Below are 55,163 nucleotides of genomic sequence, written 5' to 3' on the forward strand. Positions count from 1 at the left end.
AGGGGTTTAAATAACATTGTTTTTAAAAGTCCTTTAAGCCATAAACTTATTTAACCTATATCATCCTACAAATTAGATGTGAAAAGGAAATATAAGCACAAATATCTACTACGATTTTCATCAAAAGTGTATGGATCGTGCTGAATGCGGTGGCACATGCCTGTAATCCCAGTGGCTCCAGAGGCTAAGCAGGAGGATTGCAAGTTCAAAGCCAACCTCAGCAAAAGCAAGGTACTAAGCAACTCAGTGAAACCCTGTCTCTAAACGAAATACAAAATAGGGCTGGGGGTGTGTGTGGCTCAGTGACTGAGTGCCCCTGAATTCAATCCCCAGTACCCCCCCAAAAGAGAGTGTATGGATTATATAAATAAGCATATAAATACAGTGCTAGAAAATGTAGGACAAATGACAAATCCAAAAATAAAATACTTTATTCTCTAATGAAACACACACACAGAGACGCACATGCACACACACACACTCATAGCTGAATCTGAAAAGCCAGGCTTAATCATATCATGATTTAACCCCTTCTTTAGTCAGCATTTTCATATCACTTCCTGCCCGTCCACAGTAGGCACGGTGACATGTCTAGAAAGTAGTTTTCAGTGTGCTGAGCTTGACCAAAGAACAGTTTCCAGGGTGGGTGGGGTGAGTCTTTTTTTTTTTGGTGAGATGTCACGCCTGTCTGATTAGGACGCTGTGAGTCACTGTGCATTTGGCATCCACTCAAGTGAAACATAGCATTGCTTTTCTCTCATTGGTCTCTCCCTCACTTATCACCATGGGAAAAGATAAAACAAAACTACAGATAAAGATACTACTTCTCAGGACCATCTCATTTTTGGAAGCACATTCTAACCTCCCAGAATCTCACACTGGTCAGATTATCTTTAACCTAAAAATATTATTTGTGATAAAATGCAGCTCTGAATTTTCACCTTGCTCCCTTATTTTATGATTTTTAAACTGTACCTTTTTTATGATTTTATGATTCTTAAACTGTACCTTATGCAGATTCTCTTTTTCTCCAATTGGAAATTTGTTGATTAAATATCCATCAGTGATTGCTAGAATTTCAGGTGGTAAAACTACAAATCATTTCTTAAATTTTTTGAGAGTTTACTTATTATTAACTGTAGTTCTCTTAAACTTCTTGTCTTTAATCTCTCTTGCACTCTGAAAAACTATATGTCCATTCTCCTCCTATTTAAATTATTATAGAGACACTGAACCATAAGTAGAAGAGAAATAGTCATGTATTTTATTTAGGATAAATAGCTTCATCTAGGTAAATTTCACAAGCACTGCTTATGCTGTCTCTGCTTTTCATTTACTTGAGTGAGAATCAAAGTCACCCCCTTGTGAGTCGTTTGGTAAGAATCAGATTATTTGTTGCAAATTTAACTTTGGGGCTTAGTAATAAATTGCCTTCAGTAATACGATCAATCACATTGAAAACGTTCTTTCCTGCTGTGCAGATTGAAGATTTCCTCTAATGACATCAGAGCAGCTCCAATATCACCACCTCCTCCCTCTCTTGGGTCTTAATTCTTCGAATTCAAATATTCCAGCTCTGAAGAGTTCAGAATCTGACACTTGTAGATTTATATACGAAGATAAAACTTGATATTCTTCCAAGGCTCCAACTGACTTCCTATGCTTTTAACAACAATTGACTTCATTATGATCCTTGCAAAGAGTGACAACTTGAGGGGTTGCTATGTCAGAGAAATAGGTCATCTCCCTTACCTAGTGAAAAATATTCTTTTGACACATTCAAATCCATCTTTAGGTATGGAACAATTAGTCTGGCCAAAATTAAAATGCACATTTATTAAATGTACCCTGAATTGAAAAAAAACTCAAAATCAAAACTCTTTTGAGTATATGAAAGCTAAAATGTCAGACAACTGTATAAGAGGCAAGATTTGGGCGTGTTGAATATTGACATAGGAATGCACTTTGTATTTCTGGCCCGTAGGCAGAGCCCATTGTCTGAAGGAAGCAGCAGGGCAACCTCAAGATCTCTTCCAGGTGTCCTGCTGGCGGCAGCTTCCGTGACCCATCCCTGAACAAGTCTCCATCCTGGCACCTAGGTCCCAGCTCCTCCTTGTCAAGACTTGCCCCATTAGTCTTCTGAGTTCAGACCAAACCCAGGCGAAAGTCTTGATTGCTGGCTGAGATAATCAGGAACAACATGATTGCCGTTTGCACCTATAAGTAGCCTTGATGGTTTCATGGTGTAATTGTGGAAGCTCACAATGCCTTCCTAGAGATTGGTATCCATATCAAAAACCTTCCTGTTTACCTTGACACTATCAGCTTTACCTTGAAAGTTTGAACCCTGCCAACTTCAGGAAGTTGGGAGTTGACAGCTCTGTTGATATTAACCTTGACCCATGGTTTAGCAAAGACAAAATTCTCTATTGACTCATCCAGGAAATAAACCTGATGTGAAAACGCTTGACATTGTTAAAGTGCAAAAGACAGCAAAATATGCTAGCGTTAAAAATATTTATACTCGTAACTCTCACCTCTTGAAGAAATTTCTGGGCCTTTGTGCTGGGTGTGTTCTGTGTATTAGAAGTAAGTGTCCTAAAAAAGAATACACATATAAAGTTTTAAAATTCAAAATGAAAATTTAAAAAGAAAATAAGGCCCTGTATCATTTGTATTTCAGCAAGTTATTCTACTGTTCTCGTTGTAGCTTATGAATATTCTGGTAATTGATTTTAGTTGACCTGAGCCGCCTTTCATTCAAGTAGTTAGTATGAAATATTGTGAAACCTTAACCAGGAAATATTTCCAACCTTAAGAGAGTAGAAATTAAAGAGAAATGGCTAGGCTTCCTCCAGGTAAAACAGCAAGGGAGAGGGACCCAGGGACTCACCCTTTTGGGGGAAGGTGTGTAGAAGGGCAAATGGAGAAATGTATATATGTCTTTATTTTTAATTAACAGGCAAAAATTGCCTATATTTATCATGTTCTACATGATGTGTTCATACACACACACACACACACACACATTGTGGATTGGCTAAAACAAGTTATATAACATACGTACTACCTCACATACTTATCATTTTGAGAGTCTGAGAAGCCTTAATCAAATTCTCTCAGCAATTTTACAAACGTGTGATAGATCATTATTAACTATAGTTCTCATGATGTAAAATAAATCTGTTGAACTAAAATTTTCTGTCTGTTGACCAACATTTCCCAAATCTTCCACCCTACCCCAGTCTTTGGCAGCCACCACATCCCTCCCCATTTGTATGAGTTCAACTTTTTTTATACTCTACATAGGAGTGAAATCATGCATTATTTATCTTCCTGTGCTTGGTTTATGTCCCTTAATCTTTTTATGTCCACCAGGTTTATGCATGTTGTCACAAATGACAGGATTTTCTTCTTTAGTGAGGCTGAATATTATCCCATTGTGTGTGTGTGTGTATATATATGCATACATGTATATATGCATATGTATCACTTTTTTTAATAGAGGTATTTTATTGCATTATCAAACTATTACAAATTGTTCTAATAACCAGAGATCTTGTTTCTGCAGCTGGGTAGTTCTTTGATATTATCCATCAACCTGCTGAACTGGTCCTTTTCAGAAACAAAGATACTGTCCAAAATTTTTCTGATACTTGCTTTCAACTGTTGTGACTTGTTGAATAAAAACAGCTGAATTTGAGCCAGGCATGGTGGCAAATGCCTATAATACCAGCAGCTCAGGAGGCCAGGGCTAAAGAGTCACAAGTTCAAAGCTAGTCTCAACAACTTTAGCAAGGCCCTAAGCAACTTAGTGAGACCATGTCTCAAAAAATAAAATATTGCTGGACATGTGATTCAGTGGTTCAGCACCCCTGGATTCAGTCCCCCATATAAAAAGAAAAAAAACTGAATTCGAAACAAGTTCTATATAATTTCTTTCAAGTTTTGATTAATCTTCTGCGTTTGAGATACCGAACAAGCAACACCTGTCCTCAACCAAATCCCATGAATGTATTTTTTAAGGTATTATCTTATTATTATTATTTATTTGTTCTTTTTAGTTATACATGACAATAGAATGTATTTTGACATATTGTAGATACATGGAATATAACTTCTCATTCTTGTGGTTATACATTATGTGGAGTCACACTGGTCATGTATTCATATATGAACATAGGAAAGTTATGTATGATTCATTCTACTGTCTTTCCTATTCCCATCCCCCTCCCTTACCTTGATTCCCCTTTGTCTAATACAATGAACTTCTATTCCCTGCCCCTTATTGTATATTAGCATCCACATATCAGAGAGAATATTCAACTTTTGGTTTTTTGGTATTGGTTTATTTCACTTAGCATGATAGTCTCCAGTTCCATCCATTTACTGGTAAATGTCATAATTTCAATCTTCTTTATGGTTGAGTAATATTCTATTGTGTACATATACCACATTTTCTTTATCCATTCATCTGTTGAAGGGCATATAGGTTGGTTCTGTAGTTTAGCTATTGTGAATTGAGCAGTCATAAATATTGATGTGACTGTGTCTCTATAGTATACTGATTTTAAGTGCTTCCTGTATATGTCAAGGAGTGGGATAACTGGGTCAAATGGTGGCTCCATTCCAAGTTCTCTGAGGAATCTCCATACTCCTTTCCAGAGTAGTTGTACCAATTTGCATTCCCACCAGCAATGTATGAGTGTACCTTTTACCTGACATCCTCAAAATTTATTGTTGCTTGTGTTCTTGATAATTGCCATTCTGACTGGAATGAGATGAAATCTTACTATAGTTTTAATTTGCATTTCTCTAATTACTAGAGATGTTGAACATTCTTTTCATATGTTTGTTGGCTGATTGTATTTCTTCTTCTGTGAAGTGTCTATTCAGTTCCTTTGCCCATTTATTGATTGGGTGATTTGTTTTTGTTTTTGTTTTTGTTTTTGTTTTTGGTGTTAAAGTTTTTGAGTTCTTTATATATCCTGGAGATTAATACTCTGAGGTGCAGGTGGCAAAAATTTCCCCCCATTCTGTAGGCTCTCTCTTCACATTCTTGATTGTTTCCTTTGCTGAGAAGAAGCTTTTTAGTTTGAATCCATCCCATTCATTGATTCTTGATTTTCCTTCTAGGGTTTTTGAAGTCTGTTTGAGCAATTCGGTTCATAAGCCTACATGGTGAAGATGTGGGCTTACTTTCTCTTCTAGTAAATGCAGGGTCTCTGGTCTAATGCCTAAGTCCTTGATCCAGTTAGAATTGAGTTTTGTGCAGGATGAGAGACAGGTGTCTAATTTCATTTTGTTACATATGGATTTCAAGTTTTCCCAGCATCATTTGATGAAAATGCTGTCTTTTCTCCAATGAAAGTTTTTGGCACCTTTGTCTAGTATGAGATAACTGTATTCATGTGGGTTTGTCTCTGTGTCTTCTGTTCTGTACCATTGGTCTGTATCTGTTTTAGTACCAATACCATGCCATTTTTGTTACTATAACTCTGTAGTATAACTTAAGGTCTGGTGATACCTCCAGCTTCACTTTTCTGACTAAGGATTACTTTGGCTATTTTGGTCCTCTTATTTTTCCAAATGAATATCATAACTGTTCTTTCTATTTCTATGAAGAACATCATTGGGATTTTAAGAGGACTTGCATTAAATCTGTACAAAACTTTTGGTATTATGGCCATTTTGACAATGTTAATTCTGCCTATCCAAGATCATGGGAGATCTTTCCATCTTCTAAGGTCCTCTTCAATTCTTTCTTTAGTGTTTGGTAGTTCCACAGATACATTTTTTTCACCCAAGAAATTTTGGATTTCAATATGAGACCCATTATGCTCCTGAATAGCAATGTTGATGAGGAAGAGAGTGTACACACCAGAAGCCCGACATAGTACCCTTGATCATGCTCTGTACATGCCTATAGACAGCGCAAATGGGAACTGGTTCTTTTCTATTTCTCCACCCTTTGTCAACCTGGAGCATCTTCTTTTCTTGTTCTTTCCAAGGAGACTGAGTTCTATACTGATGTGATTGAAGTCCCTCTGTAGGGTTCCTCTAGGGCCCTTCACAATGACTTCATGTGCATCCCTTCACATTGATGGTGACACTTTCTGATTGCTGAGAATCATCTTCATTCTTGCATTAGACGAGGTAAAGAGAGCTCTCTTTTTCATCCACTTTTGTATTCATTTATTAATTAATGAACATTTAGGTTGATCCCACATCTTAGCTATTATGAATAATGCTTCAGTGAACATGGAGTGCAGATGTCTCTTTAATGTACTGATTTCAGTTCTATTTTTAGTTTTTTTGAGAAATTTCCATACATTTTGCATAATGACTATAAAAATTTACATTCCCACCAACAGTGCACAAAGTTTCCTCTTTCTCTACTTCCTCACCAACACTCACCATATTTCTTCTTTTTAATAATAGTCTCACAGATGTTGCATTTGCCTGATGATTAGTGCTACTGACCATTTGTTCATATTAACCATTTATGTGTCTTCTTTTGGTATATCTATTAGGGCTCTTTGCCCCTTTATTACTCAGGTTACTTATTTTCTTACTATTGAGTCCTTTGAGTTTCCTCTATATTTTAGTTATTAACTAGTATTTAGTTATCAGATACATGATTTGCAAATATCTTCTCCCATTTTGGAAATTGTCTCTCTGTCAATTGTTTCCTCCATTGTACAGGAGTTATTTATTTTCATGCGATCCCATTTGTCTCTTTATGTTTTTGTTCCCTGTAATCATGGAGTTTTCCCCTCATGTTTTCTTTTTAGAATTTTCGTAGTTTCAGGTCTTAGGTGTAAGTCTTTCATCCATTTTGAGTTTATTTTCGTTTGTGGTATGAGATGAAGGTCTAACTTTATTCTTTTGCGTGTGAATATTGAGTTTATACCTGTGCTTATCTGCTTTAAGTTATGCATTCAACCATAAAATAAGATTTCTTTGAATGAATCAAATTTAACCATAATAAGATTATATGTAAAATTCTGTTGAGAGGCATGGGGACATAGTGACCCATCTCTTAATTTTAAATTCCCTAAAAATCAGCACAAAATAGCAAAATGACAACTTTGATTAATACATCTCCAGTCACAGAGTCAAGATTATCAAAGCATGAACAGTTAGTTAACTGGCTGGGAGTTCCAGTAAGATGAAGTAAAATTTCTCTTTGTTTCATTTTAGTTGAAAAAAGAAATCAAAGGAGAAAGGCATGCAAAAAGATAATATACATAAAATACCTTAGTCAGATACATTGTATTTATCTCAGTATCCTTCAAATGAAAATTACTTCCAAACTGTAAAGATAGCAAACATGTTTATGTATATATTACAGTTTCTCAAGTGTCGTTGACCAACTAATGATTCTGAATCAGGGGCTCAAATGGTTCAGTTATATACTACATAATTCAGTAAGTTGATTACATGCATAAATATGTGATTTGTTTCTTCAATAAACTATTTTATGCAATAATATCAAACTATTAATCAATAAATTAAAAATGTGATCAAGCTTGATAATAAAATATTTTATTTGGATATGCATTTACCATGTGCTCATTATCAAGTTAAAAAATTTACAAATATTATAACATTTAATCCTCAGAAGAACCCAATAAGTTAGTTTAAGTCTTATTTAATGTGAGGAAACTGAAATACAGAGAGAGGTTAAACCACTTGATCAGAATTCAAACCCAGATATTCTGTAACCAGAAATTTCCCCTTCTGAGAGTGTTGCTTACATTGCTAGCCTGTTTTCCTTAGGCATGCACCTGTACTTTAGTAAGGTTAACACAGTTGACTGTGGGGAATAGTAACTGCAACTCAGTTAACATGAATGTCATTGCTGTCCCTTCCGTGTGTTAGGAAGAGCAGGAGTTCTTAGGCCAATCTGCCTACCACAAACTCTCTTGGTGATTGAGAACAAGCAGTTCTATGTTTCAATTTTCTTTCCTGTAAATTGGAAATTAGACCCAGCATCCTGTGCAGAGTTATTAAGAGAAATAAGTGTACAACCACCTTTGACATGTTCATTCTATCAATTCATAGTTTTAGCCTTCCTTTCTAGTGTTCCAAATTTCTCAGGCAGCTTATTTGTAAGACAGAACTTAAATTAAGCATCTCCTTAAATTACCAGGACCTCAGACATTGCAAGGACTTAATATTTTAGATATATTGACTTTAAACATGCTTTCTTCAAGAGAAATTATCTACAAAAATATTTTGGAGAAGAAGTATATTCTAAAACCAGAAGTCATTTCCCCTAAGTTTAACTGCCTCATATTTTATCTAATTCATAATACTATGTCCAAAAATTATTTCTAAATTTAATCACATCTGGATCAAATACAACACTCTCTTACTTTATAAGATGATTATATTCTCTCTCTTTTAAAAAAGTAGAGTAATCCCCTTCACTCCCCACATTATATTGCCTCCAAAAGGGAAGTTCCCAATCAAGCTGCTTACCTTTAGAATGTTACCACCATAACCTATAAACAGGAGCCATCTACTGTCACATTTAATATTGCTCAAATTTCATAAATTGGCTTAGGCATTCAGAACTTACAAACATAATTATCATCCCCAAATAAGAAATATAGAGATAATATATGCATGCTTTAGTATTATGACTAAATATAATTTGCTGGAAAGTTCTGCTCATAAACTCCATTTTCCTCCTGAGAGGTTGGTTTCACAGATTATAAAGATATACTTGCCTGCACATCTACTCATTTATGGCATTTATGGAGAGCCTGCTCTGCTGTGTGCCAGACCCTGTGTTAAGCCCTGAGGATCCAAAGGAGATGAGGAGAACTATGATCTCTGTCCTCAGGACAGGCGGTGAGCATGGGGTGTCTTGTCGGGGTGGACCCATAGGTAAGCACACTGCAGTGTGGAAGGAGTGCCCTGGCAGTGAACAGGGGTTGTGCATTGGGAGAACACACCAGGGACCCCAGACCTAATGCTTCATGGTGGCAGGTAGGGAAGACTAGCTGGTGGGAATGACCTCCTCTCCAAAGGAAAATTCAACAGAAGGAAGGAGGAGGCTGGAGTGGTGGAAACGATGGAGTATTTCCAAAAGAAGAAACGGCATGCGTGAAGGTCTACAGTGGTGATTTTGAAAACCCAGAGAATCTTCATCTGTCTGGGGCATGGAGTTCAGGGTGGAGACCAAGAGATAAGGATAAAGAGCCAAGGAAGAGACAATTTGTACAGAGTTTTGCTAGCAATATTTTAAAAAGTGGGCTTCCTTCTAAGAGCAATGAGTCCTGACCCTTATGGAACTGTTGGAAAAGACATTTACAAACCACTGATATCCACATGGATGTCAAATTTCTTAAGACTAGATGATGCCTTCATGTGTGCAGAGCTTTCAAGAAACTGCCTGGCATCCTTCTATGTTGGGTCGTTCTTATGGTCTCTGCAGCTATTTTACAGGTGGAAATGAACCTCATGTTTGGAGACAACTGTTTTCTCAAAACAACTGTTGACCACAGGAAAAGAAATTTCATCACCTTTCAACACATCCATCCCTTACTTTTGCCCTTCTTTGGCACAATCTATTGTACACCTGCCTCCTCTTTACAAGTAAAACATAACTGTTCAGGAAATTCAGTGCTATACAGTTGAGAGCACCTACCAAACATTTCTTACGCCAAAATGACTGTCCCCAATCTAGTCCCAATCACATCTTTTCATGTTCATTACCCTGTTTAATCTTTACACATTGCATGCATTATTGAATTATCATACTGCACCCCACTGACATGTACAAATATATGTCAACTAAAAGTCAATTTTTGAATAATCTTGCTTTTTCATAGAGGCAGAATATGCAGTGCTTTTCACGACACATCATGAAATAAAGCACTAGTCTGAATACATACTGAGCAGCCACCTGCACCCCTACTTCACCATGTCTCTACATCATGTATTATATGGAAAGGACACTGCGTGTGAAAGTCAAAATACTCGGACTATAATATTAGCTCTGCTGCCTATAAACTCCATGATCCCAGCAAGCAACTCGACCACGGTAGCCTCAAACTCTTCCTCAGTAACACTGAAATCACACTCCTACCTCAATGGATGTGAAAAGACATGGGAGATAACTGCACAAGAAAAAGCACCGGGTGTAAAACTTAGAAAGTTAAATAGTAGTGTTGACTATATATCAAGTACAGTATGCATCAAGTAGTAGTATGTAGTAAGTGCGTAAAATATGTTGCATAGTTTATTTAATGCCCGTAACACCTCTTTGATTAAATGTCAAAAGGAAATAAATAAATAAATAAGGCCCAGAAAGGTTAAGTAACTTGCTTGGAATCACAGCACTAAGAGGCAGAATTGGGAACCAAACTCATTCTACTCATGCCAAGTTCACACAGGCTGTTTGCTCCAATGGTCCTCCTCTTTTTTTATTTCTTATATATCAATCACAGAATGTGATAGGCTATAATTTAATATACTGAATAAAAGCATACTTCTATCTGGAAAAAAAAACTAAATACATACTCATGCATGTATCATGCACTTGATTTCATGAGCACATTTTTTGCAGTATAATTAATTTAAGTAATAATTCTGTCCCACCCTGACATTATGTTTGTCCCATTCCCGATACCATCTTCTGTGTTTCAGCGATGTGCAATCCTGCTTGTGCTTGCTCAAGCGAAACACAGTCAACTGCTCTGCACTACTCACTCCTGGAGCGACATGTAGCTGTCCAGCTGCCTCAGGTGAGTAATGGAGTGACTAAAGCCAACACAGAGGAAGCAGTGCTCTTTTAATGGAGCAACATTATAAAGGAGGACACTCAGGCCAGTTACAGCAACGGCAAATGATTTATGGGGTGAGCCCCACCCCACTAGGCCCAGCAATTTCCCATTTGTTCCTTCCCATACTGCCCCTCCCACATCTCCACCCTCCTGCCCTTCCCAGGAACCTCCCTCTTTTTATGGTGATTGCACCTCCCCAGCTAACAGCTCACACACCACACCCTGTCTACTGTACCAGCTCCAGCTCCAGATTCCCTCTGCCCCAGTGCTCAGTCCCTGCCTGTGTCTTAGTGGAAGCCGTCTCTATGTGCGTCCCCTGACTGCTGAACAGACAGCTCCCAACTTGGTTCCTTAGTCTGCCTTCTTGCATTTCCCTTTTTATTTTGTAAATCCTTTTTAAATTACTTCAAATCACAAGCAAACCAGGTGAAGTAAGTGAGTAAACCTCCAAAGACTGTCTCAAAACAGGTCACCTTGATGGTGATCTCCCTCATATGGACTGCTCAGTTAGTCAGGCCAGTTCCCCAGGGCATGAGGCAAGGCCTCATGTAAGTGTTCCAAGTAGACATTCTAATGTAGACAATTGCCAATTACTGATTAATAATGGGGGTGGCACTTATTTTTTTACAATAGTCATAACAACAATATTAATAATAATAACTTCCATTGATTGATCTGGAACTCACTGCACAGCAGGTGCTTTTGAGCCCCATAACCCTCTGTGGGTTTGTATTTTTACGGTGTCACATAGATGTGCAAAGAAAGAAAGACACGTATTTGTTATCCTATGCAGTGAAGTACCAGAGATGGATTTTAAACTGAATTTCTCTACATGTCAGGCCTGCCCATGCTTCCTCATACCCCCCATATCTACTCTTCTTCCGGTTACCGGAACTTCCATGATCTACATGATGGACACTGGAAACCTTATGGTCACTGGTGGTTCATCCTTATTCAAAATTCCTCTTAAAATATTCCCTGCTATAATTCTATAGATCTTATCTATATAACACTGTTTCAGTCTACATCTTGTTTTTCCCTTCTCACTGCAACCACCTGAGATGAGGTTTCATTACCTTCCACCTAAACCATCACAGTGACCTTCTGACAGGTCATACTGTCTCACTCATTGCTATCTTCAACTCCAGTCTTCACACTGCTTCCTATTTCTTCCACTTAAAAACAATATTTTCTGTCAATTGGTAAGGAAAACTTCTTACCCTATCATTAATAAAATCTTTTATAAAATGATATCTGGCTTATATGTTGTCATGTGTACTAAAAGTGGTGGTGGAATATCACAGGGACAATTTGGGAACAAAACAGTCACAAAAACATCCTTAGGATCAGAACTAAATTGTTTAAAAGGACTCTGATTCCAGAAGAAGAGGCACTGTGGAGGAGATCAGGGTAAATCCATCCTTGCAGAGTATGAGCGTGTTCAGAGCTAGAAATGTTGTAGTGGCAGGAAGAATAAACAGAAGGAACAGATTCATTTGAGATATTTTGTAGATAAAGAATTGAGGCAACTTTATGGAATACGGATAGTAAAGGAAGTAGGCAAAGAAACCAACCAGCATGCCTGTAGTTTTGAATCTGAGTGAATTAGAGGGTATCTGTAGCACAAAGAGGAGACAGCGAAAAGAATATTTGATCTAGAAAAAAACAGGAATTCTGTTTTGGGCACACAACTCAACCCAATTTATCCTTAATCTGGAAGTGATGAGTTTATGATTCTGCTGACATAACCAGTGCACTACCAAGATGCATTAAGCAAGTATCATTTTTTTTGCTTCAGTCACTCAAGAATTGTTTTGTTGTTTAAAATTACATGTTTTCATTCCAAATACTGAGTCCCATATTCTTTATAAAAAGAGAAATGTGTCCTTCTTTGAGAAGTAAGAAATTCATTGACACATTTAGAACCCCTTTCTGTAATACTGATTCACTTTGCCTTAAATTAATAGCTAGAGCTCCCTTGTCTCTTGCTCCAAGTCCATTGGTAGCATTTATTTATTACAAATGAGAGACGTATGTTCACCCAGGTTCTTCCCACTAACTCTCTTCACACTTAAACTGAAATTATGCATTAACACTCTGGACTGTTGAACTTTAGTAACTAAAAGTATTTCAAAGCTATTAATCAATGATAGCAGGGTAGCCCTATTTGTAAGTAATGAATCCTAAAATGAATACTTTGTTAAAACATGGTTCCAACTGAGCTTAACATTTCCATTGTGTTATTATTTCTTTTTGTGGGTGGACATTATTCAAATAACTCAGAAAGTATGTCAAAAGATTTTTAGAAATGTGAATAAAGCTGATTATAATTATAAATTGCCATCATTATCCCATTGGAAAGCTGGAAATGTAAATTGAATAACTAAGTCATGTAATTATGAAAATAGTTTAGTGGAGGGACAGTCACTCAGGTAAGGACAGCATGTCTGCAGAACACCTCATAGTTCTTTAGCACACCCACTAACATTCTTTAGTGAATGGACAATCTGATAGCTCTTAAAGTCATGGGGCAAGAACTATTTGTAAGAAGGAAAGGGTCAAGTTAACCCAAGTGTTAAGTAGTTAAGAAAAGAGTAATTGCCTTTTAAATTAGTGAACATTATAATGCATATTATTCTCAATCTGGAAGTACCCAAAGAAGAACAAGAGAAAAGCTCATTCAAGTTCTTATTTTGTGTTCTCTGCAAGAGAGAACTGTTGGAAAAAGTGCTTTCTTGTAATTTCACCCTGAAATCATTCAGATATTTAAATGAGTAAAAATTAAATTGAATTTTATTTATAGTATGTTTGCTAAACATCCCCAGCCCTAAAAACTACTCCAATTCAAATTCTGAATATAATAACACCAGCAATTTGACTTCTTTGTTTTTAAGTGTGTTTTTTTTAAAACTTACATACTGTAAAATTTACCCTTTGTGGCATTCTAAGTAATTTCACAAACACATAAAGTCATATATCAAATAAAAACTATAGCTGGGTGTGGTGGTGCACACTTGTAATCCCAGCAACCCAGGAGACTGAGGCAGGAGGATCACAAGTTCAAAGCCAGTTTCAGCAACAGTGAGGCTCTGAGCGAATCAGTGAGACCCTGTCTCTAAATTAAATACAAAATGGGACTGAGGATGTGACTCAATGGTTGAGTGCCCCTGGAGTTCAATCCCCAGTAGCCCCCCACCAAAAGAAACTATTGAGAACAAGTTGATCATGCCTCAAAATTCTCTCATACTACACCTTAATGGTAAGCTCCTTCTATAATCCCCAACCCTTGCTAACCACTGATAAGTTCTCCAATATTATAGTTTTGCTTTCTTTTTTCTTTTAAGGATGTCAGGTAAATATAACATTATAGTATGTAATTTGGGGGAGGAGTTGACTTCTTTCATGTAGTAAAAGTTTTTGAGATTTAACCATGTTGCTTGTATCCATCAAATCTGTTTCTTTTTCTGGTCAAACAGTATTCCATCACAGGGTGTATCAGTTTGTTTATTTATCATTGAAAGGCATTCAAGACTTTTTCCAATTTCTTTTGCATTTATGAATAAGGTTGTTTTATTTATATTTATATCTAATATATATATTTATTTATATTTATATCTAAGTTTTTGTGTGAACATGCATTTTTATTTCTCTTGGGCAACTAATTGCTCATAGTGATGTTTGTGGATCATATGGTAAGTATATACTTAACTCTATAAGAAATAACTGAAATATATTCCAAAATGGGTGTGTCATTTTGTATTTTCACTAACAATAAATGAGAAGTATTATTTTCATCTTTGTTCTTCAGTTGGAGTAATGTCTATTTACCTATCTTCAAGTTAAATAATTCTTTCCTCAGTCATGACAAGTCTTCCAGTAAACCTTTGAATGATATTCATCTTCACTACTGTGCTTTTCATTTCGAACAATTTCATTTTATTCCAAAACAGTCTTTGTCTTTACTGAAATGGATGATCTGTTCTTATTTGTTGACTGTCTCTTCCTTTAAAATCTTTAACATATTAATCATAGTTATTTTCAATTCTTTTCCTGATAGTTCACTATCATATCTGAGTCTGATTCTATTGATTTATTTTTTCTTGGTAATATTTTGCCTTTCCTTGCCTATTTGTTGGCCTTGTACTTTTTGTTGAAAGTTGGTCATCTCCATAGAAATAGAAATTGAAAAAAAGTTTTTATGTGTATATATGGGCACAACTTTCCTTACCCTAGACCTTTATTTTCAGGAATTGAGTCAATCTAGGGAAGGAATTGAGTCAGGTTTGAGATTTCCTGTTGCTGTGGTTTCAATGGAGGAATTCAAATTCTTTTAGAGATCTCTTGCTTTATCATGGGAACCAGAAGGTTGTTTTTTTTTTTTTAATTTTTTCTCAATATCTGCTTTCTCCTGTGGTTCAGATAGGATCTCCTTCTCTTTCTACACTCTTACAATTATCCCAACAACATTCCATTGTTACAAGTTACTCAATGCTTGTTAGCCTGGTGAGAGGGAGGCAGGAGGGAAAGTCTCCATTAGTCTGGTTAATCTGTGGTTTTATGCAATCTCAGTGGACCTGGACCTTCAGGATATGGCCTTGGTGTTCCTACCCGACCATCAGCCATAGTTATGGGCTCCACAGATGTTACTTCCCTTCCTCCAAGGTCAGTAAGCTTTTCTGTTTCCTATACACAGCTAGAATTTCCCCACACTGCCAAAAGTGCAGCAGTGCTTCTTGCCTATCGCTTCTTCCATGGAGGAGATAAGAAAGGAAGATCTACACAGGTCATCAGGCCTGTTCTGCAGGGGCTGCTCTTCCCTTCTTGGGGATTGCACCATTAGGAATGCTTTTTTCAGAATCCTCATCTATCTTTTTTGTGAGAGTAGGTGAAGTCCCTGGAGAAAATTCTACAAGAGAGTGTGAACCTCTGCTGTATCTACAGCCCCCAACCCCACCCCGAGAACTCTACTGTCACCAGCTCACACTTGGCTTCTGCCAGTTCCTTAACCGAATGTTCATTACATCTGATTACATCTGCTCCAGCTAAAGGAGTCTTCACACCCCTCTCTCCCTGTAGGTATTTTTTTTTTCTATTTTTACACTTCAGGTTAGTTAGTTGCTGTAAAACCTTAGTGTTCTGATGGGTTCTAAAAAAGTAATGAATTTGTAGATTATTTGGCTATATGTCAAAGTTGTAAGGATGAGAGTTGAGAATGATGTTCTTTCCATTGTCAGCATCCTAAGAGAAAACAAAAAGTTTTCACATCTTTTTTAAGCCATCACATAATTTTTAGATTACAGCCCTCGCCCTTCAATACATAGTTTTAAACAACAACTTTGTTTATTAAAATGAAGACCAGACTTTATTTACATGACCAAAGATTCTTTGCTGGTCACATCCTACTTTTCTCTATGAAGTTCTGATTACCTTTGTAAATGTCTAAGATGTTTAAGTTGTTTGATTAAAACAGTAGCACAATAAATTAGAAATCAAGAGAACAGATGTGTCAAGTTTCTTACTAACAGTATGACTTGGAGCTTTATTTTTCTCATCTTTAAGTAAGGAAGTTAAGGCAGATGACTTTTATAATCCTTTCTAGTGTAATCATTTTCTTGAATCACTTTGTCATTTTTATCATTTTTGGTTAATAACTCAATTGTGTCACATTATGTCTTGATATTATTCTGACATTTCCCCTGAGTCTGCAGAACAGTGGTTAAACCAGCAAGCTCGGGAACGAAACTGCCTATGTTCAAATTCATCACCATTTTGATGCTCTGTATACTTTGGACAAATTGCTTTTCTAAGACTTAGTGTTCTATGTAAAGTGAAAATGATATAGTATATAGTCATTTTAAAACAAAATGCAGACTATCTAGCACGGACTTGTAAAAGCTCACTATGTATATATCACTTAAAATTATCCCAGAACATTGGTTGACGATCCAACAGGGACAAAGTATGTCTGCTGTCTAATCAAAGGTAGCAATGGAGGAAGGTTGACTGATACGTGCACATGTCTCAGTGAGAGCTTAATATCTGCACTTTTGAAAAAACTGACTTAATAAGAAAAACTAAGACTATATTACAGTACTAGAGTTTTTAGAAAAGGACAGTCCTCACAAAAACAAAAGTACTAGCCCTTGTTATTCTTGGATTAATAATTTAAAATTGATGACCCAAAGATGATTGACCATGAGTGATAAATTTTCCTCCTTTCGTGTCTCATTGTTTCCAAACTTTTTCTGCATAGAATAGTTCTTTCTGTTGAATAAAATGTGCTTTCTTTTAATTGTAAATAGAGTAATAGAAAGCAGGGGAAGAAAGCAAAAAGCAGTAACTGTGGTAAAATTTTGACCAATTCTAAAATTTGAAGCACATATTTGGACAAAATAATAGAAAATAGTTATAAAATAAAATAAACTTTAAGATGATGCTTGATGATTTTATGACTTGATAACATTGGAGAACCTGCTCTCATTTGTGTGATTTCATTTGCTCCTTTTGGAGAATCCATTAGAGTAGAGATTACAGGTCCCTATTCCACTAGATATTCTTATTAATTTGATTAATGAGATTCATGAAGTATGATTTTAACACACTTTATACATTACTCAAGTTATTCTCAGGTTGAAAAACTACTAGTGTATTATGAGTGTTACTAACCACATACTATAGAGTATTTCCATTGCAGTCTTAAAATAGCCGTAGTCAACTACTATGGAGTTAAGCCTAATAAGCGTAGGGAGTTCATAGAAGCCAGTAAAGGCTCTTCTGAAGGTCAGGACAGTGAAATGTAGATAAAGTTGGAAAATAAATTTTAATGTAGTATCAGGTGTCCTGTGTTGGGTGCTGGATGATTCCCAGGCCCTTATGTACTCTCCCACAGTTGAGGACTCACAGGTCTCCTAATTCCTAGGCTTCCTCCTGTCCCTCTCCCCAAACACTTTTAGCCTAAAACTCCAAGGCTAACAACACATCCCTCAGCAGCAATTCTGATCTTGATCTTAAACTGAGGTAATGAGAATAACCTCTGCCTTTTCTACTGCAGGCTACCCCCAACATAATGACCTAGTCTGTTTGGAATTGATGACCCTGATTTATTCATGCTGGTTCCTCCCTCCCTCTCCTAGGATTCATCAACTAAATCAAGCCCAGTGGTTGGGTCTTGCCTCCTGAAGGCAATTTGTTGATATTGGCGACCAACTTGCCTTCATGCTCTCCATATTATCACCTCCTCCAGGAATCCTATACTAAGATTTCCAGTCCAGCAACTTGATTCAAATTCCAATCTTCACATTTGCAAACCTAGGATTCTAGCCAAGTCATTTTAACTACCTGAGCTCCAGATTCCTCATCTTTAAAATGTTAATAGCAATACTTCCTTCATAAATAACTAAACATGATTATGCATTAATCGAAATGCTAACTATGGTTACAGATGCTCAATTACTTCTAATTCATTCTCTAGGAGAAAGCATGTATTGAGACACTGTGCTTCCTTAATTCCTTAATGAATACCTCCATCTATTTTCCTCTGGCTCTATTCTTTCCTCAAAAACACTTGATTGAAATATAATTAATTTTATCCTTCATGTCTGTATTTTCCAATCTTTTTCACATCATGGCACATACAGAAAGTGATCATTTTTTTGGGAGAAAAATTGGACAAGTGAATGAAACTGATCAAGATAAAGAGATGTAATCAACCTAGAAGCTCTGGACATTTAAGGCTGACCTAGAGACCCTGAATGCTAAATTTTCCTTCTTCAGATCTGTAACTCATCAATTACACAAATTAGGAAATCTCACTTCAATGAAAATGTTCTGCTAAGAGCCTAGACTTTCTTTCATTACCTAAAACTGTGTTTTTTCTAGAGTCTGCCACATGCAAGCAGGTTGCTCCATCTCCAGACTGTCCCAGGCAACCCATTATAGGTTAATGGAGATTTTCTTTTTAGACTGATACCATGAAAAAAGATATCAATTCCCCACTAATCACTCCACTATAGACACCACTGATAAATAGTATTTTCAAATTTTTACTTATAGAAAAAGAACAAGACAATCAATATTGCACACATATTAATACCCTGTGTGGAGAAGAGGCATTGGTAGGACAGTGGAACAGAAGCCTGAGCCCTCCTTTTCCCAAAACACCATCTATTCAACCACAATTCCCTTGGTGAGAAATCCACAAACCAGCTCAGAAGCCCCTGTGTGCCAGGGAAATGGAAAATCAGTCCAAAAGAACCAGTGGGAAAATTTAAGATACACTTTCTTAGTCCTTCCTCCAGGTACACCATACATAAAAATAAAACTCCCTGCTTCCAACTTCTCCCAGAGAAGGATAAAAATATGACTCAACTGTGGGTGTAATATTATGATTTTGAGGGGAGCCACCTGAAGAACTGGCTTCTGTCTTGCCTACTTCAGAGTGCCGATGGGACCCAGATACACTAGTTGCATGGGGGTTTCTCAGAACAAGGTTAGTCGTTCAAACCAGCATACAAGCAATAACCATAACCTTTCTTCCAGTTCAGCAAGCAAGAAAGAAAGAAACAAAAACTTAGATCCTGACTCCTCACAGTGGAGGGGAAGAATGGTAGCCATATGTTCAACATTCCAACTTTTGTGATTCCAAAAGTCACATAAAATTACTAAGAGAAAGGAGAATTATAAATCATTATTTTTAAAGAGCATAGACATAAAAAATCCTCAACAAAATATTAACCAGGTGAATTCAATAGTATATTAGAAGAATCATACACCATGATCAAGTGGAATTTATCCCAGGGATATATAGGTGGTTCAACATACTAAAATTTATAATACTATGTTAACAGAACAAATGATAAGAATCATGAATATATCATTGGATGAAGAGAAACTATTTGATAAAACTACTTGATAAAAATATACTATCATGGTAAAAATATACTCTCAATAAATTGGACATAAAGGGAATATACTTCAACACATTAAATGTTACATATGACAAGTCCACAGCCAACATTATCATAAATGGTGAAAAACAATGTATGAGTTTTTGTTCCAAGATTAGGAATATGACAAAAATTTTGAGTCTGATTATTTTTATTCAACTTAGTACTAAAAGTACTTGCTAGAACAATTAAATGGAAGGAAAGAAAAAGGAAGGAAGGAAAGAAGGAGCATACAATGTAGAAGAAATAAAATTATCTCTGAAAATGATATGATCTTATATGTAGAAAACCCTAAATACTCAAAAAAGAAATATTTGATAAAATTAATAAATTAAATCAATAAAGTCATAGGATATAAAACAACTAAAAATTAATGACATTTCTATATACTATTTTAGATATAACCTATTCAATAATAAAATTCAAAATAACTCCATTTATGATAACATCATAGGAATAAACTCAACCAAAGAGGCAAAGATTTTATACACTGAAAGGTAATAAACATTGATGAAAGATATTACAGAAGACATAAATAAATGGAAAGACATCCTTTGCTCATGAGTTGGAAGACCTAACATTAAAATGTTCATATTACCCAAAACAATTTACAGAGTCACTGAAATCCCTATCAAAATTCCGGTGGCATTCTTCACATGAATAGAAAAAAGTCCTAAAATTTATGTAGAACACAAAGGATCCAAATGGCCAAAATAATATTGAGAAAGCAAAACTGGAGGTACCACTCTCCCTGATTTCAAAATATATGACGAAGTTACAATAGTTACAATATTATGTTACTGGCATAATACAGACATAAAGACCAATAGAACAGAATAAAGAGTCCAGAAATAAGCACATGAATATACAGGTGAACCCCAAATTACAATGGTTAGCAGAATTTTTCAATGTAACAATGAAACCAAAGAGTACTCATATAACAACTATTTTTCATTTTCAGTACTGCACATGATTCAATACTCTTACAAAATAGGCTTTATGTTAGATGATTTTTCCCCCCAAATATAGGATTCTAAGTGTTCTAATCATATTTAAGGTAGTCTAAATTAATTTACATTGTTTAGTGGGTTTGGCATATCAAACACATTTTCAACTCAAATTGTTCAACTTACAGTGTATTTATCAGATAAAACTCCATCATTAGTCAAAAAGCATTTGTTCAATCAATCGATCTTTCAAAATGCTTCCAAGAATCTCAGTGGGGAAAGGATAGACTCTTCAACAAATGAGCCTGGGAGAATTGGACAGTTTCGTGCAAAATAATGAAATTGGACACATATACCATACACAAAAATGAATTCAAAATGAATAAAAGCTTAAGCACAAGATGTAAAACTTCTAAAGGAAATATAGATGGTGAATTTTATTACACTGAACTTGGCAACGATTTCTTGGATATAGCACCAAAAGTAAAGCAACAAAAACAAAATTAGACAAGTAGTATTACATCCAACTAAAATGCTTCTGAAGGGCAAGGGAACTAGTCAACAGAGTGATGATACAACCTGGAGAACGGCAGGAAATATTTGCAAACCATACGTTTCACAAGGGGTTAATATCTAATCTATATAAGGAAGTCCTACAACTCAATGACAAATTAAACTGATTGGAAAATGGACAAAGGGTTTAAATAAACATTTCATCAAAGTTATATGAATGAACCATAGGCATATGAAAAAGTGTCCAACATTTCTAATTATCAGAGAAATACAAATTAAGATCACAATGAGATGACATGTCATGTCTGTTAGCATGGTTACTATCAGAAAGAACAAAGGTAACAAGGGTTAGTGAGGATATGGGGAATTTGGAACACTTGCACACTGCCAATGGGAAGGTAAAATGTGGAATAGTCCCTGTGGAAAACAGTATGGAAGTTCCTCAAAAGTTAAAAAATTGAACTACCACACAATTCACTAATCCCACTCTTGAATATTTACTTAAAATAATTGAAATTGGGATCTTGAAGCTATATTTGCACTTCCATGTTAATGGCAGCATTATTCATTATAGCAAAGACATGGAAAAAACTTAAAGGTTCATCAATTAATGAATGGATAAAGAAAATGTGGTATCTATGTACAATTAACTATTGCTCAGCTCAAGCAGAAGGAAATCCTGGCATATGTGATAATGTGGATGAATTGTAGGGTATTGTGCTAAGTGAAATAAAACACTCAGCAGGACAATGCTGCATAATTCAACTAATCTGAGTTATCAAAAATAGTCAAATTCACAGAAGCATGTAGTAGAAGGATGGGGTAGAAGGAATGAAAAGCATGCAGTTCAGTGAGTATAAGTGTAATTTATGCAAAATGAGTATCTGTGGTACACTGTGTCTATGATCTATGATTAACAATATAGTATTGTACATTTTGTTAAGACAGTACATCTCATATTAAGAGGTCTTTTAAGTCTTCTTGCCACAATTAAAACTTTTCCATGTGTAGTACTGGGAATTGAACCCAGAGATATTCTACAACTGAACTACATCCCCAGTCCTTTTATTTTTTATTTTGAGACAGGGTCTCCTTATGTTGTCAAGGCTGATCTTGAACTTGTGATCCTCTTGCCCCAACCTTCCAACTCTCTGGGATTACAGATGTGTACCTCTATACCCAGCCTTTAATAAAGGGTTTAAGAAAAAATATAATTATATTGGCTGAGATCAAATTGTGTGTTGGTAATATCTTTTGGACAATATAGATGCATTAGAATGAGTGATATATTGTACTAACAACAATCCCCAAATATCATGATTTAAAATAATGGGGTTATTTTTTATTTATTGTAGGTCAACTGGGATTCTGCTCCATGTTTTAGTCCTACCCTGAGACCAAGGCTAACAATCATGTTAGCTTCCAACTGTATTGTCAATCAGTGAGACAGAAGATGAGATTAGTTAGCCAAAACATTCACTGGTAACATTCTACCTGGAAGTGCCACACATCACTCCTGCTACATTTCATTAGCCAGATGATTAAGAGAAGTCACATGGGGCATGCAGATGGATAGCACCTCTGAATGATTTTCCTTCTTCTCCTTTGCTCAGGATAATCCTATAATCTGTACCTTAAACTATTATACACACACACACAGACACACACACATACGTATAAATACATACACATACATTTTTTGCCTGTGGAAATACAGACCCCACAATCTGTACACTAATTTATTTTCTGTTTTTAAGCAGATTATCAATAAATTTGATATAAATTTGCCTGTAGAAATGCAAAATTCAATGATTCTTTTGGTAAATTTATAGGGTGTACAACCATTGAGTTAATCCAATTTTAAAACAATTCTGTCACCCCAAAAATTTCCTTTATGTTCTTTTGCAGCCCTAGACAATCACTGATCTGTCTTCATTGATGTTCATTTCTGGATGTCTCATAAATTGAATTATGCAACACATTGTCTATTCTTCTTATGGCTTCTTTAACTTGGCATAACATTTTGGGGAACCATCTATGTTCTAGTGTGTTTCAGAGGTTTATTCCTTTTTATTAGTGAGGAATATTCAATTAAAAGGGCATACAATGGAACTTTACTGCTGGAAGCATGGAGGCAATTGTGCCTCTTAGGAACTATGCAGGCAGAAGGGTCTGCTGGGATTGCAGGGACTGGAACGAGGAAAATGGGGAAAAACAGGTGGGGTGGGGTGTGGTGTAAACCTCATATAGTGAGGGAATTTTGGAAAATGGAATGGTGTGGGGAAGCCATCTTCCACAGTTCCTAGTCCAAATTTCTTAAACTGTGGGCCAGTTGCCACAGCCTCCAAAGTCTTTTCTGATTGCTTCAAGCTAGTGGCGTCCTAGATGATCAGGTGACTCTTGAGAGGATCTCCTGCTCCCCATGGGACTCCTATGGACTCCTGTTCACTATTTTGGGGCTGATGTTTAGCATGGGAGAAACTCTTCATGGGATTTAGTCAAAAAAAAAAAAAAAAAACTAAATGAAGTAGAGCTAGCTTCCCTTGTTAAGGAGAATGACTTTTTTCTAGGAATAACCTCTTTAAGTTGTAGAAAGTATGTGGCCCTATCAGGACTGGGGAGGCAGGCTCTGCTACCAGCTAAAAATTACTACAAGAACTTGTACAACTAGGCATGAACTGGAGACATGGGTCTGGGGGCATGACTCACCATCTCTATCTGCTAAGCAATCTGAATCTCACAAGTTCCTGGGAGGCAGTAACTTTGATACCCAGTGATAAACTGGAGACTTCACTGCTATTACCAGTTTTTGTTTTTTGGTTTTTTTGTTTGTTTGTTTGTTTTTTAAAAGGGCATACTACTTTGGCTGAGCTACTACACAAGTTAATGGATAATCAGATTGCTTCTAGTTTTCTGACTGTTACCAAAAAATGCTCCTATGAGTATTTGTATATTTTTGAACTTACACTTAGTTCTAACAGATTCTTTATTGGTATGCTTTCCCCATTTTGAGTAATTGTGTCCATATTTTCCTTTTGTTCTTTAAACATGTTTATTGTTCCTTCAATTCTTCAAACATGTTTGTAGTATCTTATTGGCAGTCTTTGTCTGCTAAATATATCACATGGGTCCAGAGGCCACTTACAAAGACTGCTTCTTATGCTGAGTATGATTCGCATTTGTTTCATACTTATTTTTGTACATTCTATGATTTTTTTAGAAAGGTAAGCAATTTAGATAATATATGATAGCACAGCTGTATTATGAATTTCTTCTTTATTTTTCCTCTAAGAATTTTTATTTATTTATTTATTTTATTTTTTCTTGCGGTGCTGGGGATCAAACTCAAGGCCTTGTACTTGCAAGGCAAGCACTCTGCCGACTGAGCTATCTCCCCAACTCAAGAATTTTTATTCTTGCTGTTTGCTGTTTTCTCAAGTTAACACACCTAAATTTAATTTAAGGAATTTGTAAACCCTGTGGGGTAGAGTCACTGATGTCTCTGCTCAGCATTACTCTTTTTGTTTTTATTTTTTAACCTAATTTACTGGAAGTTAGTGTAACTTAGTGATTAGTCAATGATTGAACAGAAGTTGGGTTCAAACATTGCAATTGCTAGAGCCATGTTTGCTTAAAGGAGCACATTCATTTTGAATAATCTTCAAGATCTCCTGGCTTTTTCTTTCTGCTGGTCTTCTCAGGTCACCACCACATATGCACACAGGCTCCCAGAATCTGGCATTTACGGTATGTTTTTCAAGTTTCTTAATTTCTATCTTCCTGATAAGCATCTTGCTAGTCCATTTTGCTACTTCCCAAACAAGGACTGCAACTTCAGGCCAGGAGAACATTAACCTTTTCCCATTTGCTGTTGGGCAAAATTGTTCCAACCTCCACTCCAAACAAACTCAGTCCCTCCAAGCCATGAAGGTACTGGTTTTCATAACTAGCCAGCCCTAATAGAACCACAGTATTATCTGAGCTGAGATAGGATAAGAGCTCTAAGTAAGAATACCACAGGTGCCCATTGTTTTACCCAAAGTTCTGTAGTTTTCTTTAGTATTTCTCTCACTTCATTGTTTGCCTTTGTCACATTCCAGAGCACTGGAATCTTTTTAAACAAACTTACCAGTTTTACAGTTGTATTTTGGGGAGAGGACTGGTCAACATTCAGTTCTATGTAACTGGAGGTCTTACTTCTTTTCTTTTCTTTTTCTTTTTCTTTTCTTTTTTTTTCCCTTCCCTTTCTTTTGCTTTATTGATCAATTAAACCTTTCATAACACTCAGATGTGAGTGAATATAACCAGCTCCTCAGGGTACTTAGCACAATGAAAGACTTAACAAAATCCAACCTTCATTAGAGGCAGTTAAGGATTATAAGTAATACATTTTTTTCTCTTCCCCAAACAATAGTCCTATAAGTATTGCTGGTTTGAACTTGACTGTGTTAGTCATTTTTTCCTTTTTTCTTCTGATAAATAATAATTTAAAAAAAAGCCACAGGACATGCAACAACCCAGATGCATAGTAGTATTAAATATAGTCTATCATTGTCTCCTTCTGGAAACACTCTCCTTTCTTAACTTCCATAATACTTCCTCTTTGGAGATGTCACTAGTTAGTCTTTTCTCCTGAGCTCTGAATTTTTCAAACTCCAGCATCAAGCATTTGATTCTTTTCTGCTCATTTTCTGCACACATAGTTATTTGATAATCTCATTCAATTTCTCAGGCTTAAATACCATTATAAAGCTAATGAAGCCCAGATATAAAACCACCAACTTGACAGCTCTACTGGGATATCTAGTAGAAAACTTAATATATCTAAAACAAAATTCTTGGTTTCAAAACATATCCCAAATCTGCTGCTCTTCTAAACTTCCCTTTCATCCAGATTTTTTCTGGGCCAAATTAGGAGTCACCTGGGTTGACTCTGCTCCTTTCACTCTACATGTAGTTTGTGAGCATGGCTGATGGGACTCATAATTCCCAATATACCTAGAAGATGACCTGATTATCCTTACTTACTATCCTCATTCTAGAACAAGTACCTTCATCTCTTTCTGGGCACTTGCAATAGGCTTTGAAATATTTCTCTGTGCCTATGTGGTCAGATCTCTTTCTAAAAATATAAATTAAATCTTATCATAACTCGGCTCAATTGCTTTTTTGCAGAATAAAATCCAAACTTTGCACCATGAACTGATCTGGCCTGTGCCTACTTTTCGGACCTCTTCCACTCCAGGAATCCTGCCCTTCTCTTTCTTTCAAATCACACATCTTTCCCACCTCTGGGCCTTTGCTTTTTACTTATCTTTAAACAAGTGTAGCAAAAATGGTATCTAGCAGTTTGGCTCACATTGCATTTGCAAGAATGAAATCACATCACACTATCATCTACAAAGGGCCTTAGGAAATGTAATCTCTGCCAAAGAAACATATGCTCAACTTAATAGAGATTACCACAGAAGAAGGGGAGAATGGAATTAGGTGAACTATTAGCAGTCTGATACAATGCTTGGCTCTATCCAACCTACTATTTAGATGTAAATTTCTTTCCACAAATAGAACATGCTTGTTCCCTTTCCAAGGAAGATATTCCAAACTCTGATTCAATTATTGCATCCAGCGCAAAGTTCAGGATCACTGGTTGAAGGACACAGGCCACTTCACCAAATCAATATTTTATCTCCCTCCCGTCCCTCTCCCCTAAACAAACAGTAGCAGAGCGAAAACAGGATAACTGCAATATAAACTAAATTTGGAATAGGAAAGCATGGGAAATACACCAGAGAGAATTATCTAGAGCAAATGCTGTGCTGAGTAGGGGTCCTTCATCAGCCAGCTCTGGCATGGAATAGGGCCTTGATTGGGCCATCTGGATGTCCCTGGTTCATTCTTTGCAGGCCTCTGGCCTTGCCTTCTGGGAGATTATTACTCACCTCTTATAGTCCACGGCAACTCTTCAGTAAATGTTGGAGAGTTAGCTTTCCTTGAGAATTGCTTAATGTCTCATAATTTTGCTTTCGCAGGCGATGCTGCTGGCTAAATTGGTAACATGACCCCTTAAAAACAATAACTGCCATGTTCATTTGTTTATAATGGATTGCATGTTCCAGTAACTAAAACCAAACATTTTTAAATTTTACTGTTAAGCATATTTCTTTTCTGACTTCTATGCTACGCCAGTCCTTCTCACAACATCTTTCTGTGAATTTCCAACCACTTCACCTACATGGACAAACTCAATGGAAAATGTGTTTGTCTTGCAAATTATCACATGTAATACTGTTATCAACTGTTTGGGATATATTCTGAATCCAAGAGTTTTGTTTTAGATATGTTAAATTTCAACTTCTACTAGATATTCAAGTAAAAATGACAGGTAGTCCTCATTAGCTTAAAGATGGCATTTAAACCCAAAAGACTGAATGAAGGTAACCATCTTTCCAGCCTACTCTATTTTATCCTGTTCTCTACCCTCAAACAAATATTCATCTTTTCTGTCTTGGAGATGTCCATACCCCACTTCTAGCGCTATGTCAATATTAAAGACTAAGTTGTAGTAATAAAGAGATCCCCAAATCCAGTGGTTTTATTAACATAAACATTTATTTCTTTAATATATAATTTAATAATCACACATACAAAGCAAATAAACAAACAAACAAAAAAGTCTGCTCAAGTTTCTGGGGTAAGTCTGCCCCACACAGCTACAAAAAACACCCAGATCTCTTCCATTTCTGACTTTATTCTTACCTTTATGCCAAAAGTTGGCCTGTGAATACATTTGGGTTCAGCATGAGAAATAGGGAATCAAGGTGGGCAGTCTTCCTTTTAATCCTGGTGACAATTTTATACTCTGCTTCTGCTCCTGCCCTGCTGGTGAGAACCTGGCATGACCAGTCTCCTGCTTGGTGTACATGTCCACTTGAGGCTCTGACAGGGAGAATGTTCTTTTTGCCTTGCCTGTTACTCAAAAAGTCTCTCATACTTTTTTGTTATGCTTTATGAGTACCTTTCTATGTTTCAGAGTTGTAAAACAATTAGTACTTCTCCTTTATTATTTGTGATTTCTGTATTATAAATTAAATAATCCCCATGTGTCCCCCAACAATTTGTCCATTTATCCCTTTCACCCAAAATAAAATCTTTAGAATACTTTCATTCCCCCACTTTTTTCCCTAATCCACTCCACTTGCAATTCTGGTATTTTCCTAAAATAGCTCATAAAAATTTAGTTCAAAGTCATTACTTAGTATCCCCTTAAAAATGTTTCTTCTGGTTAAGGACACCTAATGTGAAGGCAAGAATTGTTTTGGACCAACTATTCTTGCTGTTCATTGCACTTTGCATTTTTATTGTTAAATAAATAAATTCTTCTTTTCCTGACTGATTTATCAGACCACTTAAACCATGTAGTTTTATGTGTGTGTGCTTATGCTTGCTTGCTCCCTTTCCTTCCTTCTTCCTTCCTTCTTCCTTCCTTCCTTCCTTCCTTCCTTCCTTCCTTCCTTCCTTCCTTCCTTCCTTCCTTTCTTTCTTCTTTCTTTCTTTCTTTCTTTCTTTCTTTCTTTCTTTCTTTCTTTCTTCTTTCTTTCTTTCTTTCTTTCAGATGTCTCTAACACATACATTGTATCTTCTAGATCTACTTGCTACGTCCCTCATTGTTTCTCTTCACCTTTGTCTTTCTCTGATCTGGAAATTTTTAGACTCCTTCTATGTCTCTATGTTAATATTTTCCAAGACCTGATCTGCTGTTTCACCTCCATTTCTATTTCTCCTGCTAATAACATTTTTCTCCTCTAAGACAGATACTGGTTCATAATTACTTCTCTATCAGTGTCCTCTTGAAAACATTTTTTTCCTTCCACAGATAAAGTTTTCCCTTTCATTTTTATAACCTATTTGCTTTCAAATGCTAAGGAGAAAAGAAATTATAAGAAGGTAAATAAAAATCACCATCTTCCACAGTCATCCTTAAAACAAATGGTTAACAGCACTGCTTCCAGACTTAGGTAGACAGATTCTGCTTTTTACTACTATGTAAATCTCAGCAAGTTTCTTAACTCCCATAGACTGCGGTTTTCTCTTCAGTAAATATACATGGTTATCTTGAGAAATATATATATTGCAAAATACCATTCCTGGCATATAAGGAGACTGTGACTACATTTCATTTATAAAGAGTGACGACTGATCACAGTACCATAAGGCAGATCGCATTGCATTGGAGTAATAGAAATAAAGGTGTAAGGTGTCAAACACATGCCAGAGACAGTAAACAACCTCTAGTAGACCAGAGGTGACCTGCTTCCTGTTAACTCAGCTGTATCTCAGAAGTTTTGTTTACAATGAGAACTATTTATTGGTCTGTCTGGCCAGTCGCTACATGTGAGAACTTAGGATCACTTTATAAACATAAAGAATCTTCCTTTTAAAGATTTCCTGGAGCAAAACCAACCAATACCATGCTATCTCTATAGGGTTAAAAAAAAAAAAAAAAAAAAAAAAAAAAAAAACAAGTGAAACTTGGAGATGTACAAAAAATAACAGTGCTTAGCAAGCATCAGGTCCTGGGGTCAATCCCCATGATCAAATGACAGTGATAATAATAATATTAAGAAGAAGAAGGAGGAGGAGGAGGGAAGGAGAAAGAGGGGGAAGATGAGGAGGAGGAGGAGGAAGAAGAAGGGGGAAAGATATTCTAAATAAGTCTCTTAAAAAGTTACGTACGTAGTTCATGATGAATAGCAATGCATTGATGACAAAATTATATACTTTTTTATTATTATAAAACTATTGCCAACTTTATTTATTATTTAGTTACTTATTTACTTACATTTTTGATTGTACAATGACCCCATGCTGTAATATCTAACTATGTCCCTTGGGCATAAATTCATATACACATATATGAATTCAAATGTATCTTGATATATCTCAGAATTATTATCCAGGTAGCCTCCTGTTTCAACTAAAATGGATTAAGAATGCTCTGTTTAAACAAGTATCCCTTTCAGTAGTGAAAGGTGGCCTTTTCTGCTCAATGAGTCATCCCTAACCAAAGACAAGTCAGACTGACATGAATACCTGCAAATAATACAGGCTCTGTATTATTTCTCTGAGAAGGGAAAAAGCAATCTAGTTGTTTAGTTAAATAAGTTAAATAAGTTTTTGATTAGGTGAGACATTCAATTGCAAAATGGATGCAAATTTCTTCAAAGTACATTTAGTAGCTTATTCTAATTACATATATAATCTCTTTCTAGTGAGTACAATTTGATAGAACGCTAAATCTGGAAAGAATCAAAGACTTATGAAATGTCACATTATACTAAAGATGTTTTAAAAGTTAAGGAAAAGAAAAGATGTGGAGGGGTACTGGAGATTGAACCGAGGGGTATGTACCCACTGGACTGCATCCCCAGCCCTTTTTATATTTTATTTAGACACAGAGTCTCACTAAGATGTTACATTGCTGAGGCTGGCTTTGAACTTGCAATCTTTCTGCCTCAGTCTCCCAAGTCACTGGGATTACAGGGATGTACCACCAAAAGAAAATATTTTTTAAAAGTATTGAAACAAGTAATTTCAAAGACCCTTAAATTTAAAAAATTTTGACTTTATTCTTATTTAATAATTATTTCTATCAGAATCTTCACTTAAAAGAACTGACCAAAAGGCCAATAAGGAAACAGAAGGTATCTGAGCTATTAAATGGGCATCATAAAGTCAATGAATTTAAAACTCATGCAATTTTTACTTTGAAAAGGCTCCTTTTTCACCATCCCTCAGAAATTGGTCACTTTTATTTTGCACACTTTTAAATAAGTTTTATCAATTCCTTCTACATCCAGTGATGATTAGAAATTGCTAAGTGGAAAGGGGAGTTAAATACACTGCATGTCAATATAGCAATGATTATTCCTAATATTCATCCTGAGTTATTAACAAAAGGCAACATGATGTTAGGAAGAGGAAGAGAAGGCAATGTACCCTTTTCAAGATTTTCATCTATTATTTTGCATTTTAATGTTTCATTTTTATGTGAAAATTGAGCTCAACTAAGGGGCCTGCTCCTTTTATATATTATATCTTTGTATGTTGAATAATTTCCTGTTACAAATAATCAAGTTGTCAAAAATAAATAAATGAAAAACAAAAACAAAACTCTTCTCCACCATGTTTATACACTAAGTTAAGCAACTAAAAGCTAGAATAGGAGCCTGTGGATCTAAGGTTGTATAATTGAACTACACATATAGAAATGTACAACTGGTGAAGTACTTAACAATGGACATAAGGACTATGTCATTGACACTAATCGAGTTCATTCTATTTCACTGTTGTTTCTACAAGGTGCTATTGATCAACATAATCCCCATTCCCACTAGAAAAATAATTGGAGATTAGAAAAGAGAACAAAGGTCCTCTGTAAACTTCCTGCTCTCCACCCACAAACACTTAAGTCAATTTATAAAAGCAAGGGAAGGAATAACAGGAAAAACCTATGCAGTTCAGGTTGGTGGTATCATACTTGAGCATGTATCAGAATTGTCTGGAGTTTATTAAAATATAGATTGCTGAGCCACATTTCCAGAGTTTCTGATTCCCTTGCCTGAGGAAACTGTAACCTGAGCAGAGAAGTCCTATACTTAGTTAGCATGGTACCAGTAAAGTACTCCAGAGCCATACATATCCTGGGATGATACGCAGAGGACTCAGAATAAAAGCCAACCCATCTTCCCCAACTAACATCCACATGTTACTAAATAGTTGCTAAACGGGTTGCTAAGTAGTTTTTACATCACTTCTGTGCTTCCCTCTGAATAGTTCAAAGAGATAGCCCCTGCAACATCCTGGGAAAGAAATAAAAATTACCTGCTAGCAGAAGGACAGAAGGCCTGCAGATTCTTTGGGCAAAATTGGGTAATAATGTATGGCAGAAGGGTTAATAAAAATTCAACAGGAGCTAAAAGTCTCTTTGCAAAGTAGATTCAGGTCATCTCAAATAAATTTGTGTTCTTTGGTGAAATATTCTTGAGATAATGTGTCCTCTAGACTTAACTTCTACCAAATGTCTATCCTTCAACTGTTCCTGTAAAGCTGTTCTGTACTGTTTTTATGGGAAGGTCAGGTCTGGGGAACCAACAAGAGTTGTTGTCTCTGTTGAAGTCAGTGTATGCAGACCTTGCTGAAAATGTGTAGCCCACCCCATGAACACCAAACCACCTCAAATTTTGCCCTTCAATCCATATGCTACCTAGGAAGATAAATGACCATGAGGACAGGGGACTGTCCCTTAACATGGTGAAATTTGTGGAATTAAAACTTGCAATGACTCAGAAATTGTGTAATTTAAACATTTTTACCGGAAATTGGCTAGGTAGAGTTTGTTCTGCTCTTACATGAATATGAATTTAAGATTGTAATTGGAAGAAAATGCTGCCTCAGTTTTGTGTGCCTGACTCTGTGTGTGTATAGCTGTAATTTTGTCTGGATATGGCAGGAAAATGATATGATAAGCAGACTCTGACAGGATTTTTCAGGAAAGGCTGAATTAAAAAGAGACTGGGGCTTAGATTCTGGTAATGGGCATAAAAAAGGAAGAGACTGATGCAAGGTACCTCTCAGTAAGGCTCGGAAATGTAGAAGGAAAGAGGAAGATGCTCAAAATGGTTTTAAGTTCCATCTACGTACAGAAGCAAGAGGTGTGAGGTCACTGAGCCTTTAACAGGCTGTCTGGTATCATCCTGACCTATATGTACACAGAGGAATCAGAGGAGTGGGAAGACATAAGTGCAGTTTTCTCCCTGAGTGTGGCTGACCTTGTATGGGTACAGAGTTCTGGGGGTGACAAAGTCACATCAGTCGAAAGATGGAAACACAAGCATAGTAGCAAGATAACAGAACCTGGTAGGGAATGTCTCTGTGAATCTTTGGCACAAAAGGGAGAACTGACACCACAAGTCTGAGTGATAACTCCAGAAGTGAAGGAAGAGGTGAGCAGGAGGGCAGGTCCTGAGCCATATGACAGCTCTGGTTTGACTTTGTAATTGCTCTCTGGCTCCAGATGGACTTTAAAAAGGAAGGGTGGGTTGCTGCTGACCAAAGGGATATAATATGATTTGTAAATATAAGTTCATTATGGATAGAAAGACAAACTTTGGTTAGAACTAATACTTTCTGTCTTTTCATCTTATTATGCATTACCAAATATTATTCAATAATTATTTTGAAAAATTTTTACAGAAAGCTTTGGGCAAAAGTTTAACCATAAAATTCCCTAAGTAATACACTTGGTAGGCTGTTTTCTGAAATTGTAAAATATTCTTCTCCTGATTTTATCTAGTAACTACACTATTATAATTTTGATAAATGAAACTTGTAAAGATCATACTTATTGTCATGGTTGATTCTAACTACTTCATGAATACCATCTTATGAGAGCGAATATTTGCTTCTATTATAATATTTGCTTCTATTATGACTAAAAACCAGTTAACAAAACCAGAGAAGAAAAAGAAAAGAAGTTGTTTCTAAACCACAGAAGTCTAGTTGCTGAAAATCATAGATCTTTATAAAAAGTATGTGAAAAATGTGATTTTGATGTGGGGAAAGTGATGAATTCATCTTTTGAAAGTAAATTAACTATGTTAATTACACAAATGTAATAGAAGTACAGATTGTCCCTTGGTATTATGGGGCATTGGTTCCAGGACCCAGAGGTGGAAGCTGTGGGTAGAGAGTGCCAGCAGTACCTTAAATAATATCATTTACAGAATATTTGCAAAAGAATATTTGTCATTTTCTCTGTCTTTATGAAGCATCTTTTAAGTATCCAATATGAAATTTTCTGTCTAAAAAAACCAAGTTCTTCAAATGGTATTTTAAAAATAGGACTGATTAAGCAGTAACGTAAGGATCCTGCAAATTAAATAGAATGATACTCTTTGAAAAAAAAGAGGAATTAAGGAGAAAAGATGCTTTTGATAGCAATACGAGAAGAATATGAATGTACCCTAAAATTGCAGTTTGATCTGAAAATTATTTCCAGTTGAACTGAATCACAGTCAATAATAAAATGAAAGTTGCTGTAATACACTCAGTATTATTTTAGTTTACTGTTTATTTTTTCATTATTTCCACAAACTTAGCTTAGTCTTTACCTGTGTAATCAGTAACTCATTCATTTACTAGTGATTTCAAACAAAATACTTTGAGGGCCTAATATGTGTTCTGGGTCCTTCATGCTCACTGCTTCATGGACCTTACATTTTTGGGTGGGGTGGGTGGGATGGAAGTGATGGCTATGGTGGTATTTATAAGCAGATTTGTTAGGTAAATTTCGACAATTCATTTAAACTCTAAATTGATCAAATTATGAAAATATTTATCTAGATTATAGAGTCAGAGTATTTGTATTTTTTTTTTAATTTCCTGTACTAATTAATGTACTGCAGAATTTAAATTAGGCACTTGTAAGTACCCTTCATTAATTCCAGCACTGCCCTCGGTTGATACTGAACACACTGGAGCACTGCACTCAAGTGCCCATGTCTATTAAAATCGGAAACTATCGTGAAACTATGTGGTCCATCTCATTGTTATCAATTAAATAGCACTTTCTTGAAAAGTTTGATGAACTAATAGCTTGTTCTACCTCCAACCATCCCTATTGTAATCACATTAGAGAATCTCATCAGAATCATGTCTTTTTCGATGTCTGTGAAATCTATTATTTGTTGGTTTGATCCTCAGTAGTTTTTAATCATTTCAAACAATTAATCTTTGCTTTCTTTAATATTATTTCATATACTCAAATAGTTTTGTGGTTTCAACACTTCCACCATTTTGGCAAGAAAACCAGGGTAGAAGATTAATGAAGAGATGAAAATACACGGAAATGTTTTTCTGAGAAGAATATTCCATGATTGAAGAATAATGGAAAATTACTAGCACCTGATGTAACTTTGTTTGTGAGAAAAAATAGAAAGGATAATATTGGATAATGGTACAAGTCAGAAGAGTCATGTTATTCTTAATAGCATAAAATACATACACTGGTATTATTTTCACCAAAATACCTGCCTTGAGGATTTTTCCTGGTATTTGGACACAGGTGTTCCCTCCTTCCCCATCCTGCCCACTGCCTTGAAACTCCCAGTCTGCCCTCTTCCATTATTTTATTAATATGTAATAGAAGAATATAGGCTAATTAATATTGGCACACATAAAGTTTATGTAGGAAGTAAAATCTACCATAATGTTGTGATTCAATGTCATCTAGTCATGACTTGGGTTTGCAATCTTCTTGCCCTATTAGTATAAATAGCCTGTTCACATAAACACAGAATGATCATCGCTTGATGCCTGAGCCATGAAACAGGCATTAATAACATACATGACAATTACAGAGAGGCCACAAAAATAAATAAAGCCCTAAATTCCAAACTAGCAATGGCACTTACGACAATCTACTTGGCATTGGATGACAAAATTATTCTATTAAAATACATTTTAGCAATTATTCAGATCCATAAATACTGCATTTAAGTAGGATGGGCAGGTGGAGCATCAGGCCCATTGAGTGTTTGCAGGAATTCAGAATGATGCCTACAGATTTAACTGGCGATTACGAAACCTTCAACTAAACAACAGTATGTTCCCATGGCTCCCTCTTCTTTTCAGGTCTTCGCAAAGAAAGAGCATTTGCAAGCTGGGGACCTTTCTGTCATAGTCTAGAAATGAACAAATAAGTGAGAGATTTTGTGTTAAAAAATTCTATTTTTGTTTGTTTCATTTTGTTTTTACTTACAAGAGCCTTCAGTAAGGTCAATTGCAATGTCCTTGGATACTAATTTTCAGGAGAATAATTTCCCCTATATTGCAATTTCCCAAATTTGAGTCACCAGGGATGAGCTATATTTAAGCCTAATTCCCTAGGCAAAATTTGTCCTATTCCTTCTCATTTCCTGAAAAATCATAGAAAAAGCAGGTAAATTAGCAATCCCTGTATGTGCAAGAAACAAACAATATTGAAAAGTGATTCCAATTTGGTCAATTTTCTAATTACTTCCCAACTTTTCTCTTCATGTTTTGCCATCAAATCTGTGCTAGAAGTTTGCATGAATTTCAGATTTAAGAAGTAGTAATACATGTGGCAAAGATTTTCTCCAACTCTGTAGGCTCTCTCTTCACATTCTTGATTGTATCCTTTGCTGAGAAAAAGCTTTTTAGTTTGAGTCCATCCCATTAATTGATTCTTGCTTTGATTTCTTGTGCTTTGGGAGTCTTATTGAGGAAGTCTGATCCTAAGCCAACATGATGAAGATTCGGGCCTACTCTGTCTTCTATTAGGTGTAGGGTCTCTGGTCTAATTCCTATGTCTTTGATCCATTTTGAGTTGAGAGAAAATCTTTGCCACACGCACTTCAGATAGAGCACCTATCTCCAAAATTTATAAAGAACTTACAAAACTTTACAACATAAATGCAAAGAACCCAATCAATAAATGGGCCAAGGAACTGTACAGACACTTACAGAAGAAGACACACAGGCAATTAATAAATATATGAAAAAGTGTTCAACATCTCTGGTAATTAGAGAAATGCAAATTAAAACAACTCTAAGATTTCATCTTACTCCAATTAGAATGACTTTTATCAGGAATACAAACAATAATAGATGTTGGCGTGGATGTGGGAAAAAAGGCACACTTTTACATTGCTGGTGGAGTTGCAAATTGGTGCAGCCGCTCTGGAAAGCAGTATGGAGAATTCTAAGAAAACTTGGAATGGACCCACCTTTTGACCCAGTTATCCCACTCCTCGGTTTATACCCAAAGGACCTAAAATCAGAAAACTACAGTAATACAGCAACGTCAATGTTTAAAGCAGCTCAGTTCACAATAGCTAGATTGTGGAACCAACCTAAATGCCCTTCAACAGATGAATGGATAAAGAAACTCTGGTATATATACACAATGGAATACTATTCAGCCACAAAGAAGAATAATATTATGGCACTTGCAAATAAATGGATGGAATTGGAGAATATCATGCTAAATGAAATAAGCCAAGCCCAAAAAACCAAAGGCCGAATGTTTTCCCTGATAAGTGGAGGATGACATATAATGGGGGTAGGGGTGGGCAATGAGAGAATAATGGGGGAACTTTAGAATATGTAGAAGAAAATGAGAGGGAGGGGGGTATGAAAAATGGTGAAATGAGGCAGACATCATTGCCCTATGTACATGTATGATTACACAAATGGTATGAATCTGCATTGTGTACAACCACAGAAACAAAATTATGTACCCCATTTGTGTACAATGAATCAAAATGCAGTCTGTAAAAAATTAAAAGCTAAATAAAAATAATTTAAAAATTAAAAAAAGAAGTAGTGATACAAAAGGACTTTTACCTAGGAACATTAACTAGAATGTGAACTGAAGGTCAATTAGAACCTCAAAATCCACTTCTAGAGGAAAAAAAGACATTATTGATTGAAAGCCCACTATATAGTAAGCATCTTACAGAAATCACCCTCTTGATTCTTCACAACAAGCTCATGAGCTTGATAGAATTATTGCTGCACCATGCAGGTGAGCTACTTGACACCAATCTACATCAAGTAATGTAGGTGAGGTTGGAAAGCCAGTAAGTGGTCGCACCCTACTGCAACCCAGGCAGATCCTCCTTCTGCGGTGGGTACTCTTCACCGCTGACAGCTGCCTTCAAGTCCACCCATTCTTTGCATTACCTTTAATTTTGCAGTCACTAGCAAAAGATAGTGGCTAATGGTTGGAGGACAGAAATCTAATTTGTTACCACTTGGTACATACCTTTAGTTACCATATTAAAATTTGTTTTGCAGAAACAAACCAGGGATTACTGAGAAATGAGAGGCATTTACAACTGTTTCTTTATCAAGAGATGTGCACAAAAGAAATGCAGGCATTATATTACACCCATGGGCCTATTAAAGGAGTGGGTAAACCTGCAGCCTTATTTCCAGAATCCAAGTTACCATTGTTGAAGAGGTGGGACTACACTTATCCTTGGCCCCATGCATACAAAATTCCAGTCTTGTGTCCAAAACCATTTTTACTCATATTCTTCTTAATCATTATTTACTTCCTCATGTAAGTATGAAGAGATGAACTGAACTTTATAAACACTTATGACTATGATATATTTGTTTAAGTTAACCAACATAAGCTAGAAATAATTTCCAAAATAAGGATACATTCAACAGCACCTTTCTATTTACATATGGACAACTGCTCCATGTCACATTATTAAAACCAAATATGTTCAAAATCTACAGAAAAATCTTTACCTTCCTTTCTTCCCCTCAGCATTTCCTTTCTTTCCCATAAGTTGTCCTTAACCCCAACACAAAATCCAAACACATCAAGCATCTTGAAGTCTTTCTGTTTATCAAACATCACCATAGTGCCCCAGATTTCTATTTTTTTTTTTTTTTTTTTTTTTTTTGCGGTACTGAGGATCAAACTCAGGGCCTTGTGCTTGCAAGGCAAGCACTCTACCAGCTGAGCTATCTCCCCAGCCCAGATTTCTATTCTTAACTCCTTTAAAATTGTCCAGCCTTCTGTCATCTCCTCAAGCTTCCCATTCTCAGAGGGAATTGTATATTATATTCAGCAGGAAATAAATCTGAAAAAAAAAAATTCATACTAAGAGGTAAATGACTAAAAATGCTAATACGTTACTATCTTTAGCGTCACACAGTCCCCGTTTTGAACTCTTGTCTTTTCCCTCACTTATTAACTAGGAAATTTCTCTGAGTCAAAGTTTCTTCACCTCTGAAAAATGGGCAGAATAAGCCAGGTGCAGTGGTACACACCTGTAATTCCAACAGAAGGATCACAAGTTCAAACCCAGTCTCAGCAAATTAGCAGGACCCCAAGCAATTTAGCAAGACCCTGTCTCTAAATAAAAATAATAAAATAAAAAGGGCTAGGGATGTGGCTCAGTGGTTAAGCACCTTTGGGTTCAATTCTTGGTACCAAAAAAAAAAATGGTCAGAATAACACCTTATGGGCTTCTTCCAACAATTAAATGTGATAATATTTATGCAAAGTAAGTCACCTGGATATGGTAGATAGCAAACACATGTTATTCATCACCCTATTTAAATGTATAATATTTTATCAGTAGATTTTTTTACAGTACTGGTGTTCAAACCTTGGGTCTCATACATTCTAGGCAAGTGCTTTACCCCTGATCTACATTCCTAATCCCTGAACTGGTAGCAGGATTATTTTGGTTATTGTTGTGTCTTTATTTATTCATTCATTCATCTATTTTTGGTACCAGGGATTGAACCCAGGGCACTCAAACACTGAGCCATATCCTCAGCCCTTTTTTGTGTCTTATATTAGAGATAGGGTCTTGCTTTGCTGAGGTTGACTTTGAACTCATAATCCTCCTGCCTCAGTCCCCCAAGCTGCTGGTATTACAGCACCATGCCCAGCTTTGATAGCATTTTAATGGGAAGTGATGAAGTCCTTCTTGCATCCCTCAAATCATTCTATTTCTCATTCTACCATAGGCTTTATAACTACATTTGATAGATTTCGCATACCTTATGTTTTCAAAAGAAACCTAAAGAATATTCAAATATTAAATCCAACCTGAGACCTGCTTCATTAAAAAAAAATAAAAGTCTCAGGGGTAGTGGGGTAGTTAGCAATTTATTCAACAAACCATTCTCTGGAAACTTCCTGAGTCCAGGCACCATGCTATGTTCTCAAAACAAATAAAAAACCATGAGCAATGGAGACACATAGAGGTCACAGATAGCCCAATCCTGTTGGAGAGAGCCAAGTCATGAATCTTTAAATCACGTCAAGTTATTAATTTCTTCATGTTTTTTAAATTTATCTCTCTTTTTAAGATTTGGGAAAGAGATATATGAGTACAGAATTCCTGCCAACTCAAAGTTCCCAGAGAGCTAATTGAAATGGTTGGTTGTGAAAGGATTTCTTCCTTAACTCATTTTTTGTCAAAGCATATTTCACTCAGGAAAGAATAATAAGTGAGGAATCATGTGTGTATTATCCTTTGGTTTTTATAATTAAGAAGGTTGTTTATGGTTGTATGTGCAAGCATGTGTATGCAGAGTCTGTAACCAAGTTTATTGAGTAATATTTTATCATGATTTTCCCACAGTAACATATGGCATATTTCCAACTTATCTCCACTCACTCATAGCTTAAAAATACTACCTATAAAGAAAGTTTAAATCTGCCTTTTGAATGGCATGTTTGGTACACAGCTGTTATGCTCATCAGTTCATTTTTAAACAGAGATTTTTAAGGATGACAATTAAAAGAAGTTGCATTTACTTCATCACAGGCTAACTTGTCTCTTCACTGCCCTCTCTGTGTATCATTTTTATATAAAATTAAATTCTCTATTCGAATGTGGCAATATCTCTTTAAAAGTATCCACCAAGCAGCCAGCAAACCTGCTTAGCAACTTTCCTGGGTGTATTCTCACATGAATAATTAGCCCCAAGCAATGAAACTGTCCAGCAACACCTCCTCTTGAAATCTTTGATCTGTCTGAGACTGCAGGATTCACAAAAGAGGTGTTTGTTTCATGCTGCAGGAGAATACTGACAGGGGAAAAGAAGTTTTCCCTTGACTTGAGGGCCCTAGACTCTGGCAGGCTGGTGGTGGTCCCTGAAATTCCAGAGTCGGGAGGGTGGGATTCTCTTCATTCCCACAAGGCGGCTGCTGTCTCAGGGCTGCTACTGAGGAAAACTTCTTTTCTAGTTTCTTAAACCCCACCTTCAAACGCTGAAATTACGTGACTCATATTTATTTTGATACCATCGAAGTTGTGCTGACAACGTGGAATTTTCTCCTGCCCTGTACCAACAAGTGAACTTCTCAGGTCCTTAGATGAATCCAGGCCTCAGTTAAGGCCTTAGAAATGAAAACTTAACTCACTGATCATTTCATGGTAGCCATTAGGGGTCAGTGAATTACGTTATGGCAAAAGATGTTATGGTGGAGGAACCTAGAAGATGTAACCAATAATGCCATCAAAAGAGCCAAGGGCTCTTGGACTATAGTGACTTAGCATCTTAGGTGGGAAAACTTGGTAATGGATATTTATATACTGTTCAAAATACTTGACTCTACCAAAATGTATGTGTCGAATTGTGGTGTCACTAGCAAATATGCCAAAGATTCAGTGGTTTTATTCATATATTAGAGGACCAATCATTTGGGGCAGTAGTTTCAGTGAATGCACTTTATTGTTCTTACAAGATAATAAATTCCTTGAGGCAAGAAGAATGTTACTGCATTTTTTAATATTCACAGCAATACCTAATAAGATCCTGACATATTGGCAATCAATGTTACTTGACTAAGTGATCACTTGAAAATAACCAACACTGGAGTTGTGAGGAGGCCAGACTTATATCTAATTCATTCATTGTGGTTTGGGGATTTTAAAATCACTTATTATACTAGATCTGTATGTATTTATGTACAAAAAATGGATAAGTTGTTTTTATTCATTCAACAATCTTTAGTGCAAAGTGAAAGAATATTTCTGCTTTCATGGAGTGAATGTGATAGTGAAAATCAAGAATAAATTAAAAAAAGGGGAATTTCATGCAGTAATAACTGCTTTGCAAACCACACAATACAAGAGGTAAGCGTTAACTCCCTCAAGATGTCTTTGCTTGTTTGTTTTTAATTTCTCCTTTTTTCCAAATAGGAATCAACATATATTCTTGAAAAGAAAGATCTTGACTATCAGGATCAACTGTTGAATGATTTTCAAATACAGGTTTTACATGTCCCACAGGAGACTGTAGCAAACACCAGGGATACAGATCCATCTCCAGAACCCTAGAAGTTCTAGGGTCTGCACAACAGTTTCTATGGAAATGCTGGTGTCTGCTGGGGACCATGAACCACAGTTTACATGTGTGCAATTTATATTTTAGCTATATCTGAGTGTGAGACTGCAAGCAATTCATTTTGAAAACTGCCCAAAAGTTTCTAATTTTCTTATTGTATTCAGTTTTATCATAAGCCCATGGACTGATTTAATTTCTAATACAGGATTACACTGACTTGAATTCACTTGGTAATTTCAAGGTGTTAATGCTCATTGATTCAGATAACTAACTTTCCACTAAAATTTAACAAATTGGAAACAAAATCTGGTCTGCAGTCTCAGGGGGATGTGCACAAATGGGTCATCGTGGTTGCCCAGACAACATGCAAGGAAAGACTTCCTATTTAAACTTGACATATAGGTTGTGATCCTGAGTAGGAGATGGATCATTTGCTATCTATGACACTGTACACAGCCCAAGCAGGGCAGGAAGGAGAAATCCCAAAAAACAGCCAGCTTTTACACCAGGGGCACGACTGTGGTCACCTAACCACCAGACAGAAGCTGTTGAGATGACATTGTCCCTTGGTGGAGAGACACAGCAGCTTCCTTGCATATACCTGGAGTTAATTCTCTTGCTGCAATGAGGAATTGGCCACTAAAGAGTTTTCAGCTATCACGAAGCTAACAGTGCTTCTAAAAGAAATAGTAAATGTATTTTTTTATTCAAATGCATCTTCACACAGTTGGTGCTTATAATTTGCCACTTATCGGAAAAACCCTTTTCCCTCTCTTCTCTCCATTTTTCTTAATCTTTGAGAAATGATACCTACTTAAAATACCCTGAAAAATAAACAAAACAAAAATGTTCAGTCTCCATATGCACTAAAATGCAGTCTCTAGATGTGGGTTTGAGATTTACCACTGAGTAGCCCTTCACGTGGCTAAGTCTCTGGAACATGGGAATCAGATCCAACTCATAAGAGTATTTTGAGGATTCAACAAGAGATAATTTGTATATGAAAATTCTCCATAAGATTCAAAGATCTGTCTGGGTGTGGTGGTACACGCCTGGAATCCCAGCAGCTCTGGAGGCTCAAGCAAGAGGATCACTGTAAGGGATCCCACGGAACCATGCCAGACACGGGAAATCACATAAGGGAGTTTATTAAGCAAACAGTGTCTCCCTGCAGGGTAAGAGAGAAAATGAGAGGAAAAGAAAGGGTGCACACTAGAGAGAGTGGAAATGGAGGAGGAGAAAGAAAGTGAGTAGGAGAGAGAGAAGGATGAGAAAAGATGGCGGGGTAGCTACTGTGAAGCAGTTGAATTCCGCTGGGCTAACAGGGGACCAATAATGGAGAAGGATACTTGCAAGCTGACTGATGAACCAATAGCTAGCTAGGATGTTCACAGATTGACAAGTAGTTGGGAGGCGGGGAAAATGGCTGCACTGGAAAGGTGGGGGGAGCAGCTTTGTACATTTTAATCACCAAGTTGGGAACCAGTCTCAGCAACTTACTAAGACCCTAAGCAACTTAGTAAGATCCTGTCTCAAATTAAAAAATGAAAATAAGACTCGGGATTTAGCTCACTGGTAAAGTGTCCGTGGGTTAAATCCCCAGTACCAAAAAAGAAAAGAAAAAATTTAAAGACCTGCACAAGTAGAAGGCTTAGCAGCTCCTGAACTGTCTTTGCATGTTGCACATAGGACAGTCTGACCTGAGATTAATAATAACTTAATTTTTTAGTCGGCATCCTGGCTTCTTCTTTAGAGAAGAATGGGAAATGGGGATGATGGGGCAGACCTCGCTGAAAAGGCCAACCCAGGAAAGAGAGGCAGCAGTAGCCAGAGATTTGTGACCTTATCAGCTTTTAGCTAGTCTGTGGTGGCAGGACATCAGGACTGGAAGAAATAGAAGAGCAGTAAGAACCGGTACTGACAGACTCAGGAACTGCATTCCTGAGGCCAACGCCCTAGACATTTGCCTAGCAGCCATAGTCGGAAGAGGCCAGGGATGCAGTAGTACCTGAAGAAAATGGTGACAGAAAAGTGGAACATTTTGAGAAATAAACTATATTTAAGAACTGATCAAAAAAGCAGTCGCTCTGTCAGCGTCTGTAACACACAGTTAATTTTTACAGGAATCTCCTGTCTCTTCATGATTTAACTTCTCCTTTAAGATACAGCTTCTTTTACTAGAGAGGAAACTGCTGAGTCGCAAAAATCTCTGCAGTTTGTCAAAGCAGACAGTCTTGGCTGCCACTCCCTTTTTTAATCCATTTGCCTGATCAAGCACAGCATTTTCTGCAACCTGAATTTTCCAAAGAATGTGTCAACTGCAAACACACAAAAAAGAAATGTTTGGAGGGAAATGAACTGTGGGTCAATTGGGAAGGGCCTGGATGAATATCAAAATAAGAGTTCACCTGCAGCACGTTTTAAGAAAGAGATCTTTGTTATCAGCCAAAAAAAGAGGCTTTAGTCTTTTATCTTTATTGATACAAGTTCCTAAAATATTGATACAAGTTCCTAAAATAAGAGAGCATTTGATTTTACCTCTGACTGCAAATATATGTTATGATAAAGATTTTTAATAGGCAGGGTAGCAAAAGGAAGGAATCAAATAATTTTAACTGCCCCATATTCAAATGTAAACCACAGCTTGTATTTTATCTTCTTTATATAGAAAAGATTTCTACATTGAATGCAAAGTATTTCTGCTTTAGCAGTCTAGCAGATGTATATTTGCAGTGGATAAAAGGATATTTTTAATTATTAAAAGAATATATTAATGAACCTAGTATATAGGAATCATCATTTAAATTTTTTAAATCAAATACATAGAATTTCTCTCCTTAGTAACCTACAGCTCTGGTTGTACTTATGACTTGTGTAACTGTAATTACACTGATTATGTTGAAAAACATTAAAATAGTGAAGAAAACATAGGAAACCAAAGCTTACGGTTTGGAGAGTTTGCTTACCCTGAGAAAATGGCAAAGCCACTTTCTCAAAGAGGTCACACCTAAATATCCTAAGCGACTGTTTTTTTGTTTTTTTTTTTAAGGGTTGGGGAAATTTCTTTAGTCTTAGCTTATATTTGCTTAACTTATATGGCTACTTAATTTTTGTCCTGATGGTTGAAATCCCATCTTTTATTTCAGATTATTTTTATTGGCATTTTTTTATTTATAAACAATTCCCATAATTCCTTCGGTCTTAAGAGTGTGTTCATGCAAACTAGTTAGTTCCTACTTCTAAATAATTTTACCTTGAGTTTAGTTGTTGCCTTGCATGAATGTCCTAACATTAAAATATTCTATTTCCTATCTTGCTTGGAATTCAAAACTTTTATTCCACAGTGAGACCTGACCCTGCTGCGGAGAGTGAGCATCTCACCGCCAAACCTCTCTGCACTGTGGAATAGCTTCAAAACCCATCATTAGTACAGTTCACTGAAGAGCCCAGGACAAGCAGGTGCTATTGATTCTTCAGCCACAACAGCCCTAAATTGGGACATGGTAAGAGGGTACAGGTTCAGGGTTGAGAGGAATGGAGCTTAGAAGCCGGAGGAGCAGAAGGGAAGACAGAAACACAACTGAGCCTTGGACCAAGAAAATACAGAGCAGAAATAAAGACAACCACCTCCCAGAGAAAAGGTGGCTCAGCTAGGACAAATATGGCTGACAGCTGTGGTTAGTGTGTACTACAATTTGGTTTATCCTTCCAAAATAAAACAGGAAGGAAGGAATTCCTGATCACAATAGCCAGAGGCAAAACCAGCAAGAATCAGGACCTAAGCGGTGCTTATTAGCCTAAAAGCTTAGCTGAGAACATTTTTCTCAAAGTTCACACATGCACAAAAGATGAATGTCTGCTCACAGGAATGAGCCTGACCTGACAGGCCTGTGTTGTGTGAAAGAAACAGGCTTTTAAGACTAAATTCCAAAGACATTATAAATCTTTGTAGTTGTTAACAACATATAAAATTTGTGGTTCATTAAGGTTTTAAACATCTCTTGGTGGAACAAATATTTGACCCTTAATGACTTAAAGGAGTGGTGAAAAATGAGAATTAAACCATTTGAAAATATCCTATCACCATGGAAACACCATGGACTATGGGATAGAGGAACAAGTCAAATGAGGAAAACTTCTTAGTTTTTCTTTCTTGCTCATAGGAGAAGGCTAAAAAATTAGTCTGTGTACCAGATCCTAGACCAGTTCTAAAGGACCTAGGAAGTGAGAAAACTAGGATCACAAGTCAGAGGGACCAGTTGGCACTTAGGTAGTAGAACTGCCTCCTTCATAAAGTGTCAATGGCCTCCTTCCAGTTCCTGCCAGACATCTGTCTACATCACATACAAAATAAATCTAAAATGGCAATGTCAGCAAAGAAAATGTGATTTCATGGGTGTGGAGACAAACCAACCCTTTAGGTAAGAAATGAGCTCACATACTGGAGATAGTCTCTTTGCAGTGAGCTCTAAGAAGCCAAACATTTGAAACTCCTTCCTCACGGTTGCTGCCCCATAAAGAGCAGGTACAGCAGACAATACCCCCAGACCTCCTGCAATAAAAAGCACTTCTAATCCTATGAGCATTTACAGCTATTATGCAATAGCAGTGGTGCCTGTTTCTAAACCTATTTCCACTTCTGTTTTACCTCAGTTTAATACTCATTTATTCTCATAAAGGCCAGAGGTTAAGGAGAAGCATGTTAGTGCCAACTATTGTTGTTGTTTCTTCAGTTTTTAAACAAAGATTTTTGACCCATCCCTGCTGAAGAAAATATGTACAAACTGTTAAATAATCTGACCAGCACTTTGACAAACTGAAAATACTCTCTAGCAACATGATCAATGTGTTACAGATGAACAGCTACTCCTTAGAAATATTGACCAAAACTTCCAAAAATGTGCAAAGAGCTACGAATCATGCAACCCAAGATATAAGCACTATAGATAATATTGATCATCATCATCATTGTTGCAATAAGTACCAATGAATCGTTTGCACATAATCCCATTTCAACTTTTTCTCTCAGATATTGGAATTGAGAGTAATAACTCATGTTTATTTTCTAAGCAAAATTAATGAACCATACATTTGTTTGTTATTAACACTGAGCATCAAATTTATATATGTACTTAGGGGACATTCCTGAACATTTGTGTGTACGTAGGGGGCTCCTTTAATGTTAGAAATAAAAGTTATTTTTGCTCAAAATACATATCTGAAACTATGCCTTTTGTATTAGTCAAGGGGTCTCCAGAGAAACAAAACTGAAGAGGCTTATTATAAGAAATTGGCTCAGGCAATTATGGAAGTGGTCAAGTCCCAATTATGGAAGTGGTCAAGTCCAAGGGTGAATCGACAATCTACAGACCCAAGGAGTTGATATGCGAGAAAGAACCCATGTGTTGCTAGGTATTTTTCTTAAGTGGTATGTACCATCATGATGGTAAGTTTTGGAATGAAAAGTGTGTGGGATGGTGGTTCCAGGAAGAGAAAAAGTAAAAAAAAAAAAAAAAAACCAATAATAATAATTAAAAAATGAAAAAAATTTTTTAAATTAAAAATTTAAAAAATAGAAACCAGTTTGCTTTGTTGTGGAATGAAGCAGATGTCCAATTTTTCTACTTGAGCACAAGATAAAAAACCAGGTAAACAGCAAAAATTACTTATGAGCAATTCTTCAGTTCTTCCCAACTAAGGACAAAATTAGTCATCACAATTGAATCAGAAATATTTATAGAAAGAGTTCTGGATATAAATTCAGGAAGTTTGAAAATGATGGAAACTAGGTAGCATATAAAAATATTTTCAAAGCTTAAGGGTCAAATGATCAAAAGGAGAATTCCATATCCATTGGTGATTCCATAGTTGACAAATCTCACCCCAAAATGATTTCCTTTGAAGTAATTGACAGTGGGAAACTTGAGAATATGTAATCTTAGGAATAAGGGAGTCATCAATAAAGTACACTAAAGTCACTCAAGTTCCAGGCCACTGTTGTCTTTATTATTCCCATAACAGATTTTTTTTAAATACCATTAAAAAGTAAATTAAAACATTTCTGAAGGGAAAAAATCCATTTTTAGCAATAATTGATATCATTCCCTACATTTTAAATAAAATCCCCAATACATTAATCAATGAAAACAATATTTTCCATCAGAATTTTAAGATGACAATGCTACCAACATTCCTAAAATCTAAAATTTAATAATCCTTATAATCAGATTTTCATCAACTTGTTTTATTTCCTATACTAATTTACAACTCACCATTTCATATGCTACTACACTCACTAAGTACAGACATTGGGTTTACCCCATTCACTCCTGCACTGACTCTGGCTCTAAAGGCAGGATTACACTTACTGTTGGTAAAGTAGGGAAAAAAAGAAACATGGAATATTTTAAAATCACATTATTTTTTTTCTTCCTATTGTGGCATGTGGTGTTTTACTATTTATTAAAGATTATAAAAACAGTTTCTAGAATATAAATCAAAGAAACTACACCACATTTCAGGAGTCCTGTGATGATGTAGCTCCAAACCCTGGAGAGGAGAAGGGTGTCCCAGTTCTCCACATACTAAGTGATTCAGCACTAAGAACAAGTCAACAAGACTCTGGAAAACATTCAAAAATGCCAGGCAAAAGCCTGGAGGTGAATTTCTGCTATATTAAGACAATTAGATTCTTAGCAATCAGATGCATTGGACTTTAAAATGAAGAGGAAATTATAAAGAGCACAGACAATAACAAGCAATTAGGCTTGGGAAAAATTATACCCAATAAAATACTATAATAACTGTAAAATTTAAAATCTTTAACACAGAAAATCAAGTTAAGGAATGGCAGATACTACCTTGAAATATTTGAAAGGATTTAAGTGTCAATTATATCACTAGAGAAAAATTTTTCTTTCTTTTCTCAGCCCATATCCTGGTTATCTACCATAACCATTTGACAGAAGAGGTCACTGAATCCAGTGGAGACACTGAATCCCCTGAGGTAAGGCTGTTTGTTGAAGAATTAGTTTCATAGATCTGGAGATTCAAACCCAAACATCCTGACTCACGGATTTCTTTCCTCTCCTTAAGACATAGTAATTAGGTAATTTTATGGATTTTTCAACAAATTTATCAGGATCTACTAAATTAGCATTTAAATTAGCATTTGCATCAAAGTAATTACTTTAAAAAGCTGGAATAATGGCATAGAGTATTTTTTAACGTGCTTCTTCTGCAACTTATTTTTAGACCCAGTTTAGAAGTCACAAAAACAGACTCTCCACTTTATAATTTTTACTCTAAAATGTTTGATTATAATCCACAACACATCAACCAGCTTAAACAATACAACTAATTCAGAAACCTGTTCAAAATGACTTTTGGTCATTGTTAAAAGTCAAATATACCTACAAAACAGAGATTTGTCACCAGAAACTTTGGTACAGGCTTTGAAAATAATTCCAGAAGAGGCCTGAAATGCTTTAACATATGGTAACAATGAATAAAAATTGTGTAGTTTTCCAATGTGAACATATTGAAGGGATATCACTAATTTACCAGGTATATTTGTGAATAAACCCAATTAGTCACATTAGAAGAGAAAGAATAACTGCTATCTTTCTTTTGAGGGTTTCTTTTAATATGATAGTATTAACACTATTTTTAAAGTATCTCTTTCTTTTAGAGCCCATTCCACTTGTTCATTTGAAATACTAAAATCCATTGACAGCCTTTAAACCATACCAATAGAAGTATGACAGCCTCTTCATATTACTCTGTGAAAATATTATAATAAAATTAAATTAAAATAAAATATTATAATAAAAATTAAATATAATAATTAAAAATATCATAATAAAAATTAAAATTGACAACCATGCCTCACACGTGGTCTCCCACAAGAGCTCTACCACTAAGCTACAACCCCAGACCACACCATGAAGAAAGTGATAAAAGTATATACTTTAACACCAACATCCATCACTGCCATGCTCTTAACACATATATGTATACTTTTTTAAAAAAATGAAAGCAAAAATATATCAATATGCCTCAAAATAAATAAATGTATTTGTGCCCAGAAAAAAAGAATGTTGTTTATTAGGTAGCTAAGGTGTAGTCAAGTCTTTGCCTTCTATTAGAGAAAGACAGAAATACAAAATGACATTAGACTCTTACGACACACACACACACACACACACTCACACACAGGTGCATCCATAAAATTTTAAAGATAAACACTAAAATAATAGATATGAAACTCTTGCCTCTATTAGTATCCCATGTGAAAAAAGTATATGGGGACCCTGGCCAGTTGTTTAAATCTGAATTTTGCTGTGGAAATTCCACTTCAAGAGCTCAAACTCTTGCTAGGTTGAAAGCAAAGGCACTGAGGAAGCTCCAGAGAACAGGCACATTCTTCCAGTCAGGAACCGACTCTGACTTCCTAGCTGAATATCTAGGTCAGCTTGCTGGCAATAACATCAGAGGAGCCATAGCCATAAATCTATTAATATAAACAATTTTAAAAATATTTTGTGCTGTAGATGGGCACAATACCTTTATTTTGTTTATTTAGGTTTTTTTTTTTTTTTTTTTTTTTTTTATGTGGTTCTGGAAATGGGACCCAGTACCTCATGCATGCTAGGCAAGTACTCTACCACTGAGCTACAATTCCAGCCCTTTAAACTTAATATTGACCTGAAGCTCTCTAAGTTATCCTGATACTTCAGAACACAGAGAAGGTGGATAAGGACTGAATAAGAAGAGAATAAATAAATATCAGAATTGGAGCTCACAAAGGAAAATTTCAAAACATATGAGCTAATGTGGCAGTAAGACAATAAACAAAATTAACAACCAAAAATAAAATTATTCTGTATAAAATGAGTATGTAAGAGCAATCTGAAAATTACTCAAAACCAAATAGGATTAGTCAAAAAGATAAAGGAAGACATTCCTAATAGAGAAAGAACTCATAAAACCAAAGAAGGCAGAAGTGAAACAAGAACAGACATACAAAAAGAAGAACAAATTAGAAATTCAAAAAATAAAAATATGTTCACTTGTGAAAATTAAAAAAAAAAAAAACAATAAATGAGACATTCTCTCCAGATTGGACACAGAGAGATTAGCAAATTAAAAGATAGGATTGTACATTTCCACCTCAATGCAACACAGAAAAATAATATTTTTTTAAGATATATGACACAACAGTTAACAAAAGAATACCCTGAGAAATTACATCATTCAATAGAATTCTAGGTGAAGAAACAGATGAGAACTTTTCAGAACTGAATTAAAATGTGAATTCTCAGGTTGTTAGTGATGAACTGAATAAATAAATCTAAATATACTTTTTTTAATTTCTAATTTGTTTTTAGGCAACAGTTTTGAAGTACGTGAAAGTACTACGTAAAATTTAGGTTAAATTTGAGGTTATATTTAGCCTTTTTAGAACTTATTAACACTTTTGAGCAATTTCAGATAACTTCATTTTTAAAAAGTTTAACAAAGACAAGACAAGAATATATCTGAGAGTCCAAATAGAAATAGGTATAATGATAAAAAGATCATGTTTTTTATAAAGTCTCTACCAAGGCGCCTGGAGTTGTGGCTCAGTGGTAGAGCGCTTGCCTAATACATGTGAGGCACTCAGTGGTAGAGCGCTTGCCTAATATATGTGTTGATTCTCTGCCTGCACGGCATATAAACAAGTAAATAAAATAAAGGTCCATCAACAACTAATAAAATTATTTTTTAAAAACTCTATCAATTTGACAATAGTAATCTCACTGAATCATTGAAAGTCAGTTTATTTTGTGTCTTCATTTAACAAAACCTACCTCATCTCAACAAGAACTAATGTCTATTAAGTCAACTGATTATTGTGTTTCTAGTTTTATGTTTCTACATTAAGCAGGAGGGATAATACTTAGAATTTGTAGAACTGTTGCATTGAATTTTTCTGTTTTAAATATTTAAATTTTTGTTCAACAAAATTCAATTCATGTCATATACTGATCAACCACAATTATGTGAACATAAGTAGTAATTGCATATAAAATATTAGATTGTTTTTGAAAAATGAATCACTTAATGTTTATAAAAGAATTATAATACTTGATAGATAACATGGGGTTATGAGAAATAAAAAGTCTGGTAGTTCATTTTCAAAATCTAGTATTCAGCCTTCATTGGATCCAAATGTAGCCTTTCCCTTTTGCCCACCCTAATTCTAAAATTAGCCAATCACGTAGATTCTAAGGGTAACTCCTCCAATCAGAGTGAAGGGTAGTGGGGCTGTTAGATTAGATATAAACTGGCAGACTGTCCATCCAGGCCACTTGCTAGCCAGGTTTCTGTAGTACACCCTTCTGCCAGAAGTAAAGGTTTGCCTTGCCCATCCACTTTTGACAGCGTGTTTGATTTCTTGCCACTTCCTTATTTCTAACAGTGTTGACTCCTGAAGGCCCAGATATTTTTATATAGTAGATGTTATTTAATTACACTGTAGCCTTATAACAGGTAGTCACCCAAAACTTATTTTTTCTGCCCCTGAAGTATTTTTTTTATAAGAATATTGTCGATTAGTTGTTGAGGACATGGGCTTTGAATTTAGGTTTTAGTTTTATATTTGAAATTTTCATCAGTCAGGATTAAGCCAGAGGCTAGAAACCACTCTTGGTCTCTCAAATAAAAAAATTTTCATAAGGAAGTTAGTTACTCAAATGATAGAATTGCTCAGATGTGCATCAGGAGCCCACAGGCTAAAGAGATTAGCAACAACAGGAAAGGATTCTATCTCCCAAGGATAAGGGGCCCATCAGGAGATGATGGTGTTTCCAGGGCCCAGAAGTATAGTAGAAGATACAGTCACTGCAGGGCTGTCTAGTACAGCTGAGACCTTGGAAAAAGACCTGCCTAGTGGGAACTAGAACCAAGAAGCAGCTGTTCCTAGAGATGCCCAGGAAGCAGAAAGAGAAGATGAAAAATGTCCTAACTTTTCCCCTTCTCCCTTCCCCCAGTATGTGCATGCCTCCCATTGACCTTATCTGCACCAAAGCCAGAGGACAGGGCAGCCTGGGAAATGCAGTCCTCTATGATGTGCAGACAAGGACAGGGCAAGAAATACAGACCTGAGAGAAGGCAAGCCATTAACATCTTCAAATTCTTCTGATTGGCAAAACGAGCATTAAAATCCAGTGTGACAGTAAACATAAAAATTAGGCATTCAAAACATAACAAGAGTACCTGCTATATTATAAGCTCTCAACAAATGTTAAGTATTTTAAAGGTAGATTTTAAGTCCCTGTATTATTTTTAAACAATTTAATGTTTAAAGTGTTTGTGAATTTTGTTTATGCCTTCCTAAATAATGGCTTGATATTCCAAAAGTAGTCTCTGTTCTTCCTCTTTATACCAAATCTAACTTCTTTCTCTTCAATTCCAAAATCCTCAACAAATAGTGTTGAAATTTTCATATGTCAAATGATTTTTACGATTTCTTCTTGAATTTGAGAAAATTTTGAAAACAAATATGAAGGTAGAATTTTGTCATAACATTACAATTTCCTGAATACCTGTGATATCCCATGTTTGATGTGTTAAATACTTATCATGGTTTGGATATGAGGTGACCCCCAGAAGCTTCTGTGTTTCTTCAGGAATGTTCAGAGGTTCAGTGATTGGATTGTGAGAGCTGTAACCTAATCAGTCCATCCTAGTTTGAACATTCTTAGTGGGTGTAGCTGTAGGCAGGTAAGACATGGCTGGAAGAGATGGATCACTGGGGGAGCTATGTCCTAGAAAGATTCATCTTTCCTATGATGTCTCTGTCTCCTTCATTACCCTGACATGAGTTGAGCATCTTTCCTCTGCTGGGCCTTTCTCCCATGATTTGCTAACTCACCTGGGGCCCAAAGCACTGGACTTGGCTATGTATTGACTTCTGAAATCATGAGCCCCAAATAAACTTTTCCTACTCTAAGTCATTCTTCCTGGGTGTTTTGGTCACAATGGAACAGCTGATTAATACTGTATCTTATTTAATCCCTTCACTGACCTACTTCATATATAGAGTATTATTATTATCCTTTAGGAGATGGGAAGGCAAAAGACCAAAGGTAAAATGACTCTAACCACACCTAGTATTGAAATCTCAGTTTATTTAATTTCAAGACCTATTCTTTGACCATTCTGATATGTTCCGCCTGCCCATTCTGTAAGAAACTGTTGCATTTTCAATTTTCATGTACTAAATTATCCTGAGAAATTAGTTGTTATTTAGGATTGTTTTCATTCCTTCCTTCCACAAGTATTTATTAAACACTATGTGGTGGACACCAGCATTTACAGGCAATAGCTTGTGAGAAAGACAACAAACTTGTATAATAGTTTTTTATTCTATAACAAATTACCGCAAATTTGGCAACTTAAAACAATCCACATTTATCCTTCCAGTTTCTGGGGGTCAGAAGCCCAACCACGGCTCTATTGGATCCTCTGGTTAGGTCTCACAGGCTGCAGCCAAGGTACGCATCAAGCCTGGGCTCTCATCTGAGGCTTGGACTCTCCTACAACTCATGTGCTTATTCGGCAATATTTAGTTTCTTGCAGACGCAGAACTTTAAGGTTTTGTTCAACTGGTAGAAGCCACCCACAGTTGCTTGATATGTAGCCCTCTCTGTGGGGTCTCTTACAGCTTGGCAGATTCCTTCTTCAAAGCCAGCAAAGAGAACACATGCTTACTAGCAAAATGAAGTCTTTCATCATATACCTTAATCACAAGAGTGACATCCTGTCACCTTGCCATATGATATAGCCTAATTGTGGAAGAGATAAGTGATAGCCTAGCATCTTTGCCAGGCTCTATTAGTTAGAAGCAAGTCACAGGTCCTGCCCACACCCAAGGGGAGGGGACTATTCAAGAACGTGAATAGCTGGAGACAGAGAAAATGGGAAATACCATGTGATTTTTCTGCCATATCTGCAAATAAATATATGAGAATAAATTCAGATAGAAATGACTCTGGAGGAAA

The 55,163-nt window shown here is 36.0% G+C and overlaps 1 long non-coding RNA gene across 1 annotated transcript; it reads left to right on the forward strand.

Moving 5' to 3' along the window:
- The first annotated feature begins 24,818 nt into the window (after positions 1 to 24,818).
- LOC124965263 (uncharacterized) lies at positions 24,819 to 49,113 on the forward strand. Its single transcript, XR_007105145.1, has 4 exons — positions 24,819 to 24,951; positions 45,462 to 45,620; positions 47,360 to 47,545; positions 49,047 to 49,113. It is a non-coding gene; the product is annotated as an uncharacterized LOC124965263 (long non-coding RNA).
- The last annotated feature ends 6,050 nt before the right edge of the window (positions 49,114 to 55,163 follow it).

This window comes from Sciurus carolinensis, chromosome 15 (assembly GCF_902686445.1).
Source record: "Sciurus carolinensis chromosome 15, mSciCar1.2, whole genome shotgun sequence".
NCBI lineage: Eukaryota > Metazoa > Chordata > Mammalia > Rodentia > Sciuridae > Sciurus > Sciurus carolinensis.